The following is a 72,089-nucleotide window of genomic DNA, read 5'->3' as shown; positions in this document are numbered from 1 at the left end:
AGCCTGCTGTCGAAGTTTCTCGTACCTCTTCTAGATAGCTGGATTGTATTCCCCCGTAACAAGTTATAGTCATCAAAGAACATCCCATTGTCATAAAAGCCAAAATGAGACACTTAGCCAGAAGCTGATTTGCATTATACATCTATTTTGTGATGCACCTTGGTGCATCTAACTGGTAAAACGAAAGTAAATATCCTGGGAACCAGTAGCTTTTGCTTGCACCTCCAGGGCTTTGTAGTCTTCCTTGGTTCTGCCCAGATTACAGCTTGTGGTGTCATTCACGCCTACATGAAAGAACAGCAATGAATAGTAGTCTGTACTCTTCACAAGTTGTGGCACCTTCTCAGCAACGTCTCAGACCTTAGCTCCCAGAAGGCAGCGTACTTCTTGTGACTCCCTATCAGGCTGGCAGTTAGGTGCCTCAGTGCCCCTTAGCAGAGAGTTACCTACTACAAGCACTTGCTGTTTGTTCGTGCAGTATCCACTATGCTATGCTGGTACAGTTTCTCCTTGCTGATCTTGCTTGTGGGTTAGAGCTTCATACCTCATATCATATTGGTTGTAATGCTGGAGGGTGGGGACTGAAGTAGTCCTGCTTTTGTGGGTCACCAGTGTCCAAGGTGCCTCATTCTCCGTGGTGTCAGCCACAGGAGTATGGTTCTGAAACCACTTATCTATTTCTATCTCAGCCTCTCTACTACTGTGCCGTCTTTTAACTGTTTCCTGCAACTTGGCCACCCAAAACACCAGATCATCCACTTGTGCACACCTTTGGCAGGTCCACACCCTTTTTCCAGGAGAAGGGTCTGGGCACTCGTTGCAGCTCGCTGTCTACACTGGTCTCCTTCCTTAGCAGTTCCTCCTGGGTGGAAGCATCAGATACCACAGGAGCTTTCTCTGTAGAAACACGGGTTTTAACTCTGAAGCAAGCCCACCATTATGGTAAAGACCACAAAGCACTTCCCTGGGCTGTGGGCCTACAAGCAAGGTGCGTGGCCCTTCTCACACACCCTTCTGAGAAAACAGCTGCACAAACTGCTGCTGTTTCAGCTTTTGTTGAACTTGTTGATCTTTAATGAAAAACAAAATACGAATTTTAGTGGAATGATTCTCACTGCATCGTCTTCCATCATCATATTATAGGTTAGGATTGCCACATTCTTCTCCTGCTACCGTCAAACATGATGCTTAGGAACAAGAAGAGCTGATTACTCCATTAGTTCTTGATATTATTCAGCACTAAGGTCAACAGTCATTTCTTCTGCACTTTGTTTGCACTCCCTAATCACTTGAAATACCTTGGAAAATCTTATAACTTTTTGACGACTCAAGCAGAGAATAAGCCCTATTTTGCTCCCATACCTAGAAGTGCAGTCTTATTCTTTAAGCATTTATATTGAGCATTAATTATGATGGCTTTTAGGATGAGATGTGGTAATTATGGTAAATATACTTTAAACCTCTTGCTTTAGCTTTTCACAAGGACTATTGGTAAATGAAACAAATAATGCAGAAGACAGCAAGTTTAGTGGATTTCAGTTGGAAGTAATTCTGAATGTATACCAAGACTGTGAAGTCCAGCAACATATAAAATCAAATTACTAGTGTCCATTTTTGACTCATCACCCGATTCTGTTTACACAGAAATTTTATGTCCTGATGGGAAAAAGGCTGTAAACCGAAGCTTGCTTGACTTTATTTGCCACCAACTGGATGTGCTAAAACAGACTCAGCTTGAGTAAATGATCTTGGCAAAACAGGAAGTATCACTAAGGCGGCAACACTGAGGGACTAAGCAATTCATATCAGTTTGTTAAAAGCAGAGGTGCATATTCAGCCATTACTCTGTTGCTTTTTGTAAAGGGCTGTGATTACTCAGCATTTTCATATTAAAAAACACATGAATGTAGATAATTCTGTATTTTACTAGTGTTGAATGCTACTGAGTTTATGTCCATAAAGGAATTATTCTAGAAAAAAAAAAAACATATAAATTTAAAGAACTATAGCTGTCATCAAATAGCTTTCTTAGAGAAATACTGTTTTACATCAAGAATACCTACATTATAAGCTTTCTGCAGATATTCTAAAAGATGCACTTTGGTGAACACTTCCATGTATAAACCCTTATTTTTCAGAAGTAGCTGCTGTTTTTATTTTCTTATTGCTCTTATGCTATATTCTACAGACATTAAGAAGGATGCTGAATTGGTGCTTGAAATAAAGATTACTTTAACAAAATGCCATTAAAAATGGTGAGGGTGACAGGGAACAAAGTACTTAACAGATATGACAGTGAAATAATAAAGCATTTAAAAATTAGTATCTATAACTTCTTGGAGTACCTAAGTGGTTTTCATATGAATACAAAATTACTTATATGACTGAAGTATTTATAATACAGACATGTTATTGTAGAGAAATCTGGGAAAAAAATACATCCTTTTTCCCTTTTTCCTGCTAGAATACTTAAAGCCTCAGTGTTTTCACCAGCTCAAAAATTTATTTTATGATGAAGATTCACAGTAAAGCTGAAAATGAAATGAAAGAATTCCTAATTTGGTAGCCCTACTTGCACAAATAAAAACCCCCTCACTTGATAACATACGTGACCTCGAGTGGCAGTTTCTTTTCAGAAGATGTAGTTTAATCTTTGAGCAGCAGGTGCAAAAGTTATCTCGAGGCAGACACTACAAACAGCAATTTTACAGGAGACGTTTTACTTGGTGAGAAATGTAGGAATAATTGTGGCATGTACTTCTTTTTCTTACTGTCTTCCAAGAACGGATCATACATGACCCAATGTTTTATCTTGAAATAAATATATATATATATTTCTATCCCTCAGATTAGCATGGGTTCAGCATAATATTTGCTCCTTTGGTCAGTGTTTAGCAATTGATGTGGAACTGGATTTCCATTCCGTTAACTTCCTAATCACTCAAAGGAACACATTTATTACAAATTACCTATCTGGACATCCAGGTGGTTGCTAATAAAAGAGAATCAAATGGATTTAATGCTGTATTCGATCAGTTCCCATGGTTCTGGAAACGTGTTTACATCCCAGTCTCCGTGTGGTTTTGCAAATGTGTCAGTTAAGAGTTTTATCCTGCTGGATGCTAAAAATGGCATTTAAGTTATACAGCACCAACTTGAACTAAGCACTCTGACAAATGGGGCCCTCATTAAGGAAACTGAAAAAATTATTTTTTTCCCCCTGAACTCTGAGACATGTAAAAGAAATACACTAATTAAAGAGAGATCTGAGCCTCAGACCCTGTATAGTGAAGAGTGATATATATATTCTTCCTGCTTGATACACCTGCAATGCACAATAACATCTTTCTCCAGCAAATTACATAAGTATATGCTTAACGTGAAGACATAAGGATACTCTGATTGGTTTAAAAGTAAGGAATGTGCTTAAGTGTTTTATTTTATTTAAGCCAGACTTGAAACAAGCAAGATAGCTCACACTATCCATCCTTGTTCCACAATTGTCCCAGAAGACTGAAATACCATGGACCACTGCCAATCTCCTTTGTCTGCCCTGCAGGTACTGCACCACTGCACTACTAGATGAGTCACGTCAAGGAAATGTAATTTTGGAGTTGGCTTCTTGAAATAAAAACTCTCACACAGTTTGTGGATAAATAGTTCTGAACAGGAAAAAAAATGACTCCTCACTGGTATTCTTGCCCTTCTAGTAATGTCCTGGTCCTGAGCATTGACTAAAATGGGATATTTCCCTTGCAATAAAATAGCTACATTTACAAGCTGACCTTGAAGCATGTAGAAACTATTCCTCCAAGATGGTATCACAGATTCTCAGCTAGATGCTTGAGACCATACACTGCTAGGGGGATAATGAAAATTCTTTTTCAGCCTCAGCCGCCGATGCTGTGTAAATTTAACTTAATACAAATCCCACACTGTTCTTGGCCTTTGCTGGGTTCCCAGAATGACCCTGCTAACACCACAGAGAAAAGCAGGGTTGTCAAGACAGCAATGAATGGAAGCAAAACAAGAAAAGGACCCAAGAACAATGAGTCTCAGTGGTTTATCCATAACAGTAAAAACGGAAGAGAAAACACACTGTAACTCCAAAGCCCAACAAACTCGGAGATGCACAAAGCTGGTAGATTATAGCAGGTGCTTCTCCATCTGTGCTTCTGCCCCTTGGCAGCACAGGTTTCAAGGTGGAGTGGAAGGACCCTAGTTCCTGCTCTCACAGTTGTCCTATCTGGGCAGCACACTTTGGTGACCTCCAAAAGGAGGATGAGGCTGCAGAACTTCATCTTCCTTCTGTACATGTCCACCACAGCTGCAGATAGTGGCATTATTTACAGCAGGAAGGAGTGACTGCAAAATGCCACCAGATCAGCTTTTTCACACTGAATATGCACTGGCATAAATGACAATGTCCGGTACAAGAAAACAAAGAAACAAGCTTCTTGCTTTCTACTGCTAGAGAAAGCACTGCCTCCAGAAATACTGTAAGAACTGACTTTGAGGATATTCTTATAAATCACTGAAAGACAAAATCATCTTTATCTTGTGATATGTGAGCAGACAATTGTCTCTCTGTATCTCATCCTTCCAAATGACATTGCTTCTACAATATATTTGTTCCAGACTCTCTAAAGCACTGGCTAGTAACACAAAAATCTTACAAAAATGACTGTAAAAGATGATAACAGAACAAAGCCCTGATCCAGTATCATTATAGCTGAATACAGAGATAAAATTACATCTCTAAACTGGCAGTACCACAAAAGTGGTAAATTAAAAATCATAAAGGTCACCTTGACTGTGACAGACAGGAGATGTTTCTAGTGTAAGTAATGCACCCACCATTTCAATGCATGGAAAGTCTAAGAAGTTTTGGAGAACTATTTTTGTTTTGGAAATGACATTCCTCTGCAAAGTGGGTTGATTTTTGTGATACGAGGTATTAAAGAGTGCCAGTTGTCTCAGTGAGAGCTACTGGCATCATTAACCCTTCAAGAGATAATGAACCAACAGGAGGCATTTCTTAAGATTCGTTTGAAATTTAAACATACTCTTTTTGATATACGTTTTTCTTACTGGTATGTAGTGATTTCAAAAGTGTTGTATCTAATTCCAGATTTTTCTTTTAAGAGCCTCTTCATGATTGAATAATGCACATGAGATATATGATATTCTTATTTCTTTGTTTTGTATTTGCCATTGATATGTAGAAATTCATAAATGAGCCATCAATACTTGTCAGTCCTACTCAATTTTATACATAAAGAAGAGCAGGAAAATTGTACATAACCAGAGGGTTTAAAAATTCTAATGGTGGCTCTAAAAAGTACAAATACACACTGTCTAGTATATCTCCTAAACTTAAACTATATCGTGCTATTTTAAAACATGGCTACTAATCCTAGAATGATATGAATAGCCTAGTAATACGTATTTTAACAACTTTCACACCTGTGAATGTGGTAACTGATATTTGCATGCAATCATGTAGTTAATTAGTCATATCAAAGAGCAAAATCACGTTGAAAGACACTGGGCCCCAAGGTTCAATAGGTTATGGTCAGAATATTCGCAGTTCAAATTAATTCTTGTTTCTGTTCAAGTGGTTGTTGACACCCACAAAGTCCTTCAGCTCAGAGCTGAAGAAACTGGTCAGTCCTTGTCTCTTCTTTGATACCATCACCTGTGTGCAGGAAAGCCAGGAAACAGAAAGACCTGCAGACTTCAGCCCCTTCAGCAGCCCAGCCTCTAGGGCAATGTGGAAATGGTCCCAGTGCAAATGAGCTAGGCTGAGCTAAGTTTGGATAAAACTCTAATGAGGACAAGAAGGTAAGTAGCCTTCTTACAGGTTAGTAGATTCATATGTTATAGGGGTTGGATCTTGACTTTGGTCCTACTAAAAGTTTCACTTCAAAGCACTAAAAGATTCTGAAGGAAGAAGTGGCAGTTCTTTTGGTGCAGAGAGCAAAAACAATCTTACTCTGTTCCCATGCTGTGTCCTTGTTCTCTTTGCAGAAACAAATAACCAAAAGAAACTACACAGACAGATTCTAATCAGTATTTTAACTTCCTACTTCTCTGACAAGATTTTGTGGATAATAACCACTTAGTAAGTGTTAAATATACTTCAGTTCACTAAAAAAAAATCAAAGAACTTTTGAGTTGATTAAACAGGGTGTTTCTCAGTCTCAGAAGAGATTCTAATAAGGACCAGCAAGTGTGTGTTCTTGTTCAGGAGGACCTGAATGGTAGAGATATCACGTCTAAGAACTGATGTCAACTACATAAGGATGCCTGGAGAAGTTTCTCCTGCAGAGTGCATGAAAGTCAGGGGATGTTTTTACGACTCTTCTGCGGCGAGAATGTGGATGACAGTGTGTATTGAGTCATTACTATCAATTTATTTCTCAAACAGCAAATTCAAAAGAATAGAATACAGTATATATTAAGAGCTGTTCAGCTCCAGCATGCGAGCTAAAGACTAATACAGCCCTTCGGTAAAATGTCCAGAGTATGAAAAAGATCGAAACATGAATCAGTTTGCGGCAGCCAGCAGAGACACATCTTGACAAGCAGTGGACTGTGTTCGTTGTTCAAGTAATGTAGGCTGGCAATGCGCATCATCGGTTCCAAGAGGAGAGTCACTGAGTCACTTTACCCTGGGCGATCCCATGGATGAGTCAATTTTGCTGCAAGAAAAAAGATCCTGCGAAGTTACACTCTACTTCATAGGTTCATTCATTCTGATTTAGTTTTAGCCCTCTCTGTTCACCTTGATTTATGGAAGAATAATTATATTTGCATTACTTCATCTTTGCTGTTACTTATAGTCTCGTAAGTGCAGGAGGCAGACAGAATATTCTATTGGGCTTAAATGAAGCACTCTTAAGCAAGAATCAACAAAACAGCGGCAGTGCTTTAAAATATTATGAAGTGTGATCCTATGAGCCTATGAAATAGATTAGCTCTTATGTCTGCTTTGACAGTGACTCATATTGTAATTAGCCAATGTACTAACATGGAAAGTTCAGAATTATCAAAATGGTTAAGGCTTTCCTGAAGTGTGGGATCCAGAATAACCAAAAATCCATAGCACAGCTACCTAATAAGCTTAAATAGTCCAAACACTTCAAATAATTTGTATTTTTATGACTTCTGAAACACAAACAGTGGTGTTCAGTGTAAGAAATTCCAATTAAACAAGTGCCTGTACATTTGCTGGAGACAAGCATCTCCAGTACAAGCATTGTGGAGATCATTATACGGAGAAAGCTGGGTGTGCTGACATAAAGGGAAACATAATTGGCTCTGAAGGAATTACATATGTAGAGTTGTGATAAGGAATGAAAATGCAAATGGTCAAGCAAAAAGAAAAACAACCTGGATTGATTTTCAGAAGAGGTAGGAAAGAAGAAAATATCTTTTGTCCCATACACTGAGTTAACTTGGCATGAAAATAATACAATGATAAAAATATTTTAATCTAAATTTCTGGCTCATATTTCAAATCAGACTTTACTTGAAAGATACATTTTATTTTTTTATTTTAGGGTTGTTGGGGCATGCATTTGAAAAGTTTTGACTGCATACACTGCAAAAAGCTGCACAGTGCTTACCAGCCAGAAGGGAGATTCCTTTTAGCATTTTTGCATTTGGGGTTTTCGTTTTGGCTTTTAATTAAGAGACTTCTATTTTTTTCTTCAAGATAATAATATTATGTTTCCTGAAAATCTTATGATGAGGGTGCTGTTGGAGCTCTGTTCTTTTAGAAAGGTAATTTCAACCCATTTGGCAGTTGCTTCAGTCTATTACTTAACCAGATGCATATATTATTTTCAGCACTGTTTTCCTGATCTTTCTCTTTTTAAAGCGGATGGAATTGGACGCACAAACACTTCACTTTGCTTTACCTTGCTTTAAAGAAGTGAATTATCTGGGTTAGGAAGGAAAGGCCAGGCAGTTCACAACTGTAAATATTATTTATTCTTATTGGTAAGTGTGCAATCTCTCCTAAAGGAGACCAACAGCATCTTCTGTTGTCCAGAAATGAAACAGTCTTAAGTGAGAATCAACGCAGTAGCAACAACTGCTTTTAGAAAATATTCTTTGGGATTCTTACTTAACTTGCACATGAACAGTTTTTCAGCCGTAGGAAGAAAGAAAAGCTTCAGAAAACTTCGGCTTATGAGGTGAAAGGCAACAGATGATTTTAGTTCCAAATGTGCCCTACTTTGGAAACTGCTATCACTTGCTATGAAACATCATCTAACTTGAAAAATAAGGAAAACAGAAAATAAGGGGGAGGAACTCCACCCTTAAGAAAGCATCATTATGATTAAGATTCAAAAGCCAAGTTTTCGATTCTACAGTTAACTCACCTTCATCTCTTGGAACATAACATTTTATACAATGCAATACATTGATAAACTTAATGCCTTGGAACACATATTTACTCATGTGACTGTTCTTTTCAATTTGTTTCTTTAAGTCAAATATAGCCATATCATCCCTTTTTGTTTCTTTAATATTAAAATCTAGATCACTTCTTTGACACCATCTATGGTTTGTTAATATAATTAGCCAATAAACTTGTAAAGAGTTCTTTTCCAGGCATCTTTTTAAAAATTCAAAGTTCAGGTGACAAAGTCGGTCACCTACCTAAGTGATAAATGATGACTGTAATGTTCTCTGGCTCAAATATCTGCTTGCAGTGGTGAGAACCTTTTGACTTAGAACAGCAATTTTCCTTTTATTTCCCCAAAACCAGCTGTAAAAAATGATAACCAGCTTTAAACTTGTCATCATAAAGGATTCCCTTTAAGATGAGTATAGCTGAGTAGTATAGCTCATTCCACACTGATAGATGAAGATGCAGCACATTCCTGATGTCCTCTGCCGATCAGTGGGCTCAAAACTCCCATGTGAAATGAAAGGGCAAGTTGGTGAGGGTTCAAATTCTAGTGCTGTGAATGCATCTCTAAACTAACTCTGTTCTTCTCTCATGTTCAGCATTTGGGGAATATTTTTGCAAGTGTAAAGTAAGATAAATCCTTTCAGGTTCCAGCATTTAATTAAGCTTTCAGCTATCTTTGTGAATGAACCAAGAGCATCTAATACGTGTGTCTACAGGGAACAGATCAGAAGTACCACTCCATCTGTGAAGTTGTTTGCTATCAGCTGGAAAAAATCTCTTCTCAATTAGCCTCTCTCTGTGTCTAACTTCCTCTGGAACATTGCAACTACTGCAGCTGAATCCCAATTGTAATAAATGTACTTGAACAAAAAAAAAAATACTTTGACTTCCTCCATGATGGTCTGTGTTTCTGACAGTAATGAGAAAACAGGTTTAAGCAGTGGCAGGCTAAGCTGGCTAAAGTACAGAAACCAGCATGAGAAGGATGATGCTAAATGATTTTAAAATCATTTAAAGTGTTGAAGGTTGTATAGCAGACCAGAGAAGAACTGTTCTGTAATTGTTCTGATTTATTTTTTTATCTCATACACTCTCTTATTATAAGTAAATATATGGAGGATTCCCAAAGTGGGAAATACAGCTTGGTTCAATGCCTAATTGGACATGGTAAGGATTTTAAAAGTCAAATCCCAGCTTGAGTGGATATGCTTACAGAGACCACTGGCAGTAGTGTGCTCCACAACAGCAATCAAGAGAGAATTTTCTACTGTCTCGTTGGTCTAACATGGTTATCCAATAAAATGCATCACAGCGAACATGTGGACAGAACATTTTTGGAACAGAGGATCTTTCATCACCCCTCAACCACCCACATCCCATTAAATAACAAAACCATGAATGCAAATAAAGACCAGGTTAGGACGGTCTTTTCCCACAGTATGTGAGAACTGATAATGTGTCACTGACATCTCAGAAAGAAATTGTCCTGGGAACTGTAAGATGCTCAAAAGTCACAGTCACCAAAATGATTTAGAATAGTGCTAATGTTTACACGGGAAAATATGAATTGATGTGCCACATGTACTTTGATGTTTTATGTCTCAATGCTTCAAAGAGGAGCTACATTTTTTTTTGTGTGTGGTATAATAGCATCACAATTCAGACGTCATAAACGATTTTCAGCAGTCACAACCAAGTCAAAACTGAGTCTATCTTCATCTGTATTATTCCCAACAGAAGTGTTCAAGGAAAATGAGTAATTTCCCTCTCTCAAGGTAACCTCTAAATTAAGTGTTCCCACATCAAATAGTGAATGATGTATTTGAAAATCTGTCAGCGCTGTGCCAGCTCTCCTCTGAGTGCTTCCCCTCACTGTAGTTCCTCTACCCATACCCGAGGTTCCCCCATTTCTCCATGCGACACCCTCCCTGCCTCCTGACTAGTCCCATCTTTCTTACTCCATCCCTGTAGCACATCCCACCACAATGCCACTAGTTCAGCACCATGCTGCCCACATCCTTCTTACCAGTCCAGCGTTTTGCTGCATGGTGCTTAAGTACCACCAAGCTGCTCTGGGGAACGAGACCAGGACATATCAAGTTCTCTTGCCAACACTGCACTCAGACAATTAGAGTATGGATATCTTCCACAATAGTTGCTTGTATACCGTGGCTGGGTGACAGCCCGTGGTGGTAACACACATGATTTCTCTCCACCGACTGAGTAAAGAGCACACGCTTTCAATCAGATGCTGTGCAAGGCTGCCTGCAAGCTGCATCTAGTAAATTCCTATTTTAAAGACATTTACTTTTAGTGTAAGCCTTTTTTTAAAATATACATACAAGGATCGAAACACATTTCTTCACAAGTTTTGCTGTACACACATGTAACTGAGAAGGATTATGGCTATTTAACATTCTTGTATTTTAATACGAACCTTAAGGAAGATGTAATGTGGAAATATTACCTCAGCTCTCCTACTGCTCTGCATCACCTACCAATGCATTGAGAGATCATGGGTTAAGCCCAGAAAAGTAATGAGATTGACATGAGGTACATGAAAAAATACCTCTAAAAGGTGCCCTTTGGCTTCCCAAACCTCTGAAAGCACATTACATTTTCAAGCTGCTTTCTGCAAACCACGACCAATGGAAGCATGCCATTATTTACCAAGAAGATTAATTTTCACATCACTATTTTTGGCTTCCATCAGACATTTTCAGAGCACGCTCAGCTATGATGGTATATTGGGTTTGTGTGGCGTGGCTTTGGTAGCGGGGAGGACTACAAATGTGGCTTCTGTGAGAAGCTGCTAGAACCTTCCCGAATGTCCAATAGAGCCAATGCCAGACATCTCCAAGATGGACATGGTGCTGGCAAACGCCGAGCCCATCAGCGACAGTGGCAGCACCTCTGTGATGACATTTAAGAAGGGGAAAAAACCACTGTGCAATCGTAACTGCAGCCAGAGAGGGGAGTGAGAACATGTGAGAGAAACAACACTGCAGTCAGCAAAGTGAGTGAAGAAAGAGGGGGAGGAGGAGCTCCAGGAACCAGAGCAGAGATTCCCCTGCAGCCTGTGGTGAAGGTCATGGTGAGGCAGCTGTCCCCGCCAGCATCCCATGGATGTTAACAGAGGAGCAGGTATCCATCTGCAGCCCATGGAGCACCCCATACTAGAACAGGTGGATTCTTGAAAAAGGCTGCAACCCCATGGAAGCCTGCACTGGAGCAGGATCCTGGTAGGACCCATGGAGACAGGACTCCACACTGAAACAGGTTTGCTGGCAGGACCTGTGGGAGAAGTGGGAAGGACCCACACTGGAGAAGTTCACGGAGGACTGTCTCCCAAAGGAGGAACCCCACACTTTAGCAGGGGAAGAGTGAGAAAAATACCTCGAATCCTGTGTTCAGTTCTGGGCCCCTCACCACAAGAAGGATGTTGAGGCTCTGGAGCGAGTCCAGAGAAGAGCAACAAAGCTGGTGAGGGGGCTGGAGAACAGGCCTTATGAGGAATGGCTGAGAGAGCTGGGGTTGTTTAGCCTGGAGAAGAGGAGGCTGAGGGGAGACATCATTGCTCTCTACAACTACCTGAAAGGAGGTTGTAGAGAGGAGGGAGCTGGCCTCTTCTCCCAAGTGACGGGGGACAGGACAAGAGGGAATGGCCTCAAGCTCCACCAGGGGAGGTTTAGACTGGACATTAGGAAAAAATTCTTCACAGAAAGGGTCATTAGGCAATGGAATGGTCTGCCCAGGGAGGTGGTTGATTCACCTTCCCTGGAGGTGTTTAAGGTGCGGGTAGATGAGGTACTGAGGGGCATGGTTTAGAGATTGGTGGGAATGGTTGGACTTGATGATCCGGTGGGTCTCTTCCAACCTGGTGATTCTATGATTCTATGAAATCCAGCCCCTGAGGAGGAAGCAGTGGCAGACACAATCTGTGATGAACTGACCGCAACCCCCACTACCTGCCCCTGTGCACTTTTGTGGGGAGAAGAGGTAATCAGGAATGAACCTGAGACTGGGAAGGAAGCAGAGGTGGGGGGGGAAGTGTTTTAAGATTTGGTTTAGTTTCTTATTATCCTATTCCAATTTGATTGGCAAAAAAAAATTAAACTAATTACTCTGAGTCAAGTCTGGTTTTCCTGTGATGGTAATTGCTGAGTGATTTCCCTGTTCTTCTTTCAAACCATGTGCCCTTTATCATATTTTTCTCTTCCACTATTCAGGAGGCAGTGATAGAGTAGCTTTGGTTGGTACCTGGCATCCAGCCAAGGTCAATCCACCACACATGGGAGTCATTGCACACATATGAGAGGGCCTGGAACAAAAGCTGTAGACTCTGCAACACCAGGATACAGAATCATTTAGGTTGGAAAGACCCTTAAGATCATCAAGTCCACCACTAAATCATGTCCCTAAGCACCACATTTACACATCTTTTAAACGCCTCCAGGGATAGCGACTCCACAGCTTACTTTCCTAGGCAGTCTGCTCCAATGCAATGGGTATAAACTGGAGAGGGGCAGATTTGGAATAGACATAAGAAAGAATTTCTTCACCATGAGGGTGGTGAGGTGCTGGCATAGGTTGCCCAGGGAAGCTGTGGCTGCCCCATCCCTGGAGGTGTTCAAGGCCAGGTTGGATGGGGCCTTGGGCAGCCTGGTCTGGTGGGAGGTGACCCTGCCTGCGGCAGAGGGGTTGAAACTGGATTATAGAATCATAGAATCACTAGGTTGGAAGAGACCCACCGGATCATCAAGTCCAACCATTCCTATCAAACACTAAACCATGCCCCTAAGCACCTCGTCCACCCATGCCTTAAACACCTCCAGGGAAGGTGAAACAACCACCTCCCTGGGCAGCCTGTTCCAGTGCCCAATGACCCTTTCTGTGAAAATTTTTTTCCTAATGCTCCTGGCGGAGCTTGAGGCCATTCCCTCTTGTCCTGTCCCCGGTCACTTGGGAGAAGAGGCCAGCACCCTCCTCTCTACAACCTCCTTTCAGGTAGTTGTAGAGAGCAATGAGGTCTCCCCTCAGCCTCCTCTTCTCCAGGCTAAACAACCCCAGCTCCCTCAGACATTCCTCATAAGGCCTGTTCTCCAGCCCCCTCACCAGCTTTGTTGCTCTTCTCTGGACTCGCTCCAGAGCCTCAACATCCTTCTTGTGGTGAGGGGCCCAGAACTGAACACAGGATTCGAGGAGCGGTCTCACCAGTGCCGAGTACAGAAGGAGAAGAACCTCCCTGGCCCTGCTGGTCACGCCGTTTCTGATCCAAGCCAAGATGCCATTGGCCTTCTTGGCCACCTGGGCACACTGCTGGCTCATGTTCAGTCGCTGTCAACCAACACCCCCAGGTCCCGCTCCTCCAGGCAGCTTTCTAGCCAGACTTCTCCTAGTCTGTAGCACTGCACAGGGTTGTTGTGCCCCAAGTGCAGGACCCGGCATTTGGCCTTGCTAAACCTCATCCCTTTGGACTCAGCCCAGCGGTTCCCCGCAACCCAAAGTATTCTACGACTCTGTGATTCTACTGCATTCCAGCCGGCTCTCCCTCAAGGTGAGCAGATCGCACAGAGCCACCCCCGCCTCCTCCGCCCCTGCCCAGCAGCCCGGCCAGCCGACAAAACAGGGCTCCGCATCCCAGCGGGCAGCGCGCCGCGGAGGCCACACCGCCGCCTCCGTCCCCTTAAACTACAAATCCCGACGTACACCGCTAATAGAGACGGGCGCGTCTCTGGCGCGATGCACGCTGGGAAACGTAGTCCCGATCATCCTTCCCGCCTCCCGGCTCTCCCCGAAGGCGGCGCGAACTTCCCGCGCGCACGCTCTGCGCCACGTACGCTCTGACGTCACGCGGGCGCGGGCGGCTGGCAGAGCCAATCGGGGGCGTCGGCAGCTCGGGGTGGGAGGGGGAGGGAGGAGCCCGCGCGACCTCTGACCCCGGCGCCGAGCGCGCGCGGCCGCCCGCCTCCCGGCCCCCCCCCCACCCCGCCTCGCGCCACCCGCAGCCGCAGGAGGCGGCGGAGTCGCTCCCGCTGTCGCCGGCCCCGCCGAACGCCCAGCCCCGCAGCGGGCGAAGTGGAGCCGGTGAGGCCGGGAAGACGCCGCCTCCCTCTCCTCTCCTCCTTCTTCTCCTCCTTCCTTCCTCCCCCCGGCCCGGCCGGGTCCACCAACATGGCGAGCGCTTCGTACCACATCTCCAACCTGCTGGAGAAAATGACATCCAGCGACAAGGACTTCAGGTAGGAGACGGTGTCCTCCCTTCCCCCCGCCCTGTGCCTCCTTTTGCTCCCTCCCCGCCGCCTCCGCGCCGGCCCCGGGCCTGTCAGGGCGGCGGGGAGGCCCGCGGGGCCCGGGCTGTGCCGGCCTCGGCGCCTCTCGGCTGGGGGCAAGGGGCGCGTCCCCCCCTCCCCTTCTCTCCAGCCGGGCCCGGCGCGGGGAGCCGCCCAGATACCCGCGGGGGAAGCGCCTCTCGGCGCTGCCCGGGAAAGGCAGCCCAGGAGGCCAACCGTGAGGCTGCATCAAAAGGAGCGTGGCCAGCAGGGCGAGGGAGGGGATTCTGCCCCTCTGTTCCTTTCTTGAGAGACCTCGTCTGGAGTATTGTGTCCAGTATTGGAATCCCCAACATAAGAAGGATATGGAGCTGTTGGAACGGGTCCAGAAGAGGCAACGAGGACGATCGGAGGGCTGGAGCACCTCCCATATGAAAGGACAGGCTGAGAGAGTTGGGGTTGTTCAGCCTGGAGAAGGGATGGCTCCGAGAAAACCTTATAACGCCCGTCCAATACCTGAAGGTGCTCCAGGAAAGCTGAGGAGGGACTGTTTACAAAGGCATGTAGTGATAGGACTGGGAGCAATGGATATAAACTAGAGAGGGGCAGATTTAGACTGAACATAAGGAGTAACATCTTCACCGTGAGGGTGGTGAGGCACAGGCCCAGGTTGCCCAGGGAAGCTGTGGCTGCCCCATCCCTGGAGGTGTTCAAGGCTAGTTTGGATGGGGCCTTGGGCAGCCTGATCTAGTGGGAGGTGTCCCTGCCTATGGCAGGGGGGTTGGAACTAGATCATCTTTAAGGTCCTTTCCAACCCAAACTGTGCTATGTTGGGGCATGGTAGTGCCTGAAAAGCCAAGGCCTCCCCTGGGAGAGATCCCGGGTGACTAAGAGGAGCTGTTTTTGAGAGGTGAGGGAGGAGGTCAGGAGTTGAATTCCTGCCCTTGCAGGTGCTTCAGAGCTGAATGGGTGAAGCACTGAGCAACCTGCTATCTCCGCCCCCTGCTTTTAGCAGGGGGTAGTGGGTGAGGTGACCCTCCCGGCTCGCTTCCCAGCCTCAAAAAAATACCGATCCTGTGATTTTGTGAATGGGTGCAGGGAGAGCCACCCTTGAAGTCCTAAGCTCACATGTTTCCTGGATGCTGTATCTTGTAGACAGAAGGTTTTTGTGCTCCCCACATAAGTTGGTAGTGCCTCTAAAAGTCTGTGCATCCCAAGAGAGAAGTCCAGTTAGGTCTTATGGGGGCAGGACTGGTACAGGTAGTTTTGAGCTTATGGTCTGTCACAAGGTCACTACTTTGTATTGGATCCTGTGCTTGCTCTGCAATAAATTAATAGCAGATAACATGCAAAATATCTGAGTATCAGAAAATAAAATGGTATAAGCAAGCTATTAAAAACCAGCACAGATTATACATTTACACAGCAGCTCTAGCAAAGCAATAGGTTAAAAATACTTAATTTTCTTTGTATTGTATACAACCAGAAATTCACGTTTGAAACCTTTATTTATTAGAGTGTGTACATGAATACAGACAGGGAAAAGGCATAAAATACACTTGGGCTGTCTTGCTTTGCTGCAGCATTACAATGTTTAGTCTATAGTTAAAGAACACATTGATATCCAAACCAGTCTCTTGTTAATACAATAGAATCCAAAGGAAAACAGAGGTGATGATTGAATAACCATACAGTTGGATTTTTGCTTATGAGAAACTGTTGTAGCATGGAGATGTAGTCTTTTTATGGGATTTTTTTCCAAATCCGTTTCTTTCAGACTTCAGTAGCATGATATTACTTAAAGAATTTTGGCCAGAAATTTTGGAAGTAGGAAAAAATATTCAGTCATCTAAAAATTAGACAGTCCAGGATTGCCTGGCTTATTTAAATTGTACTAAGAATAGACGCAAACATCTTTTCCTCTAAACTTTACTGGAGGATTTGTTTGTTTGTTTGTTTTTTACTTTTATCGTGCTAATTGGTTCTGTGATTAAGTGAACTTTACTTTTTGTACATATGGAGACGATGTCCTACAGAAATGTTTAATGGATTTGTGACTAAATACTGATTTCTCAAGCGTTCGAAACTTTCTGCATAAAAGGGGTAGGTCACACCTTTCAAGTGCAGTTGTAGCAAGCACTTTTTTCCCCAGCTACGCATAGTTAAAACTTGTTTCGTAGCTATTTTAGGAGAGGACACTTTAGAATTACCTGTTCTGGGAACTTTGAACAACTTTGGAATTCTCAAATATTTTAAATTTTTTCTTAGCATAGATTAAAATCTGACTTTACAAACTGTAAAAATGAGTGCTGAATAGACCTTTACAAACTGGCTGTTATGCAGTAACACACTTCATGAAATTTTATGTATATTGTGTATTTGCGTAAGAGATAAAGTAGTATTTAGCGCTACTGTGAGTGCATTTATTCTCAGATCATGTGTATTTCAAGAGGTACAGTGTAGTTAATTTGTTTATATTGGGGATGCGAGTATAAACCACAGTTGAAGACTTTACTCTAAAATTTAATCCTCCTGTTTTCTGGATAAACTGACTTGTCCAATGCAAATGTTTGTGGGCAGTTATTGTCCAGAAACTCTGACTTAAATTCTCAAATAGGCAGTATAGTAAGGTGACAGTTTACTGTCTGGCTGCAGAAGAAGCAGTGTCCCTACTGGAGGAGGAGAATGACTAATCTGAGTACAAGGTATGCAGAGGTGCAGATGTGCTGCTGCTTTGCACCAGGTAAAGCTTGATGTGACTGAGGAGGAAGCAGTTGTGAGTAAAGGCCACACAAACTACACAAATCCATGTTGTTAAATGCCAGCTACTTTAAAGTTGCTGGGCCTCCTCCCCAATCCATTTGAGGATTCCTCTGCTGTAGGTGAGCACAGAAGCTGCTGATGCACTGAGGATGTGCAAGCTCTGCTTAGTTTAAGAACTTCTCACAAGTGAGTGATGAGTGTGTGAACTTCTAAGGCTAGGAAATGGGAGCTATTGACCAAGGAAGTGAGGGGAGGCTGTTAAGGTTTAAGAAAAGGAGATAAATATAGCAGTAATATGCTATATTTTTACATGATCTAGTACTGCGTGACATAATGTATGTCCTTATTCCTGTCCTATATGTCTGTTACCTTTAGTTACCAAGTCAGTTTTTTCCTTGCTGTGCTTAAAAGCTGATGCTATTTGCATTCATCATCTGTTTATGTGCACATCTGGTTCCTGTCAAGTTACAGATGTGCTTTGGTGGGACTGTTGGAGAGAATAAAAAATGAGTGAGGTCTTATCTTAGAAACACCTTGAGCCTACTAGACTGAATTACTGTACTGAAAGACAGGACAAGTTCGGGTCCATTTTATGAGGGCAGGCATTGGCATTTGTGATGCATATTAAGATGATGCAGAGTCTTATTTGCAATAAAAAACTATCTAGTATGTCAAGCTGTAGAGATAACCGTCCAAGGGTGACCTGAGCTGAAGTGATGTCTGCTTGAGGCTGGTGAGCCTCAAGTCCAAATGTCAATCTTAACTGTTTGATTACAGACTGTTTTTGTCTGGGGCTTTGAATGGGGTTTGGGATTGGAACCAATGCCCATGGGTTTTGTAATTGAGTAACACATCTGTGTTACTTCTTCTGAGAAGAAAAGATGCTTACAAAAGGAGGACAGATTGGAAAACAGACTTCAGAAGAAAAAGGAACGAAATGCATAAAAGCAATATTTTTGAAAAGTTATTTCCCAGTATGTGTTTGTATTGGTGGATATGACAATGTTATTGAACAGTAATTAGCTGGTATGAAAGATGATTTTGTTTGCTTGATTTCTCAAGAATTGACCTTGTCTTTAATGGGGCACCTCAGATAAATTTGTGGATAAATTTGTGGGCCGTTGTCTGGACTACAATAGTCTGTACAGGGTAAGTAAGTGAAAGATGCACAAAATGTAGCTTCACTTTTATTTCTCCTGTCATTAATGGTTGGCTTCTTGAGTTTTGTGAGAGAATGTTTGAAAAACTCTCTATTATTCTTGTCTAAAAGTTGTTCTAAAATTAACTCGAAGCAGAGGTAACCTTTTTTTTAACAAACCTTTGAAAAAAAAAAGCGCATTTTTTACAGCATTGACATAGGTAGTGAAAGGACTTCATATCCATCAAAGTGTGAGTTTTACTTTTTGGAAATCATTGGAATATAATGTAAATACTGGAAGTGTAATATGTAGCGATCCTTCTCATGAGGGAAGGATGATGACCTAACTCGAAGTTATTGTAATTTTTAATACATATTTTCTCGTTTATATTCTACAATGCTACTTGTATCACCAAACAGGTAACACTAATCCAACATTAAATGTGATTTGATAACAAATGGTGGCAACTGCGAATCTTGAGCACTGTGAACATCCTGTATCCTTTTAGAAATAATTATGTGACTATCTTTTTGTCAGGTTTATGGCTACTAATGACTTGATGACAGAACTGCAGAAAGATTCTATCAAGCTGGATGATGACAGCGAAAGAAAGGTGGTGAAGATGATATTGAAATTACTGGAAGATAAAAATGGTGAGGTGCAAAACTTAGCTGTCAAATGGTAGGTATTCTTTTTCTGTGGTGTAAAAAATGACTGAACAACATAAAGCACTTTTGAAAAACTTAGAAACCACTGCTATGCAAAATAATTGTGAAATTGACGTCCACAAAGTAACCTTTGTACTTGTAGGCTACCTGCCTTAATTGTAGTTTCTCACAGAACTATTTTTTGTTGACATTGTGGATTAACAGTTGGGATTTCACATGACAAATGGTGTATGCAATCCTTGCTGAAAGTGTTTGAATTATATGCTTGTTCTTTGGTGATAATTCTTACATGCCAAATAGATTTAGAAAGATTACAATTCATCCGTAGTTACCACATTGCTATTTGACTGTGAGAAGGTAGATTATGTGTAGGGGAAGTAGTATTGGAGTAGTTTTCAAGCGGAAATAAAAACATAAAAAGATAAATATGTGGTCTTGGTTATCAAAGGTGAATTTCCTTATTCACTTACGCTCAGAATAGTGTGCTGTTGGTTTTCATGTGCTTACAGAAACTCTAAATGTTTTATGGGGTCAGGGTGCAATAACTTTCATTTTAGAGCTGCTGTTTCAGTACCCTCTCTTCTTCTATTTAACTTTACCTGTGGTGTTGCTTTTTCAGAGCAGTCTTTTTTTTGTTCTTGGCCCATCTGACTCTGCACTTTAAGGAGGGCCTCTCTGTTAAGCTTCTAGTATTCTTGAGAATGTTTCCTGTTCATCAGCTCAGCCCTTTTTTTCAGTATACTGTATGTGCTACTTATATTCCATGAGACCTGAAGTAAACTTGCTACAGAAGAGCTTTAGACAGCTTTGAAGAGGAGTTCCACCTTGCAACTACCTGAGTTAGTTTGTTTCAGACTAGCAAAGCAGAAAATTAAAGCCTATACGTGTATCTGTTTCTGTACTTAAAAGTAGTACTTCATGGTAACTACCTTGCAAAATGATTCTACTTTTAATTTCTGAATAAAAATGAAAATTAATGGACTGCTTTAGTAGTCCTGAAGTAAAAGTCAACCTGGTCTAAGCTTTGACCCTACAGAAGGGAAAAGGAGTGCCAGTCTTCTATTATTGCTGGCAGTAGGTGCAAAGTAGGTCAGGAACTCCAGGTTGTTCACTTTGTTTTCCTTAAAAGCATATAACATTTTAAGTGTATTCTTGTGGTCTGCATTTTTTTCTGGAGGAGTTGCTTTTTGCTTTACCTGATAGTTATAGGTTGTTTACAGTCAACCAACGTAGAAAATGCCAGTGGACATTCTTACAGCATATTCATAGTTTAAGGCTGCTCTTGTAGTCCAGCCTGGCATCCTGTGCACCTTAAGCAGTAGTAGTTACAGTGCTTGTACCTCTATCCAAGACTATGTGTGTCTGGAGTAGACAAGCACTATGATTTGTATAAGAATAGGTATTGTGTTGGATGGACTGCTTGTTCATCAGTGCTGATGATGTTGGTAGTGTTCTGCTGGCCCAAATTGCACGTTAGTCATTAGAGCAAAGAATGTTCAATTAGATCCGTCTCAGTTAAGTATAAGGAACACTTTTTGATTTCATGTTCAGTGTTTCAGTTTAAGGATGAACTGCTGCTTGTTTTGAGCAGTTTTCTGTGGTATCTGATGTTCTGCCATTTAAACCTATATCTACAAATTTTTATTATATCACACTGTGAAATGTTTCCTGAAACCTGTAAAAACCCAAACAAACATATGCATACACATGCATACTTGTGTATATATTTATGTGTGTGTATTTATATATATACACACATATATATAAAAAAGTGGAATTTAAGCAAATACTTTCAGCAGTTCCTCCCCTGTGATCCCGTAGTTTGTCTACATTTATCACTGTGACTTCTCTGGGCAGTAGTTCAGAATAAGGAACCCTGCTTGATGCTGTGAGTGTGAGTCATTAGCGTGAACAGGATGATGCACATATTGGTTGCTGTGTGGCTGATCCGGTTCAGCAACTTTAAAGTGTTTTGGGTGCTGTGGTAATACACGGTTGCACATCGTGCTATACTGGTCATTTTCATAAGTTTTTTTGTTACCGTTTCTGAATTTTAACTCTTCTTTGTAAGTAAATGCGCTTGTTTGATAGCTGTTAAAATATTTAATTAATTATGAGTTGGTGTCCCCCTTCCTAATAAGGAGCTAGACTATGGACACCTTTTTTTTCAAATGTATGTAACTTAAAGGAGACAGTGTGTTACAGTCACTGTTTCTTCCCATTGGCAACTGAATGGACTTTTGATTTTAAGAGAAACTGAACACAAATTATTGGCTAGTGAAAGGAAAATATTGAAGAGCACTTAAAACAATATCTGAAACTGATGCGTGAAATACGTGTTTAAGTGCAAAAGCTTTGTATTCGCAACTGGTTTTATGACAGAGTTGATAGTTGATTTTCTTCTTCTCATAAGCTTAGTTTGTAGTCTAGGACTAATAATGAGGTCTGTATGTGGTATCTACTGATTTTTAAAGGCCAGAAAAGCTTGAGGCAGTCTCTTCTAAAACTTAGTTAATAATTAGTATGTCAGCTTGATCGAACAAATAGGTTGAATAAATAGGACTGAAGATGCTAACTCAGTTAAAATCTAACTCAGTTAAAATCTAACTGCTAACTCAGTTAAAACTTTCTAGAAACTGTAATTTCATGTGTTTGTGTGAATGTTATTTCAGTGGTCTGGTTATGTTTAAAACATCAGCAAAAACTCCTGTACGGAGTTGAGATGGACCTAATTGAGCAGCCTTGCTGTGATTATTTTTGTAACTCATATATTACAGTTGAAAAATAGAACATATTTAAATAAGAAGAGTAGCTATTTTTTTTTTTTTAAATAAGCCCTTACCATCGTTGCAGATGTTTTCACTTATGGAACAATAGTGGTTTTGGTGGAGATTTGTTTCTAGTTTGTCAAAGTTGATGTGCATAAGGATGGTCTCTAGGATGTGGAAGATGTATTTTTATAGAGCTGCACAAGTCATTGCAAATTGGAAAAGCAGAAGATATGATCTTCCTAGCAGTGAAAGGAGAGATGACATTGCCACATGGAATCTCACCAACCAGATAGCAATTTGTTTGCTATTGATCAAAAGCAAGCTTTCAGAATTACTGCTTTGAAGGCTTGCCATGTTTTTGAAAGGATACTGTTATTCAGTTTTATAAAAATACACTTCTGTAATTTTACAGGTGCTTGTTTCTGCTTCTCAGTGGTTCTGTTTACAGTATTTCTGTTGGAGCATGCAGCATTATAGATGTGAACTGGTTTCTACAGATGCTGTTGTTACACCTTTGTATATTGTAGTCTGTTGGCTGAAATGCAGAGGGAATTTATCTCGACTGCTGTGGGCAGGCATCATGCCTCGGAATTGTGATTGTTTCTCTTCCAGGTGTTTTGTGCTTGTGTGCTTGCAAAACCATTTACCATGCATTAGGGTAGAAGACTGCAACAATACTGTGAGTAGCTGCTGAATGAAGGTGCTGTGCATTTGATGAGAAACTAGCGATGTGTCAGTGATACACTGTGAAGGGAAAACTTGGCTGAAGAGTGAAATCAAGTTATGGAGAAGTCTGTGTGCTTTTTGAGCAGTTGGGAAGAATGTTTTAGCTTTTAGGGGTGCAGTCAGGGATGGCTTGATGTGTTTGAGTGTGGGAAATAATTCTTGGTAATAATTTGTGTGTTGGTAAATGCTTGGGAAATTAGGAATTTGTGGGAGAAAAAGGGTCTTTACTGCTGTCTGTGTCAAAAAATATTTTAATAAGATTGCAGTAGTAATTTAATATGGTTGAAGCAGTAACAGGGCCAGATTAGATGGTGGATATGGTCCTCTAAACCCCTACTGTCAGGAATGTAGTAGCTGTGGAGGTGGTTTGATGGAATCTAAAGATTTCAGTACAGTGCCGTTTTTCTAAATTAAAGGACAGTGCCAGGTTAGGGCCTGAGGTTTGGCTGCTTTTAACAAAGGGTGCTCTATCAAAGCTGTTCATTTCTGCAGGAGTAGGTGTACCTGCTGAAGCAAGTGAGAAACCATTCCATTACGTCTTTGTTTCTGTGCACTTAAAGGGCTTCTTTTTATGCCTTTCATCCGATACCAGTCAGTACCTCAATTAACAATTCTCTTGAGATTATCTGCATGCTTCATCTTCTAGAAATGTTGTACCAAAGTTGTTTTTGTGTATTTATTTTTAAGATATCTGTGTATCTCCGTAAAACAGTCTGCAAAGTGAGTAAATTGCAATCTTCCTGAATTTGTGGCATTGGAGTGATCATGCATTGTTTTCAGATGTCTATGGCGTAATTTGACTAATGTCGAATGAGTTCCAAATTTGTGTATTAACCAAACTGAGTGAGTTGTATGTGGTGTATGCAGTATTTCAGTGCATGAATATGGTAAATGTTTTGCCTGTGCTGCCTTTGTGGGTTTTTGGTTTTTTTTTTAGTTTTTTTTGGGGTTTTTTTGTGAATTGCATATTCTTGGGTGTTAATAAAAGTGCTGTGCCTCAAGTGCAGATACTGTTTGGAGGTTGTGAGTGTAAGGCGTTGTAAGCATGGCCATTGAAAGAAGTTCTTAAGTTTGCCTGACATGATGACAGATCACTAATGCCAGAAATTTGAACCTTACTCTGGTTACTATCATATTGTAAGTCACACTTCGGGATTGAATACAAGGGCTTACTTTATGTAATAGATAAATCTTCTTCGTCCATTTCCTTCTTCTGTCTGCACTTCTTGCAGTCTGCCTTTTGCTTCTGTTGAGCATTTTTTTGTGATAATTATCTCTTGCTGCTGTGAATTTTTGAATTTGGGAAAGAGGGATAGCAGCAGTGGAGTACATAGAACAGATTTTGGGATGGAAAATGTATTTTGGTTTTGTCTACTGTATAGAGCCATCTCTACTACCTGTCTAAGAGAGGAGGCCATATATCTCAGCCTTTTGAGTCCGTCTGGAATTAAGTGGCTTGCAGTCTTAAGAATCTGAGCCTAGTTCTCCAGCCTGGCTCCCTCCAACAGCTATCTGTAATGATTTAGTTTGAGCTGTTGGAACATGTTTTTTTTTTTTTTTTTTCAGGAGTGGAGGAAATAGATGACCAGATTGGGTGATTTTTGAGAGTCTGCAGTTGTTCTGTGGTCTGAGCTACATAGTGGAGAGGGATGGCTTTGGAATTATTAAGACAACTTCTAAGACAGGAAGCGTAGGAAGGTCTGGGCAACCCTGAGTGTGTTTGGGAGCTTTTAGGGCAGGAGGACTGGAAACCTTGATGCTCTGACACAGGAGAGAAGACTGAGTTTCAGAGGAACTTGGAACATGTGAGTTTGGATTTACCCTTTAGATGCTTCTAGACTGTGTTTGACCAGATTGTTTCTCCTCTTTTCCCCATGCACACTTGATAGGACAATGACTCTGTCCAGAAGTGGGGATTGATAAAGTGACTTGTTCAAAATGAACAAATTCATTGTCAAGTTTGACTATACATTCAGAAGTTAATTCAGTATGATCCAAGGTGCCAAGTCACATTAAAAATGGTGAGTCTTTCCACGCCTCAAAATCTTAACCAGAGAGTTTTGACGCAAAGCATATAGAGATCAACAAGTAAAATTTTTGAAAAACAATGTTTCTGTGTTAACAGCGCTTTGGAATTAAGCTACACATCCTCAGATCTTCACTGCTAAAGCAGTGTGGAAATTTCTCTTTTTTTTTTTTTTCTCCCCCAGCAGTACCAGAAATGTAGTAAATGTGGGGGTGTCTTGCCCATCCTTCTTGACAAACACAGCACTGAGCTCCTAAACTGCTGAATGCCATAGCCTCAAGCTTTTCCTTCTGAATAGTGATCTGTGACCTGTGTGTTCCCTCACAGTTGCCTGGCTGACAGTTTTATTAGGTAGTAGTGAACCCAGGATCCAGCTGTGTTCTTGGAGAGCTAAACTCCAGAGAGACATTTCCTGTAAAACAAGAAAAACTGTTTTGCTTGTTGTCTTGTAAATTGTGGGCTTGTTTCTCAATACATATATTGTGAAAGGAACTCTCCTTTAGACTGCAAAGACTCAAGAGTGATTTTTCTGTCTTAAACCAGTTGTGGATTTCTGTAATACTATAATGTGAGAATTAGATGATTTAAGTACTAAGCATGAAGTAAGTTTTTTGCCTGAGTGGCATATTTCAATTTGGATTTTGGGCTATCTACATTTAGAATCATAGTCTTCATTGAGAGCTTAGTATCTTGCATGCTTTGACAGAATTTCTGCTTGCCTATAGAGGATTCCCCCCAAGGACCCCTCTAATTTTTTGCAGTTCACTTAATGCCTGCGCTTTTATTTCAAAGTGAAACTTGCTCTTAATTCAGAATAATTTTTAAAAACTTATGCAATAAAACACAAACGTTTGTTTTCTCCAGTCTAATCACTAAATTTAAAAGGAAATACTTTGCATTCAGATAGTTTCTTTCTAGTAATCTGATACAAATAGAATATAATGTATTGAATTTATTAACTTTACTGGAACTGCATGCTGTTATTTGTTCATCAGGGTTTAGCTCCGCACTGTAATGCGGCAGCTCTGTTATTGCATTGGATAATCAAATCTATGAAGTTGGAAGTTCCCTTTCCACCTTTTTCCTAGTGTCGTAACGTTTTGGTTTTGTAAAGTGCTTTGAAAGAGTAGGTTTGGGGAGGAGGGGAAATATTTACCTTTGTCTGTCAAACTAACTTGTGGCTGAACTGTTTTAACAGTTTGCTGTTTGTTTCAAATCTATGAAAATTTAAGTGCAAAGTAATATCTTAAAACTTTCCAAATATTATTTTTTCCTAAGTATTTGAGAACAGTCCACCTTTGGACAACATACTCCCTTTGCACTTTACAAGGAGTTAAACTAGACAAAACCTTCCAGTTGAAACTTGTTTTCTTGTTTATTTTGCTAAACCTATTTTGCAAATAATGCCATCATTTACTTGTCAAACTTGTGCATACTTCTGATGTTTCAATAAGGTCTTAAATCCTTGCAGTTTCAGAAGTCTGACATACTCTTAGTGAATAGTGGCATATTTTTGAAAATATAAACTTTCTTTCTTGATTTTAGTCTTGTTTTGATAACAAGTTAGTTAATTCATTTTTCCTCTAGGGTTTCGGTTTGACTTCAGCTCTCCGTAATTAGCATTTGCTAAACCTGTGGAGATCATTTTAGTCTCGGTCAGCTTTGCTAGACTCAACTTTCGTGAAGATCATATGTATACAGTATTAAAGTTCAGTATGGAAGGAAGTAAAGTTTATATGGAGGCATTACATTCTAATGTAGTCCTAATATAATCAGTTTGTGTTTGGCTTTAAGATGTTCCTTGTTCTGCATTTGTTCGTACATTGATTTCTACCTAATTCTGGTTTGTAATTCTAATTTGTAGAGAAGTTGTCTGTGTCCATTGCATACAATGTTGAAGGGTAGATAGAAAATTTGGAGCCTCCCCTGTAAGTCACAGAAATACCAGTGATTTCTGATCTGTAATGATTGGCTCTGTCACCATTTGTTAGCCCAGCACTTGAAGCCACTTGAATGCTCTCTGTCCTCTCAGCACAAATCCGATGGAACCAATTCATGGGCTTGCTTTGACTTCTGTACTGCAGGTTGGGACCTGACTTACACAAAAACAACAAAGCTTGAGCTTTTGAAAAGTGTTTCCTAAAAAATAAAAGCCCTGTGCGCCCCTCAAAATCTTAACCAGAGAGCTTTGAGGCAAAGGGCTTATTTAATGATGTCCTCACACTTTACTGCTCATGAAGGCTCACACTGAGAACATGGATATATACAGTCTCTTCAAAAACTTCTGTGCTTTCTTACTGTGGCCAAAGTTGAATTCCATGGTGAAGTGTATAACTTGAAGTGTGTGTCACAGAAGGAAAAGCTGTTGAGAATCAGGCTGTAGGATTTCCTTGTAGGACATCCGAAGCATCTGTGAAACATAACTAGGGGAAGGTCTGTATACAATGCCAAGTCAGAATGATCTCCATTATACCTTTCATTCAGAAGGAAGAGAATATCTGTAGTAGTTCTCTGGAGATATATCTGCATGCCTATTAATTCTCCTGTTGGCTACACTTCTATTTCATGATTCCCATGCTTTCTTTAGATGGTCCTTGCTACTGCTGTTGCCGTTCTTGCCTCAAGCCATTGCTTTTTCTTCTATGTGACTGCTATACACAGCTCCTTGTCCTCTGCCCTCACTTCTGTCAGGGTTGGTGTAGAACCTAACCTTGGAAGAACTTCAGCTTCACGTCACATCTCTCCTCTAGTGTTGATGTCTCATTACTTTTTTGATTGCATAGTAATACTATGCATCTCACCATTAGGGAGAATTAGAGAGAGTAGCTGGTAAGCTCAATATACAGAGAGCAGAAGCTTACAAAACAAGGGAGCTGTGTCTTTCAGAACAGTTAGTGTGTGCATAGGCTAATTGTACTTTTCTTTGACGGAACATGGTAGGAATGCCTATAACAGCTTACAAGCTTTTTCAGGGTTTGATGTGTTTGTTTTGAATGTAGCTTTAAGGGAGTTGAATTAGATTGAAAGATTTGGTAATTTGAAGTTTTTCAAAATTAATTTCCCATTTCTGAGATGATTGTCTGAAGGCAGGTGTTTTAAACATAAGGAGAAATCAGATAAGCAAATCTGGAGTGGGAGGGGTAAAAGGAGAGAGGATAATTCTTATTGAGGTTTTTCACAGGTGAATAGAAGGAAATGGAGACAATAGAAGAGTGTATAACGTACCTTTTGGAACAGAATATTAACAACATAGGCTGAAATTTGGCAATAGGGCTAGGAAGACAGTGAAAGATGTTATATTTCTTAGTGATAAACTACACTTTACTGGGACAACTGTGGTTTTAGTATTTTGAACAAAAGGCAGCATTTGATAAATAAGTACAGGATTGTTATGATACTCAAAACAGTTGGAATGACAACAAAGCAATTCAGAGCAAAGAGAGGGATTGTTATGAGGTGCTGCATGTATAGTGGTGCTTGGAGTCTGTGTGAAGGAGGGCATGCCATGTAATTGTTTTTTGTTTGACCATTTGCATTCTGTTACAGAAGGCACACTAAGGTATAGAGTGAGTCTGAGTGTATGTTAGATTGAACTCAAGCATCATGTAGAGTAAAGATCCAGTAATTAAGAAGGTTGCTTACTTGTCTACGCACTAAGCAGACAATGATGGTCTAGTGTATAAACTGATAACTCTGACTAGGTAACTTTTGTTTTAAATCCTGATGTTAAGTGAGAAGTAAGAGGGATTCGGGTTTTAAGACTGAAGCAGAATAGTAATGCAAAAAAGGTTTCTACCAGCAGATAAAAAACATGTACTAGGCCAGTATTTTGTTAATAGGTTCATGGAGATGGGTTATCAAACGAATCAGTTGAAGTTTTTTCAGATTTTACCATTATGCTTTATAATGCTACCAAAACCAACCTCTGGTTTGTGACTTGAATGCAAAATACTGAAGTAAAATGAGGAGTTTTATTTAAGGTTGTGGATTTAATACTTTTCTCCTGTTTATACAGCCTTGGCCCTTTGGTGAGTAAAGTGAAGGAGTATCAAGTGGAGACCATTGTAGATACCCTCTGTACGAACATGCTTTCAGATAAAGAACAGTTACGTGACATTTCAAGCATTGGCCTTAAAACTGTGATTGGAGAACTCCCCCCAGCTTCCAGTGGTAAGGCGTTTTGTACTCAAGACTACCTAGTTTTATGGTTTCACTACTAATTAAAAAATTAAAAAGTTGGGCCTGTGAAGAGGATTCGGTTCATTTAACATTGGACTAATTTCTGTCACAGGAAAAGTTTATGGCACACATCCTTTTAGTTCCTTCTTCTCTGACTCTATTTCCAGATTTCACTAGTTTCAAATTATTTTTTATTGCAGAATTGCGTTAGTGTGAAAAACAAACTTAGAGTATATAAACTTTGGTATAACAAATTAAGTGTAAAGCTCCAATTTTAATTCTGTAGTGGAACTTTTCTCAGCTGTAGTAACAGCTAAATCTCATCTTAATTTTTGATTGATAATATATTTTTAAATTGATTATAACTTGGGTATTTTTAATGATCTGATTTCTTGTCTCAGTTTCTGGTAAGCATTTTGGAAAGTAGCTTGTGTTTGTAGTGATTGCTGGCAGTTTTAAATGAAAGCAGTCTTTCCTTCAAAAGAGGTCATTATGATGAACAGCTCATCAGCTAATGGTGTTACTTTTTTATTCAAATGCTTTTCGGGTATTGTAGTGTAGGATATGAATGAGAATAGAAAACTGATTAAAAAGTCTTTGTAAGTGCAGTCCTTAAAGACTGAAGTTTCTTAATTTAAAAAAAAAAATCTGATTTTAACATCCTTTATTGAAAGTCCACATGTAAGTCTTGCTCTTATCAAGCAGTAGCGAGATGTGTAAACTTTAAATAAATAACTAGTTTTAAGTAAATCAATTTAAACTTTTATTCTTCTGTTTGTCTACACAAAAGAAAACAAGATTTTGGGGTGGAAATAAAGTTCAAACAAATATAGCAAAATCTTTCAATATAACTAGTATTCTTAATACAAAAGGAACCTAGATGTTATTTCTTGCTCTCAACTCAAACACAGGTTGTCTTTTTTCTTAGCCTCTGTGGTAACCCATTTGACTGTCCAATTGTTATGCTTAGCTTTAGTCATAGAGTTAAGAATAAGCCACAAATATATATAAACTATTTTTTATATAGGTTGGAATAATATTTATTTCATGTCTAAATTCCCAGAATGTGGTTAAAAAAATTTTATGCAAATGAAGATGAGTGGTAGCCGTTGGGTAGCTGTTACTGTGACATGAGTTTCTTTTCTCACAAATACCCCAAACAACATCAGACTGTTGAGGGAAGGGGGAAGTATGAAGCTGTGGTAAAGATGTTTTTTACTTGAATTTTTAAAATACTTTGGGTATACATTTTTCCTCTTAAATGTTTCAGCATTTCAGATACTTACTGTCCAAGTAGCTTCTTGAGCAAAAGAATTCATTTTACTATTTTGTTATACAGCTGTTACTTAGAGCGGGCTCTTATCATCTGTGCTTCCCATTACCTTTTTTATTATTCCTTTATTTTTACATATATACCTTGCATTTATTTCTCTAGGCTTGTTTTGGCCTTCACTTTCCATTGCTTGCCCTGTCAAAAGCAGTGTCCTTTCTGTTGTATCTGCCTTATGGGACAATTAAGAAGCCCTCCTTCTGAGTGTGCTTCTAGATAGTCTTTCAGCTGTAGTGCAGAGCATATATTAACTTCACAAATGAACTAGCTGTTCTAGCTTGTTTTGTTGGGTGGGAAAAGCTTCTTTATGTTGAGATCAGGCTGCTTTCCATAGTCACAAACATGATCTCTGGTGTTAAAAGCTGTATTCTTTTTAAGTATGAAAATGTTCTACTTTCAGGTTCTGCTTTAGCAGCTAATGTTTGCAAAAAGATCACAGGGCGTCTCACTAGTGCTATAGCCAAGCAGGAGGATGTGTCTGTTCAACTAGAGGCATTGGATATCATGGCTGATATGCTGAGCAGGTAAACATCCCTCTTCCAAAACACTGGTGAATGCTCATAAATACTCCTTAAAGCTTGAACTTTAACTTTCCGCATGTTAAATTTAAATTACTTCAAGTTATGTGAAATAATATGTTATTTGGTACAAGTGAGAGTTCATTTAGGAAAAAAAAAAAAGAATTAATGTATTGAAGATAAGTTGATTGATAGATCAATTCATGATTTAATCTTTGTGAACTGGAATTTTAAGCTTATTTTAATGTTTATAGCTTTGGTATATTTTAAACTCATTTATTGTTTTTAAAAATTTAAAAACCTAATATTTAAAGACTTAACTGGAATATTTGTGATGTTTTGGGAATATTTAAGGGAATTATTGTACAGTATGTGCACAAAGATATCTAGGTTCAATTGGTTTGAGTTTGTGTTTTGTCTGTTTTAAGGCAAGGAGGACTGCTTGTTAACTTCCATCCTTCAATTCTGACCTGTCTGCTCCCCCAGCTGACTAGCCCCAGACTTGCTGTGAGGAAAAGAACCATCATTGCTCTTGGTCACCTGGTTATGAGTTGTGGCAATATGGTTTTTGTTGACCTCATTGAACATCTGTTGACAGAGCTGTCTAAAAATGATTCCATGTCAACAACTAGGACCTATATACAGTGTATTGCTGCTATCAGTAGGCAAGCAGGTCATAGAATAGGTAAGAAAATCATATAAATTACTGCAATTTAAAAAGTTTTTAGATGAGAGTAATTACTTTGCTAATTTTTTTTCCTCTTACCAGGTGAATATCTTGAGAAAATAATTCCTTTGGTTGTAAAGTTTTGTAATGTAGATGATGATGAACTAAGAGAGTATTGCATTCAAGCCTTTGAATCATTTGTTAGGAGGTAAGTTATTCCTGGATACCTATTTCAGGCTTTCTTCAGATCTAACAGCATGGCATTTGGTTGTTAGCTGTCAAGAGACAGTCCCCTTGATAGAAAGTATTTTTGCAAGGTTTGAGTTGGAAATGTTCCTATAGCTCTGTCTTGCACCTTACTCTTAACCGGTTTGTTATATCTGTGTTTTAGGAACTGTGCCATTGGTACTTATGTAGACGGCAGTGGTGGGGAGGGAGTAGTCTAATAATATTTATTGTCCAGTAGTGATGACAACAAAAATTGATATCCAAAGGCATATCTTGGTCCTCTTCAACCTCCCGATCTAGCAGATCTGGTTACATTGCCCTTTCTGAATTTCTTTTCTGATTTTCTGTAATGGAGATGTCTGCATTGATGGTACTTGGTTTGGGTAATGTCTCCAAAGTACAGTATGTGGCATGAAGTCTTTTAGAAATATTTTAATTCTTCAAAGTCATTTGACGTTAATTGTATTTTTGTGTTATACAGATGTCCTAAAGAAGTTTATCCTCACGTTTCTACTATTATAAACATTTGTCTTAAGTATCTTACCTATGATCCTAATTACAATTATGATGATGAAGATGAAGATGAAAATGCAATGGATGCTGATGGTGGTGATGATGATGATCAAGGTATATTCTCTTTTTGATTTGGAGGAGGAGAAGAGCTTGTGAACTCACACTCATGTGAAAAAATTCATATGGGTGGTATTGCTAAGTACAAGCATTTAAATGACCTTCTGTTTTTAAACACACCTTATGAATTCACCTCTTGGAATAAAAGTATAGGGTGTTGTTGCTGAAGATGAATAATTCCAAGGATGAACATAAAGTACAAGGCAAATATTTTAAAATACTTGAAAGAAAAGGGCAGAAGCATGTAGGATGATCTAACTAAAGTGAGAAGAGCATCAATTAATGAATTGAAAATACATAGTCAGCATGGTAAAGGCTTCTCACTACTTTCCACTGTAATGTATTGTTACCTAATGCATAAAATCAGAATAGATCGAAAATGGCAAAATAATCTATATTTTCATGTAGGATAAAAATCTTTTAGACTGAAAGGCATAAGGTAATTATTGTTAATATGGTGGCAATACCTGGCCATACGTAAGCTTTATGAGAACTTGGACAGTAAGTTATCGGAACCCAGGGCATAGCATTTGCTTTTCTTTAAGAATGAAGGAGCTGCATAGTTGTTGCTTTGGTACTTAAAAAGTCAGTTTGTATTACTTATTGTATGGTTTATTTAGTTGTCATTTTTGGAGGCAGAGTATGGTTTGATTTACTCCTAGAAAGAAACAAACAGAATAATTTGAGGCTTAATCAGCTAGTAATTGGTGTTGCAATATCACTTATGTCACGAATAAAGAGAAATATGCTTTAAATCAGTAGTTGGGCTGTAAGTGATGAGAACCACCTTGTCCTGTTTGCAGTTTAAATTAATACATGTGAAAGACTATAATGAAAAAAATTGGCAGAGAGAATAATTAGCCTTATGGTTTAGACAGTTTAGAAGGCTTTTTATGTATGATTTTTAACATACTTCTGAACCTATTTCTTTGGTGTGCCTTACACAAAGAATCCAAGTGTGTCTGTATTAATTGTTTAAAATAAAACTTGATGCTTTGATTGTCTAGATTTGAACATATGCATAATTTATTTTTTCAAGGGAGTGATGATGAATATAGTGATGATGATGACATGAGCTGGAAAGTGAGGCGTGCAGCTGCTAAATGTCTGGATGCTGTGGTTAGCACAAGACACGAAATGCTTCCAGAATTCTACAAAACTGTATCTCCTGCGTTAATAGCGAGATTCAAAGAACGTGAAGAGAATGTTAAAGCAGATGTTTTTCATGCATATCTTTCTCTTTTAAAACAAACTCGACCTGTGCAAAGTTGGCTTTGTGATCCTGATGCAATGGAACAAGGAGAGACACCTTTGACAATGCTTCAGAGTCAGGTTATTTGTCAAGATTTTTGTTACCTCTGAGTAGACACACTGAAGTTGTGCCGTGTTCCCAAGGGTAGTCCTTGACATATGCCGTATCATAGAATCGTGGAATGGTTTGGGTTGGAAGGGACCTTGAAGATCATCTAGTTCCAGCCCTCCTGCCATGAGCAGGAACACCTTCCTCTTCATACACAGTTTACAGTTTATTACTGTAGTGTTATCATAGAGAGCAAACCAGGTAAACTAGCCTGGAAAACTACAGCAGTCTTAGAAACTGAAATTACCAACTCATGCAAATGTGCTTATCTGACTTCACTTGTTTACCATAACTTGTATATTTGTGTGTCCTGTGTAGTTCAGCCAAATTACCAAAGCGAAGTTGTTGTTTTGTGCATTCTGTAATGCAGACATAAGCTCTAATGATCATGATAAAACTTAATTTGCTACAAGTATTTTATTTGCAGAATAGAAAGGACAGTGTTGAAAATCTTTTTCTAAGTAAATTATTTGTGTGGGGGTTTCAATTGTTGCTCTCTACAGTTTTATTAATGCAAATCTAGTTTTGCTTTTAAATTAACTTTTTTTTGGATAGCTGTTCTCTCAAATCTTCAGTTCCCAGTGGTTATGACTTTTCTGGTTCTGTAGAGAAGCTGGAAATAGAGGAGTAGGGAATACATCTTTTTTTACATCCCCCAGTGATCAATGTCATCTTGTCAGATATTGTCAGAAATGTCTGATATTGAATCAATTGACAGATATATGATGATTACAGGTCCCAAACATAGTCAAAGCCTTGCACAAACAGATGAAGGAGAAAAGTGTGAAGACTCGTCAGTGTTGCTTCAACATGTTGACTGAGCTAGTAAATGTACTACCTGGAGCGCTAACGCAACATGTTCCTGTACTTGTACCAGGTACGAGAAAAAATGTATTGTTAACTTAAAAATTTATTAGTAAATTGGATGTGAAGTTTCAAACTCTTTAAATCCTGACTGTGCTTTTTGCAAAAGCTTTGAAGCATTGCTTCTTTTTAAAGAAATTGGCAAAATCCGATGCTGTGTGGATCTGTATAAATATTTTAGTGACATATTTCCATTAATCTTGAGAACAAAGGCTGATTCTGATATTGAGATATTTTTTTCTTTATTTCTAAAATAAAAGTTAATTTGGTTGTTAATTGCAAGATCAAACTACTTTCTTTTTCATCGCAACAGAGTGAAATAATGTCCTTATTTTAGCTTTTGGGTGTTTTGAAGTAACAAGGAAAAGTAAGTTTGGAAAAGCTACAGGTTCAGAATCGCATTATAATGAAGAAAATACTTCACAAACCTTCAAAATGCTGATGTGCTTTGTGTAGAGGAAGCTTAAAAACTCACTGAATAAAATGGTGAAAGGCTTGTAAGCATTCAAGAAATGCTAGGAGCAGGAAAACATAAATTGAGTATATCTGCCTGCCTTCAGAAATTTTGAAGTGTTCTAGCAGAATGTAAATACCTAACCTAAAAATGCGTTTTTCTTTTTTTTTCCTTTCAGGCATTATTTTTTCACTGAATGACAAATCAAGTTCTTCTAACCTGAAGATAGATGCTTTGTCCTGTTTGTATGTGATCCTCTGCAATCATTCTCCGCAAGTCTTTCATCCTCATGTTCAAGCACTGGTACCTCCAGTTGTAGCTTGCGTTGGAGACCCATTTTACAAGATAACATCAGAGGCGCTCTTGGTTACTCAACAACTTGTGAAAGTCATTCGTCCTTTAGACCAGCCTTCTTCCTTTGATGCTGCTCCTTACATCAAAGATTTGTTTACTTGTACAATCAAGAGATTAAAGGCTGCTGACATTGATCAGGAGGTGAAAGAAAGGGCAATATCTTGCATGGGTCAAATAATTTGTAGCCTTGGTGACAGCCTAGGCACAGACCTGCCTAGTACACTTCAGATATTCCTAGAGAGACTGAAGAATGAGATCACTCGGTTAACTACAGTGAAGGCCATGACATTGATTGCTGGTTCTCCTTTGAAGATAGATTTGAGACCAATCCTTGGGGAAGGAGTTCCTATTCTTGCTTCTTTTTTGAGAAAGAACCAGCGAGCTTTGAAACTGGGCACTCTTTCTGCTCTAGATATTTTAATTAAGAATTACAGTGATAGCTTGACAGCTGCCATGATTGATGCTGTTCTGGATGAGCTTCCACCTCTGATTAGTGAAAGTGATATGCATGTATCACAGATGGCCATAAGTTTTCTGACAACACTGGCTAAAGTATATCCTTCCTCCCTGTCAAAGATTAGTGGGTCCATTCTCAATGAACTTATTGGGCTGGTGAGATCACCTCTACTTCAGGGTGGAGCACTTAGTGCCATGCTAGAATTTTTCCAGGCTTTGGTTGTGACTGGTACAAATAATTTAGGCTATATGGATTTACTGCGCATGTTGACGGGTCCAGTATACTCTCAGAGCACAGCACTTACTCACAAGCAGTCTTACTATTCCATTGCCAAATGTGTTGCTGCCCTTACTCGAGCCTGCCCTAAGGAAGGACCAGCTGTTGTAGGTCAGTTCATTCAAGATGTCAAGAACTCAAGGTCTACAGATTCCATTCGGCTTTTGGCTTTGCTCTCTCTTGGGGAAGTTGGGCATCACATTGATTTAAGTGGACAAATTGAGCTGAAGTCTGTAATACTAGAAGCATTCTCTTCTCCTAGTGAAGAAGTCAAATCAGCGGCATCTTATGCATTAGGCAGTATTAGTGTTGGCAATCTTCCTGAGTATCTTCCATTTGTCTTACAAGAAATAACCAGTCAACCTAAGAGGCAATACCTTCTTCTTCATTCCTTGAAAGAAATAATTAGCTCCGCATCAGTCCTTGGTCTCAAACCATATGTTGAGAACATCTGGGCCTTACTCCTGAAACACTGTGAATGTGCAGAAGAGGGTACGAGGAATGTTGTTGCTGAATGCTTGGGCAAACTTACATTAATAGACCCCGAGACTCTGCTTCCACGACTCAAAGGGTACTTGGCATCAGGTTAGTAGCAGTAACTCATGTACGTATTGTAGCAAATGGCCTTATGCTATCTAACAATAAATTGATCTAGTTTTGCAAATAATTTGCTGAAGTTTTGTGTGACTATTCAAGTTTTGCTTTCTTTTTGCTCCCAACAACGTAAGGCTTAGATGGTTCCATTTTTACTAGAAGTTAGTTATAGATTACTTGAATGAGTTTTATGTCCTGTTTTCAGACTGCAGGATTTCAATTAATGATGTATTTAACTAAGAGTTATAAAGTTAAAGGGGAAGGGGCATGGGTGAGGAAGGGACAGCACTAATTGATAAACCAGTTGCAGTGTGTTGATGTTTTGGTGTAAATGACAGTATTCCTATTTTTCAGAAAACAATTCTGAAATTAAGCTTTAGGAAGGATCATAATTCATTAATCAATCTCATGAAGAATGTTGGCATGTCTTCTTTCTTAAAGAGGGCCAATGTGGTGAATTAAAAAGATCTTCCCTAATAGGCTCATTACTTGAATTTTATGTAGTCGATAATGTTATATTTTTATTACGAAAGTTATGGTCTCTCTTTCCCCTTTTTAAAACGAGACACTAATACATTTATGGAGAAACATATTGCATTGCTGGTAGTTCATTGCTAGTAATAAGTAACCTTTTGTTTTTAGTGTTCTAAAGAGTATTAGAAGCTTAAAAAGAATGGAATCGAACATTAAATTCTGTAGTCGCACGGCTTTAATGTTACATATTTACACTTCTGTTTCATCTTAGGGTCTTCGTATGCTCGAAGTTCGGTGGTTACTGCTGTCAAGTTCACTATTTCTGATCATCCACAACCCATAGACCCACTTTTGAAAAACTGCATAGGTAAATTCTCTCTTTAGTGTCAGATTCTACATTTTTAAGCAATAGAATTGCACTGAAAAATGGTTGTTGTGTTTTCAGAAAATAAGATTTTACAGGTACTGGAATTAGCTACTAATGGTAACTGTTGGAACAGTTATAAGGTGTTCCCATATGAGCCAGCTATTTCTGTTAATTCTGGCTTGTTTGATTTCTGAGTAATAAATGTTGTTATAAAAATAGGATGTATTGAAGCTGTGATGGGTTAAGTATGCAAGGAGTTAGGGCTTTTAGGAAGATGGTACCCAAAAGCTGGTTTTCTTTCCCCGTGCTTTTGCTGTATTTTATCAGTTTGATGAGGTAAGTTACTGTCTACCTGGAAGGGTGGTCTTGGAAACATTTAACATTCAGTCATTTAAAATATGTATGGACACATGAATTTTGAGTATTACCAGGTGGCAAATTGTAAATTTAGGTCCTTAGGATTCCATAGTGCTTTGTGATCTGAAATTGTGTGTATTTTTACAGGAATAAGGTAATTAGAGTTTTGAGTACAACATCAGAATGATGAAGAGTTTTGCAATGCTGTGGTTTTTCGAATTTTTTAATGACAAAGTGTTGTAGATTTGTTTAATGTGCTATGGTCAATGTTTTGTAGTGGCTTGATTACAGGTTTAAAGATTGTAAAAATTGTGAATACTGCTAGAACTAATATGGGGAAAAGGTTAATCTTTGAAAACATACAGTTTTGTAGAGAGCAGTGTTTTTATTTATGGGGAGGTGGTGTCAATTCCTATGTGTTATTTTCGTTACTGAGCTTCAAATTTTCTAGTAATACATTAAAGAATTGACTAGGTTTATGAGTTTTCTCACCCTGCTGTCCCACCAACGCAAGCAGCCTTGCCTCTTTGGTTTCTGCAAATACTGATTATCCAGCCCCAAAAAACTATTGGCATTTTGTACTTAAATCTCAGTTTTTGTTACCCAGTTGTTTTTTACCCTGTGTAGAAATCACTTTGTTTACACCACTTTGTCTTCCTGCTATTAAAAATTTCACTCTTCTTGGAAGGTGCTAGGAGAACTGCTCAATCATTGGGGAAAACATCTATTCCTGCAGGCATTGTGCTATAGAATGATAGACGTTCAAAAGTGAAACTGCATTGAGAGTGTGGTAGAGTGGGGTGGGATGAGAGGGGTGTCGCTACATTAATGTATACTGGATGGGCTTATCTTCTGCTAATTGAGGAATTCTCAGTATATACCAATTTAGAGGTTAAAAATCACTATATTGATATTTTCTTTAAGAGATGTTCTCCAGTTGTTGAACTGCAGAATTTAAATTGGTTTTTCTAATGCATGCTCTGAGACCTTAATGGAGAAAAGGAAAAATTGCATTAAATATAGTTTTCATTAATTTACATGCTATGCCTTTTAAAAAAAGTTGGAATATCATTAAAAGATAGCCATTTATTTTGGTGGTGTTTTTCCTCCTTCTGTTTCAATATCTGAATTACATAATTTCAATTATATAATACTTTTGATATGGTTATAATTGAATTATTTGTGTAATCAAGCTAAAGTAATAGCTATTGTTCTGTGTTACATCAAAATAAGTCCTGCACTAAATATGTGCTTTTGAAAGGTTAAAACTGATCAAAGGTATCTTTAAAGCATCAAATGAAAAAGATTCTCAGAAGTTGATGTATTTCTGTACGTGATTGCAGGTGATTTTCTGAAAACACTGGAGGACCCAGATCTCAATGTCAGGAGAGTAGCCCTAGTGACATTTAACTCGGCTGCACACAATAAACCGTCATTAATAAGAGACCTCTTAGATACTGTGCTTCCTCATCTTTACAATGAAACAAAAGTCAGAAAGGAATTAATCAGAGAGGTATGTTAATTAAGAAAAACTGTGCTGGAAATACATAAGTAGATTCTGTATTTTTCTAAATGTATTGCTTCATGACTTTGTTTTCTCTTTGCTGACAGGTGGAAATGGGACCATTTAAGCACACAGTTGACGATGGGTTGGACATAAGAAAAGCAGCTTTTGAGTGCATGTATACTCTTTTGGATAGCTGTTTGGATAGACTAGATATATTTGAATTCTTAAACCATGTTGAAGATGGCCTAAAGGATCACTATGATATCAAGGTCAGCAGTCATTTTTCTCTGTGTAAGCAGTGACGATAAGTCAAAATATTTTAAATGCTGCATAGACTGGTATGGTAGAAATATTACTTCGTATCCTTGAGTACTTTGCTGTATTTGCCATTTCCATTGAAATGTTGCTGTTGAAAAGGTTACACAGCATTGTAGGAAATAAATCTGCATATATGTGATGAGCATAACTGATTGTTGAATTGGTTTTCTCTCAACCCAGATGCTGACCTTTTTAATGTTGGTGAGATTGTCTACCCTTTGTCCAAGTGCAGTGCTGCAGAGGTTGGATAGGCTTGTTGAACCTTTGCGTGCTACATGTACAACTAAGGTATTATTTTAAATGTAAAAAATTTTTAGTTGTTTTTTTTATGTTGTCTTATAGAGGTATAAATGAACTCACTTATGAAAAATATTTCTGAGAACCTAGGTGCTGCAGCATTTCCTGAGTGGTGGTTCATAGGCTGTAACAGCATAATTAAAAAATGTTGGCCCTTACATATATATTAAATGTCTTTAAATTACAGATAGAAGAGTAGACTTGTTAGCTTCTTTTAAAAAATATTGTGTTTCTATGATGCCCCCCTTTTTTTTTTTTTATTCCTTAAAAAGCTAGCTGCCACTTGGGCAGCTTGTCTCATTTCATTACAAATAGTGAAACTGGAATAGTGAGAGTTTTTCTGACTTCTAATGGTTACATTGTTGCATTTATGTAACTAAGGATGGAGGCAGCTTAAAGCAGTTGTATTCCGATTGCTTTGGATTTTTCCTTATTTACTTATATTACAAGATTCTTGTGTCTTGGCACAGTTAGTCACCTTCCATTCCTGCTCTTGTCTTGATCCGCCTGAATACAGTAACAGTCATTTAATGCCTGATTTACCTTACTTTTTCATTACTGTAACTTGTTATGTTTCACATCATGAAATTTGACTGCTTTTAATGATAATTTATGTTTGTATCACTGAAACATATTTAAGAATTATAACAGAGGTTAAACAGTTACTCTAATGAAGGTCAACTTTTAAAATATATCTCTTCTCTGGAAGCTGAAAGTATTGTGATAATATCTTTTTAATATTGTTTACTGACCTTACTAGCCAGAAATTGGCTGCTATAATTGTTTTGATTTAGTAACTGACTTAGTAGCTTACAACCTTTTTCTGCTTACCATGCAGTGTCTGAGTTTCAGTCTTAGTTGTAAACTGCTGGTAAAAGGCCTGTTAAAAAGTATGTGTTTGGAGGGCATTTTTTGCCCCCCCTTTTTTTTTTTCCTTTTTAAGAGCTTATGCCATTTTGAAAGCTGTGCAAGGTGGTATTATTGTAGGAAATAGGTCTTCGTAAGATATATTAAGATACATTTCTTAAGATGAGTGTACAGGAGAGGGTTAAACAAAACTTTCAGACATATTTTTTTTCCCCCCAGGTAAAAGCAAATTCAGTGAAACAGGAGTTTGAAAAGCAAGATGAACTGAAACGGTCTGCTATGAGGGCAGTAGCAGCGCTTCTAACCATTCCAGAAGCAGAGAAGAGTCCATTAATGAGTGAATTCCAGTCACAGATAAGCTCTAACCCTGAGCTGGCAGCCATCTTTGAAAGTATCCAAAAAGATTCATCATCCACTAACTTGGAGTCAATGGACACTAGTTAGATGTTTGTCCAAATTGGGGACCATTATGTTGAACCATATGATGCACTGAAATGACAGGTTATGAGTAAGAAACAGAAAAAGTATCTAATCTACACATTGTTCCACTTTATTTACATTTATGGAGACAGTTGGCTTTTCCCATTGTTGCTTTTCTAGCATTTATTCCAGAAATGTATTTCCATAATCCAGAGTTTGTTAAACACTCTTATTTTAGTGGATTTGACCACAGTTGGGAATTAAAAAGTTGACGCATGGTGTATGGAAATAGGTTCCAACATCCATTTGCCCTGTAATGTTTAGGATTAAAATGTCAAAATTTTGTGACCACGATTTTTTTTTCTTTTATTCACTCTTTCTACTTGTAAGCAAAAAAAAAAAATCAGGGGGGAGAGGTGGGAATCAAGTGTCCAGGTTCCAGGTGCACCATGCTTTTGTATAATTTTTTATTCTTTGTTGTTTCAGCTTCATAAATTGGTTTGGCTGGCAGATAAATTCTGTGCAAGAATTATTAAATTAAAGAGAGGGTTTGAGCACAGTTCAAAAAAGCAGACATAAATGTCATTTTTAAAGGTGTGGGGATTAGAAAACAAATATCCCAGTTGTGCACACTAATTTTGCATGAGCAAGTTTACAAATATATATTGTCTGTAAAACAGCATGTGCAGTTTATTCATAATGCAACTTAAAATAAGTTCTACTGTATCAGTGCAGTTTTTGAGTATTTTGACAATACAGAACATTCGTACAGGAAGAGATGGGAGAGAAGGTTGGTTGTCTTAACTCGGCTTTTTCAGATGCCAGTAGTATGACCCTGCAGATATTCTTACAGTAAATATGAAAACTCCTGCAGTTTTCATGTTTTTTTCATACTCAAAGGCTGGACAAATCAGAAGACTGGAGTAAAGTAGGATGAGGTGGAGGTAAAATAAGCAGAGAATAATAGTTGCTCAGTGGCTGCTGAACTTTGGATTCAGCTTTGCTTTTGTTATAAAAGTATGAAATGAGCTTTCTTCAGTGGCTTCTACCTCCTGTTCTTCATCCAACAGCTTTTGTTAAGGCACTAATATACTGTGTTACCTAGACAGTTTTTGCCAGACCATCATTTTGTGCCTGTCACAATGTTTCTTGGCACATAGAACCACCAGTAGTTTGCAGTGGTGCAAGTGTCATATAGTGTTCTGGTGATTAAGGAAACAGGGAATGGTCTTAAAACTGAAGATAGCTAGAAAATAAACAGATACAAAAGAAAAAATTGCCATTATTATGCTGAGGTAATCTAGAAGTGAATGAGATGGCTATATCTGGCAGTCCCACAATGAACTGGATTTGGGAATGTAATGGCAGAAGATGGGGAACCACTGCCTCAAATTGAGTCTTGTCATTACTGGGTTAATGCAATTGCTTAGATGTCTTTTTTTTTTTTTCTTAGATCTGGATCTGATTTTTCTCTAGCTAACTGGTATTTTTTAGCTAGTTTGATATTTTGGAAACCTATTACATGGATATGTGGCATGAGCTGCTACATGACTAAACAAGTATAGATTTTTATGACCTCAGAGACAGTTTCCTTTGAGCACTGGGGTTTAGGGGCAAATTCTTCACCTTATGCGCTTGCAGCTTGGAAAAAACAGGGGAGATACTGGTGCATTTTACTTTAATAAAAGGGCCTGAACGAAGAGATCTATGAACTCATTCAGGAGTAACAATTTTAATGCTGTAGAATTTTTTGAAATTGTAGCTGTCTTTGTCTCCAAAGTCTTCATACTAATGTAACAATTGTCTTCTAGAAGTAGAAATAAATTGAGATTAAATGTACCACCATATCTAAATGTCATGAAAAAGAATGGGACGACTCTAGAGAGAAACCATATGGTAGAAAAAGCACTGTGAATTAGGTGCATTTTATCTTGCTGTATAACTCATCTACTTCAATTACAACGATATACAGGCCTTCTAATTAAGAATCTGTTGTGCTAATTAGTTTTCAAGCTGATCTTAGAACTTTTGTGTTAAGTTTTCAGAGTGCGTTGAAGTGGTTTATAGACATAAAGCTAGTTGTGAGAACGGTATGATAAACATGAGAGGTAAGGCTAAAATATGTAAATGGAGAAGGTGACAAAGGTAAGTAAACAGAACACTTGTATTTGTAGTTTTTATTCATAGAGATTTCTGTGTCTTTATGTACTGCCATAATGCTTAATGTGGTGGATGCAGATGTTCCTTGCTTTGTTTTACAGTACATTATAGTGGAGCAAGCTTAAGGACAGAAGAGAAGGTTGAGCTGTATTACGTAGTTGATGGTTTCTTGTAAGAGTCGTTTTTACTTTGACCACTGATGAAGCGGGTGGGAACAGAAGCATTAAATCTTCCCTGTAAATTACAGAATTTCTAAGAGTGCGGTTCTTTCTAAGTAGCATTTGGTTGTTTTGGCAGTGCAGGACCCTAAGTACTGAAATTATTTATTAGTTTTACGAAAGCTGACCTGGTTAGGTGTTCATATTCCACTGACTTTGACTGGATTGCTTGATTGAAAGGTGTTTTTGTTTTATTCTCGCTGCATATTTGGGTCAATCTGGTGTACTTATGCTTTAAGTGCTGTTTGGTTCAGGTAATTCAGTTACAGATTACGCAGGAATACCTGTAGCTGTTGTTTAAATGCTAAAGCCTGTCAGTCTGACCTCAGTGCCAGGGAAAGTCATGGAACAGGTGATCTTGAGTGCTGTCATGAAGCATATGCAAGAGATCCGGGTGATCAGGCCCAGTCAACACAGGTTCACAAAAGGCAGGTACTGCCAAACTAATCTGGTCGCCTTCTATGGTGAAGTGACTCGGCTACTGGACGAGGGAAAGGCTGTGGGTGTGGTCTTCCTGGACTTCAGTAAAGCCTTTGACACAGTTTCTCACAGCATTCTGCTTGAGAAACTGTCAGCCTCTGGCCTGGACAGGCGCACACTCTCCTGGGTGGAAAACTGGTTGGATGGCCGGGCCCAGAGAGTGGTGGGAAATGGTGTGAAATCCAGCTGGAGGCCAGTGACAAGTGGGGTTCCCCAGGGCTCAGTGCTGGGTCCAGCCCTGTTCAATGTCTTTATCAATGACCTGGATGAAGGCATTGAGTGCACCCTTAGCAAGTTTGTGGATGACACTAAGCTGGGTGGAAGTGTCGATCTGCTGGAGGGTAGAGAAGCTCTGCAAAGGGATCTGGACATGCTGGACCGCTGGGCTGAGACCAATGGCACGAGGTTTAACAAGGCCAAATGGTGGGTCCTGCACTTGGGGCACAACAACCCTGTGCAGTGCTACAGAGTAGGAGAAGTCTGTCTAGAAAGCTGCCTGGAGGAGAGGGACCTGGGGGTGTTGGTTGACAGCGACTGAACATGAGCCAGCAGTGTGCCCAGGTGGCCAAGAAGGCCAATGGCATCTTGGCTTGGATCAGAAACGGCGTGACCAGCAGGTCCAGGGAGGTTATCCTCCCTCTGTACTCGGCAGTGGTGAGACTGCTCCTTGAATACTGTGTTCAGGATGTTGAGGCTCTGTAGCAAGTCCAGAGAAGAGCAACAAAGCTGGTTAAGGGGCTGGAGAACAGGCCTTATGAGGAGCGGCTGAGAGAGTTGGGCTTGTTTAGCCTGGAGAAGAGGAGGCTGAGGGGAGACCTCATTGCTCTCTATAACTACCTGAAGGGAGGTTGTAGAGAGGAGGGTGCTCGCCTCTTCTCCCAAGTGACAGGGGACAGGACAAGAGGGAATGCCCTCAAGCTCCGCCAGGGGAGATTTAGGCTGGACATTAGGAAAATATTCTTCACAGAAAGGGTCATTGGGCACTGGCAGAGGCTGCCCAGGGAGGCAGGGTGGACGAGGTGCTAAGGGGCATGGTTTAGTGTTTGATAGGAATGGTTGGACTCGATGATCTGGTGGGTCTCTTCCAACCTGGTTATTTTATGATTCTATGGATATCTGAAACTAAAATATGAAGTTACTCTCACTAAAACAAAACCAGAGTTTTGAAAGGCTGCTCTTAAACATTTTTGGTATGATTAGAACTGTCTCTAGAGTTTTTCATCATTTTGCACACAGGCAATTGAAACCAATTAGTAGGCTTGCACATAACACAGAAATGGTTGCCTGGTCCTCACATTGTAAATTCTTGCCTATAAATATGTTTGTGTCTCAAAAGTACTTAATGCTCTGGTTTTCCATAAAAAATCTTGCCATCCTTGCCGAGGAGGTCTTTTCTAAAATTATAAATCCAAAACTACAAGTACCTTAAGAATGCTGCATTTAAATAATGTAAATTGATTTTTAAAAATTATAATTTCCTTTAAAAAAGTAACATCTAAAATACCAGTTGACAAAGCAAAAACAGCTGAACTACTTCCAGATCATATATTTATGAGGTGAACAAAGCAGTACATGTTCATGAAAGCAGCATTGCTTCTCTTAGATGAAGGGTTATTGTACCATTTCATAATCTCAAATTAAAAGCTCATATCTGCTACTATTGTCTTTGGCTTGATATAATCAATAATGATTCTAGGGACAGGTTCACCCTGCTCTGGTGGACTGATCAGTAGTAGTGATATAGCAACTGTTCTCATACTTACAGCTCTTACACTAAAACTGACCTTTTTCATAAGGATCCCTTTATGATTTTTCATTGTGTCTGAGTTTGGAGGAGGAGAAGTAAATTGGAGTTCTTGAGAATAATGAAGTGAATTAATCTTCCATGACCAGTGTTGGTGAAGCAAAGTTTTCTGCAAGAGGTGCTTTTGTGAAGATCAGGCAATTTTATCTTGGTAGGGAGTTAGACTTCTTTAGATTTGTTACCACCTCATGAGGCTTTAATGTTTCCACATAATCTTCAATAAGGACAAAACTGCCTTTGGAAAGGTCATCCATCCTGTAGAACAAATAAAAGGGCTTCTGTTGATTTTAGTCTCTAGAACGTAACCCTGAACCAGAGAAGAAATAAGTGTGTTTGAGAACCACACAGACACTGGCTGCAAGACAGATGTTAACTGAAATGTAGCACTGAGAAAGAGAAAATGAAATCTTAGAGTGAGAATGTTTTCATTTGAAATAATTCTTCTTTCTTTTGTGTTCTGCCTTTGATCATGTTTTTGAAGAACAGGAAATACAGAAGGGAAAAATGTAATTAGCAAGCTGTGAACTTCTGTGATCCCAGAACTTGAGTGTTTCATTTCTATTTCCTGCTGCTTCCTTTGGAAAAAAAAAAAAAGAAGTTCAACCAGAGGTATTTTGATAAATGTATGTAATAATTCTGAAAAGACTTCTTCTGAAGGAGTTAAATATATTTTCTTTATTTCTTCTTTTACTCTGAAGGAGTTCTTTTCCTTCATATGTGGATTTCTCCCTCACAGTGTGGGTGCAGTTTCAATACAGCTGCTGCAGACGTCAGGAAATAAGCTGTGTCACTTGGTTCAGTGCAATAAAGATGTTTCTTGAGCAGAAAATTTTTACAATTGACACCTTCCCAATGTTCTTTTATGAATAGATTTAAAAACAACCCCAAAACATTCATATGTGTCTGGGGGCTGGAGCACCTCTCATATGAGGACAGGTTGAGAGAATTTGGCTTGTTTAACCTAGAGAAGGCTCTGGGGAAATGTTATAGCAGCCTACCAGTACTTAAAAGGGGCCTACAAGAAAGATGAGAAGGGACTGCTTATCAGGGAGTGCAGGGATAGTGCAAGGAGTAACGATTTAAAGCTGAAAAAGGAGAGATTTAGGTTAGATATTAGGAAGAAATTTTTATTGTGAGGTTACTGAGGCACTGGAACAGGTTGTTCAGAGAAGTCATGGATGCCCCATCATTGGAGGTGTTCAAGGCCTGGTTGAATGAGGTTTTGAGCAACCAGGTCTAGTGGAAGGTGTCCCTGCCTGTGGCAGGGGAATTGGAACTGGTTGATCTTTAAGATCCACTCCAATCCAAACCATTCTGTTATTCTCTGATGACTGTAGTTAACATTCAATCTCCAGACTTCCTTCTCTTCAACTGAACAACTATTGGACTCCTGATCATTGGATTACTGTTACTTTGGTTGCTACCCTTATTGGGGATTCTTGACGTAATCTCAACTCCTCTAGAAGACTTTTTTTTTTCCCCTCAGTCCTTACTAAAGTTATTTACTAAAAGGCTTAGGTTTATCTCCCATATCTCCGTTTCCATTGTGCACAGACAGTTCTTTCGTGTATTGCATATATCCATTTTACAGAGGGATTTCTCAGAGAGGTGCTGTGCTTAAATGCAACTGAATGCTATTTTTGAGGGAGTTCATAGTTCAGCAACTCCCTTCTGCAGTGAAAATCCAGTATGCTTAAAATTCACCGGAATCCAGAGTATTTAAAAGGAATAACTACACATCTCTTCATTTAAATAAAACAAGTTATTCCATATGCAGCACAACTAATGGAACGTGGCTTCATGTAAATTTTTCTCTTGTCCATTATTTTCTTAATGCTTGTACTGTAGCAAATGAACTGCAGCTCTAGATCAGCTTTCCAGTAAGAAGGTGATTTGTATTGTACCAGCCAGGTTTGCATACTGATGGCACATATGGGGGGAGCTGCTTCCATTGTTTTCCCTCCACAGCTACTGATCTTCAGACAGATAAACTCTGAAATGTCAACCGTGTTCAACAGAAGAGTAAAAATTGACCAGCATTAAAAAAAAACCCCAAAAAATGGTTTTCCCATAATCCTGATTTCTTTTCAAGGTCAAACAACTTTACCATAATTTTTTCTGAGTGCAAAGATGATAAAATGAGTCGTTATTAGAAGATGTTAAACTGAAGTGACTGAGTTGCACTGAATTCTTGTATATCATAACACTGGAGGTTGAAAACCCATATCTCTGGTTTGAATTGTGATTTGTTTGTGAAAAATCATCTCATCACCAAAATCAGAAGTACAGAGATGAAGCTGCAGATGGACAAGATGGTTGATTTTAGTACCTTGGCAAGGGGCAAGTCAAGTTAAACACTAAATTCTGTGCTGCTTTCTCACATGGTACCAACTTTGGCATACTAAGTGGATTGAATTCAGCTGTAATAAAAAGGTAGACTATTTGTAACTCCAAATAGCTAACAGGAAAGATTAAAAAGTTTTTTGAGAGGGAAGATTATACACTGTTCTGTTTTGATTTTTGGAGTGCATCTGCAGATAGACTGATGGCAGTTGCAGGTCTCTTTAAAACAATTTGACAATTTTTTTTTTCAGTTCTTCTGCTGTTCTTCACTCCCAGCTTTTCAAGACAAGCCAAAAAGCACAATTTTGTAATTGTGTTGATATTTGATTCCTGCTGGATCATTTTCCTCTTTCCACTCCCCCTTAAAATCTTTCCAGGAAGAAAAGAATTTCTGAAGTGGATATTTGGTTGTGGCTTTCAGCTTTACGCATTCATTTGTTCTGCGTAGAATTTTAGAATAAAAATGGAGAGGTTGCTTATCCATGGAGAAGGTAATGGTTTCTCAATAGTTTGAATAGATTCAGGTTGAAACACTTGGATATCATCAAGGGGTAGGTAAGGAGTGCAAATTTTCTGAAATTGTAGAAATCTCTGGTTGTCCATGAATGATTTATTTCAGGTCTGTTTGGTGGTTGAACATGGCTGATTCCAGAAACTAACAAGGAGGGCAAGGGCAGGCTGGCACATAGAAATGTAGAAATGTGAATTGACATTATCTTGCTGTTGGTTTTTTTTTTTTTTGATTATTATTACTGGTGTCATTAGGTATTTATTGCTCCAAGACTTTGCATAGCTTAGCTGTCAACAAAATATTCTGCACGTTATCGAAGTTCCCTTTCATTAAAAGAGGATGAATTTGAAGGATGGTTTGGGAAGAGTGCAGAAACAATTGGGCAACTGACTAGTTTTATTTTTTTCCCTGTGTATCTTTTAACATATGGAAGGGTGGGAAAGAAAAGGTTCCATTGGCAGGTTTAAGCAGTTCTGTAAAAGGAGGTCAAGAACAACATTGCAGGACATAATGAATTTTCTTCCGTAGAAGTATGATTTACTGTCCTGGGGTGCCCACCAGGGACCAAAAAAGTCTAGCATGGCTAACCAAACAGACCTGGTAAAATCCTACGTATCTGTGTGGGATCAGGCCTCCCAGTTGAGAGAACGAGTGTCTTCTTGAAACCTACAGGAATTAGGGAAGAGAATCAGACCTGTTTAAGAACAACCCAAAGGCTGGCATCACAATACAGGTGTGATTGTATATGCTTTGCAACATATAAGCAAGGCATGTTCTGTACTACAGGTATAAGAGAACTGAGGAGCTGTTTCATGATGTGCTTATTAACCCATGCGCAGTGAGGGGCCCATAGCTGTGTGTAGTATGGTTGCTGAGCAAAATGTGCTGTTGTAAGATGGGGACGATTGTGGAGCAGAATAAAGTCTGGTCAGGCTTACTCCATCATTCAATTCGCATTGGAACAGGTAAGTAAGTAGATGTAAGAGAGCTTTGTTTTACTTGGTATAGTTGAGTTTTGCTCATTTGCAGGTCTATCCAGTTTGCTGTTAGGATGCAATATTCTGCTTTTGACATAGATTTTTAATTGTAGTTTTAGTATGTGCACAATTACATTTTCAAGGGAAGGTTCATTCTAAAAATTGTCTTGCTTCACTGATTTTTTTGTGAACTCACCTAAAACTATTAAATAATTCCTGTGACAACATTTAATAGCTGAAACTAGTAGTTAAAAATAGAAATCATTCTGGTAAATGAAATTTATTTCCAACAAAGGGAGCTTCAAAATGCTGCTGTGTCAACTAATAAAGCAAAGCAAGAAACCACGATGCACATTTCTCAGGATCAGCTAAAACATTCTGCAGGAATAGAGTCAGATGTTTCTCCTACCTTTTGCCTTCAGAAGTGTAAATGAACAAGTGGGAGAACATCCAGTCTATGTTCATCTCTATTTATTTGAGGTTATACATGGCCTATTTGATGAAAGTGATTTAAAATCAAGTATACTTACGCTTTACAAAAAAAAAAAAATATTTGCAGACTTACTTAGCGACCTCTTTAAATCTGCTTTGAAGGAGACCACTTCTCTCTTCTCAGAAAGTGACCTGCTACTGTTGTAGAACACAGCTAATGCTTGAACACATCAAGGACTAATCCCTCTGGATAGTGCTTCGAAAAAGCAAAGAATATAATACAAGTTAGCCTTAAATGTCACCATGTTATTTCTGTGCTGCTTTACTGTTTGCTTACAAATGTTCCAACACATGCACTTTAAGATTATAAACAGATGACATCTCTTATTGTGAATGTTTGTTTGCTTTATGTCACTACAAAACCCAGTCTTGCTTGCCTTGATTAAATCTTATATTTTTCTATAGTTTTATCCAGAGTTCAGCCTATAGCAATAAAACTAGAATTCGTTTCTGACAAAGCTAATGTTACACAAACAGAGAAGCCCTAGGAAATATCTGAGGACTGCATACAGAATAGTATGTTTGACCACAAAGATGTCATAGTTAATGTACTCCATTTCGCAGACCAGATATTTCTTTGACAAAGTAGTGGAAATAGGTTTGTTAGAAGTACAGCATCTGAGAACAGCATCAGGAGCATCTTTGATAAATCTGTTCTTACAGCTGGTTGGTCGTGTGGCTGAAGAAGGGTCAATTCACAGTGAAATCTGTCTTCATTGCTCATCAATGGCCTTTGCTGAAATAAAATCCAATGTTTCTGCCTGGCTGTGTCAGTAAATACACGATCATATGTTGGGAAATACAGCACAGTGCTGAAGGTTATTTTTGTGCTCAAAAGCAAGTTGCTGCATTGTGTACAAGGTATTCCTGTAGCCTTAACTTACCCATTTGGCAGGGGTTTATGAATAAAATCTTAGTCACTGCAGATACTTTGATTTTTCCAGCGGGAGTCACGATGCCCCAAGACTATTATATAGCATTGATTAGATCATAAAAAATAACTATAATTTTGCCTGGGTTTGTGTTTTCCAGAAAGATCCTTAAACATTAAGCCCTGAAACCTTTTAATGAAAGAAAAATTGTTTTACATAACAAGTATTTTAATCCTATTACTTTATTTTTAATTTTCCTCTGACAGCTGTTGTGGTAACAAGCATACTGGGTATCCTACTCAATGGTATAATGCACAAAAGATGTTAATTCTCTTGGAACAACTATTGTTTCTTCATGATAACTTCAGTAGTGACTGCAGATAATAGTGTAATAATGTAATGAAGTTTGCAGAATGTACCATGAATATAACAAAGTACCTAAGAGTATTAATGTTATACGTAGATGCAGGATTAAGAATATTAACATTATATTGTAGCCGCAGCAATGTTTTCTGTTCTTTCAAGTGGCATATCTAATTTAACACACTGAAATCTCCACTAGGTACCTGTGTGTACATATGCACATGTATCTAAGGAGGGGTGAGCTTTCCTGTTTTTTCAATCTTTCAATATTTTAATTTTTTGAAGATACAGTTCTTCTTAGATGCAAATAATCAGTGTTGTGTTTGTGGGAATTGTTTCAGTTATCTGAAAAAAATGACATTTTTTTGATATTTTTCCAGTGCTAAATGTTAAATAAAACCACATAGTAATGTTTTATTTAAAAAAGCTAATTCCAGTTGGCGTTTTTATGTGCCAGTTGTTTTGCTACTATGAATGTCAGTCTTTTTGTGAGGGAATCAAACTTAAATATGAAGTATAATTTATTGATGGTATTTTAATTTCATCATAGTGTAAGCCTTTTGGACCCTCTTGTTTTATGCCCTTGAACCAGAAACCCTTTAAATTCTCTTTGGATCAGTGAATGGAATCTGAGCATGTTTGTGCTCTCCCAGTGCTGGTTCTATGCTTGTCAATCTGCTGCTACCTCTTAAAAATGGAACGTAAATGATTTCTCTCAAGCGGTTAGGTTAAAGCTTGAATCAATATCTCCTTTCTTTTCCTATGCTCATTTTAGTGGTTTATAGTATGTCTACTGAGGAGCAAAAAAAAGGTTAATGTAGTCTTTTGCCTTTCTGGTTCCTTCACCTTGTTGCACTGTCATGGAAGAATCTAATGTATTAGGTGGCTGTATGAACACAGTTAAATGAAAATTGATTTCAGGAGCAATTCCAGCAACTTATTGTCTTCCAGGAGATGGCACTGTAACCTCAGTAACAAACACCAACCAAAGGGGAGAAAAAACCAATTTTTTTTGCAGATGATAAATTACAGGTATTTGAAGAATGGATTTGAAAGCGATGTTGTAATTTTATTTTTCTTGACAAGATACTGAAGCTTTCTATTATGGCTGTCTTGCTTCCAGAGTTCCTTTTCAATTATTTATGAGTTGTTTCTAAACCTTTTTGTATTATAAAGTTTGGCAAAGTTTATGCAGGTAGGTGGTCACCCTAGTAATCTCCTCTGGCAGCTGGGTGTTTGGTGGTGGTGTGGTCTGGATGGTCAGCAGTGCTGCAACGACTGAAACTAAACCACTGGGTCCCAGTATCTGAGTTACATGGATAAAAAAAGCATATTTAATAGCATAATTCCATAATTTCTTTTGACCTTGCTGATGATTCCCCTTCTCCCAGGCTTTCAGCATGGGAATGGCATTGAGATGCCTAACAAAACTAGATGTCAGGTTCTGGTGAGCAGACTGAAGTGTCAACAGTGTTTAACGTCTTCTGAGTGAGTGAGGATGTTGTTTCTTACCTGAAAAGAATTTCTTACCTGAAAGTGCTAAAACTGAGCTGCTTGGGTAACAATACACTAGTTTGCTCTTCAGATCTGGGGTTTAAAAAAAGCTAAGTGGGGTACCTTTTAAATTTGTTTCTATTCTAAGTTACCGTGGTTAGTGAGAGCTTTATTTAATAGACTATCCAACAAAATCTCATCAAGTTTTGTTTCAGAATTTGACTGTAAAACAACCCAAAAAAACCCAGCAAGCCCCCAACTCCACCCATAATATTCTGTTATGCTGAGGGAACTGGGATTTCCATGCTGGGAAGTCATTGACCAAAAGGAGAAAAACTATAGGAATAGTAACAACCTGTATGCAATTCAAACCTGCAATGTAAATATAAGACTGTTTTGTGGAATCAAACTCTATAACTCCATTAAGGGCTATAAAGTAGGTATGTGTTTATTCGCAGGTGGGTGCGAGGGGGTCATCCTCCTAACTTGCACACCGAACGGTGTCAGAAAAAGCTTTTGAAGATGATGTGGCTTAAGAATGATTTTAATTGCATGGTTATGGAAATTGGCCCCTGTGTGCTTGCTGGGTGTCCAAGTGTATTAAAACACGGTGCTCCTCTGCCTCAACATAGGTGAAGAATGCTGAAGGAAACTGGTTTCAGCCATGATTTTTAGAGCTTGATATGTAACTAAGAAAAAAGAAAAAGAATGGAAAATATAGCCCTTAGATACATTAAACCTACACATGCACTCTTATGGTGTGTTACTACGTGGACATGCTAATGCTCAGTTTGCTGAAGATATTATTGGAACTTGCTATTTTTGCCAGAATCTGGTTTCCACTACAGGTTTTTGTCTTGCAGAAACAGGCTGGATTTAAGGCATCAAAATTGCAATTAATTTACTAAAATGGTGATGGTGCAGAGTAAAATATCAACTGAAATTTTGTTGAAATCATACCAGTTAAGCAAAACTTATTTTTCTCGTTCATATAGGGATGCTCTAAGTACCATCCTTTTGTCAGAAGATGACTAAGGCAGGGGGGTGCCCCTGCTGCGCCCCTGGTTCACCTAAACTGGAAAGGGCTTGAGGAATTCGCAGCAGAAAATGGTGGTTTGTTTTACATATGCACCAGTTAACAACGCATTCATACTTATTCTGGACCAAGTCTATAATTATTACCAAATGTGTGATGTCTCTAGAAGAACCAAAGCATATAAAGCACCAGGGAATGTCATAAACATGTCATGCTTCTCAGCCATTGAGAATGGAATGGGCAATTTTAGGTGTACAAGCAGGTAATGAGGAGCTTTTTTTCAGGATTCAAATGTATCTTCTTATTGTAGAGGTCCAACATGATATAACAGATACTGGAATATGCATAAATTGTTAATTTTAAAAAAAGTGGCAATTTTAAAAGAAGTGGCATTTGCTGGCAGTGCAAAAAAGCCCTCACTTCATTCACATGATGTTAAAAGTCAATGGGAAGAAAATCTATTTGAAGTTTAGATTCTTTTCAAATAACTGAAATTAATTTTCAAACTGTTTGTATTGGTGTAACCAGTGGCAGCAATTGAATGCATTTCAGCTATGAATGGAATGGGACAAACATAAAAGCTGTTTATATTACATATTTATAGGGTTTCTGCTCCTTTCACTCAGGAACTGCTCTAACGGATGGGAAAAGCGGGTTGCTTGGTGGTTACCCTCGCTGTCAGAGCCCACATTGCAAGCTTCAAAAAGAAGTTTGCTTCTCTAGTGCAAAGAGGTTATGTTGCATCATTGTGGCTAAAATGGACCTTTATTTGAAATTTTTATAGCTCTGTTCACTGTGTTGTGATTTCCTAGATGTGAACTTGCCGCATCCAGTTCCTTGCTGATATTTATTCTAGTGAACAACTGGGGGCATAAGTCTGCTCGGATCTTCTGTGGCCACAGAAGCCATTGATGCACAAGATGTGTATTAACAGGTAACAAAAGGACCAAGGATCCTCTGTGACTTTGTCATGTCTGTTACTTCTGAAAATCATATTTTCACATTGTGTCAGTTACTTTATGAATCATTTGCTTTAGCCTCAGAATAGTTACAGGAACTGCAGAAGCTAGAGACAAAACTATTGTTCCCCTTTCCATCCCTGCAGAGGTTATCTGGCTCAGCTCTTACCATCTGGGCTGCTTTATCAACTGTGCAGCGCTGACTTGACAATAAAGATTATCTTCTAAGAAGGAGCAAGCATCCTGAATCTGGGAGTGAGTTACTGTCAGAAGAGAGGCAGCTGGAGGAGAAACAGTGAGATTGTGTGAGGCTGCTAAGGAGCCACAGATAACTGCTTTCAGGGCTTTAATAAATACAGGTATGTGGCTGTGTTTAATAAGTGAGTGTATATGACTGGAGGGAGCTGTGAGGTAGGATGTTCTGTGATCCATCCAGATTACAAGCTAGCAATGAATTGCCAGCAAAGGAGCTACCCCATACCAGTGATAAAAAATCCTTTGGGACTGAGTTGTCAAGTATAAATCTCTGGAGCCTCCCAGAAGGGCTACAGAAGCTGAGTGTGAGCTCAGTGGAGTATGAAGTCTTTTAGAGCATCGCCCTGAGCATCACTGAGAAGAGCCTGGTCCTGCTGCCTTTATCCACCCTCCATTAGGTACTTATACACATGGGTGAGATTCCCCGTTCCAGAGCCTTCTCTTCTTCAGGCTGAACATCGCCAGCTTTCTCTTCCTCCCTCACAGCTCAGGTACTCCAAACAGCTAGTGCATAGGCTAATGTGACTACTCCATGAATACTACAGTAGTCACCAGCTCTTTGAAGGAACAAACTTGCATCTTTTTCAACACTGTCATTTGTGTCTGTTTGGCCAAAAGGATGTTCCTCCCACACTGGGTTAGCTTCAGGAACTCCATCACATTTGATAAGAAATAATACCCATCATTTTTCCCTTAACATCCAGGCACGGAGGCCACATGGACATTGCACCGTGTTGTTTGCACGTGGGGCTGACAATAGTCATTTAAAGAAAAGTGTAGGCTGGTCCAAATCCATATTTCTTTCCACCATAGAATAGGAAAAGTTCTTACAACAGTCACTCTTCTAAACATCTTACCTCAGAATTCTCAGTTACAAAGAAGACAGGTGTATTCCTCGAGCTCAGTTGAAGCCTCTAAAGATTACATCTATGCTTCGGATGGGATAAGTGATTTATTACTGTGCATTACTTCTCCAATCCTTCATAATGGAGCAATCAATTTTTAGATGTGCATTTTGCAGAAAGAATGAAGCACCGGTGCTATGGAAAATATCACCAGAGAATACAGCTTTTGTCTTTACTGGAGAATGGTGACAAAAATACTTTCAGTGGGACCTAGACTAAACTGCTGTATCTGAACAGGGGCTGACCGTGGCCTACATTTAGCAGCTTCTTGAGCTTTTACATCAAGTCAATGTCTATTAGTAATGTTTATTCAAGTATAGACAAAGCCAGAGGGATTCTGCACTGCAGCAGATATAATGACATGGCTAAATATAATCGAAGTTTTCTACTGTGGTATAAATAATGCTACTACTGTACAAGCAATAGTTCAGGTCGGAATCCAGACCTTCAGAGCTGCTGAGTCGAAATTTTTCCTGGCTGTTTTATTTTGAGATTTCGATCGATAGCTTTGATGTATTAGAAAAAAGGAGAGAATAGCTCTGATTCTACCATGGATGACGGAAAAAGAAAACTCACGCAGGTATATTACTGTATTTATAGACAGTTGCAGTGTGCTTTATATGAAAATGTTTTTTTCAAAAATGCATGTTTCAGTCATGAATTTAGGATACAGGCTAGTGTTACGTGCTTCTTGCATCCAGAAAGAAGAGCAGGACTGAGGCTGTGGCTAATAAGGGGACTAGAAGCCACCAGTGGACGCTTTCGCTCTAACCATCTGTCCCCATGGGTGTTTTGGTGCAAGGTAGTATGTGAATTTCTCTGATATTGCTTCTTTAAAGTAAACAGTTTTAAGCCAGTTCTTTGACTTGGAGCTTTACAGAAAGTGCAACAAAAATATCTTGTAATTACTCTATCTTATGATAATTTTGAAGGAGTGTGAAGAGATTTTGTGTGCCTAAACCAGCAGGTGTCCTCCAGCTGCTCTGGAGAACATCAAACTTGTCACTTGGACCTGTGAAAGCTTCTGTGCATTCGTTTTGAGCTCTCTTAAAGGACATAATGGATAGTCATCACCCCCTTCTGGCTTTTTAAAAGAAAAAGCTGGTCAAGACAATCTCATAGAATTGACTTAAAATTTAGGATTTGAGTGTCTGTTCTTCCACCTGCCCTGTGCGCCTGGGAATGAGTCCGACACATTATATGCTGCCTTCTAAACTGTTGTTATTCTAGTGCATTCTCATTTTAGGGGCATTTCCAAACAGTTCACTGGTTCATTAGGCATATTAATTAGAGAGAGCAAGCAAATAATGCAGTCCATGCACTTTCAAATCCTCAGGTGTTGAGCATAGTCCAAAATGTGCCCTGAACGGTTGGCACCTGCTTGTAACACAGTAATTGGCAGAGAGCAGCCGTAATGCCATCACCAAATTTTCTTGGTCTGGGAGCAGTGATAGAAAGTAATACATTGCAGGCACCTTGGACCCTACTGTCCCATTGACCTCTACTTAATTTCCCATATTCAAGCTGGAGAACTTATTTATTTCTTATGACTGGACATCACTGCGATGCTCTTAACATATAGCAGACTAATGGAAGGGATATTTTTAAAAGCATCTGTAACACAGTGTTGTTACAGCTCAGATACAGAGATCAGAAACCCATCGTTTCAGTGTCTTGAGAATAATCAAACGGCCAGAATACTGCTTGCCCATGGCTGCTTGTGTTTGAATCCATCCCTAGCATTAAAAAGTCAAACCTCTTTTCCATTTTCCCTAAAGAAGGGAGCACACTTTCCATTTTGACACAAGCATTTTTCTTGAATGACTATCCAAAATGCTTCTTTCTAAACAATATTTAGTCATTAGTAGTTCATATTTTAAAATGCTATTTATTATGAGTGGAAATACGCAAAATTTCCTTAAAAGCTGACTTGCAAATGTTAATATAGGGATAAATGAACAGTTGATGAATAAATCCTTTAGAAACAAGCTGCTTTAGAAACACTCTATAAATTTTCCCCATTACCACATTTAAAAAACATTTAAAATAATTGTTGGAAGTCACTGAGTGCTGATAACTCTGCTTTATGAATGTGGACTAATGGAGTAAAGTGATAATTAGCTGCTGTTGCGTTTTAGTTCAATCACGCCAGGGCTGTACAGTGCAGCCTTTGCCTTTTTATTTTCTGTAGGAAAATAAAATCTGCTTGGTGGTCTCAAGTAACAGCTCTTGCAGTACCTCACTGGGTCAGGGGAAGGAAGGCAGAGACAACACTGAGGAGTGTAGATGCTTCTGCAATATGGAAACATCCCTGCAGGATGATTTTTCTTCAGCAGAGTCTGATTTTCAGGTCCTGTTGCAGTCAAAAGGGATCAGAGCGTCACTGTCACCAGAGCCACCAAGGGCCACCACATTGTTTCTCAGGCCTCCTGCTGACACCGTGGCACTTTTGCCAGGCCAGTGGTGCTAGCTGGGAAACTTCTGGGCACCCTCGGCACCTCTTTCCTGGTCATAGGCAACTGCTTTCAGCCATTGACTTCAAATCTGGGGCTGTAGTTGCTTCCACCTCTACAGCCTTCACCAATTAACTTTCCGTTGAGGTGGTTACATCCTAGTGAGGACAATTTTAATGAATTTAAATTTGCTTTTGTACTATTTTTTTCTTTGAAATAGTCAAGCTAGCATGAGGTAGCAGCATATCCCTCTTAGAAGATGAGTAAAAGTGATTGTGCCTGTCTCAGAGGGTGGAAGTAAGATTGGCGCAGCCAAGCCTGTCCTCCCAAACCTACCTTCTGCAAAACATCTCTCTAGTGACTGGTAACAAGGACCCAAATAAATAAAAAAAGACCAACCACACATGAAGAAATGAAATGTACTGGTTGGCTGCAGCCGTGTTAAACTAGACATTTTAATTCACCAGTAAAGGGACAACTCTTGTCTTTGGGTTATTTATTATATATTGAACCTAAGAGTGGCTCTTTGGCATATTCTTGGTTGCTTGTTGAAGTGCTGTGGTGCCTCCAAGTAGTGTCACTCTGACATGTCACCAGCCTCCCAGGACAAGCAGAAATCCCCATGGCAATTCTAGTACCGGGGTGCCCAGGGGTGTGCTAACATCTAGCCTCATAACCACTCAAGTAATTTTCTCACTTCCATTAGCTGGACTCAGACCTGGACCAGATGCAGAATCAACTGAGACTGCATGAGTTATACCACACAGAGTATTGTAAGGAGATGCTTGTGTGCTCTGTCTGCATTGTCTTTGACTATCAAAGAATGCTTAACTGTTTAAAATGCTGAAATGATTCTATTAATCCATATGAGCTCTGGAGTGATAATGAGAAGTATTAAAATGTCATTAAAAAGCCAAAATCACGGAAGTCAAATGCAGTTTTCTCTGAAAGGAGACTCGTAGCCTTTATCCTATGTAGCAACATCAAATTAAAAGTAACTGAAGAGTCATTCAGAGCTCCCCAAAACCTGAAGAAAGAAAGATACAACGTAAAACACAGCAGCTTGTAAACTATGTTCAGTTGAGTCAAGGCCATTGTCATCTAATGACTAGATACACTTCATAAAAGTCATTCTGTTAGATCGGTCACCACATTTAGAAGAACGGTTGTAAAGACCATTATATTTCAATGAAATCACCACAGTGCTTGGCTAGTACTAAATAACAGTGTTTAAGAACTGTCGTAGAAATGTAAAGCAATATTTTCAGCATTTCCACTTGAAGAGTTTTACATATTTTGAGCCACATACTGCCATGATCTCTGCTCTACCCCGTGGTTTTGTTGGCAGCTGCTATAGCAAATTGAGTCTGAAAATGAGATCTTTGAAAGGCTGTAAATATTTTTATTTCTTGCTTCTCTTTGTACCTGCAGTTCAGAAAGATATTTTAGGTTTTCATTAAAGGTTTTATAGCGAGCTAAGTGTATTGGAAAACCCGTGTCCTCCAGTGGTAAACTGGGTAGCTAACTATGCATTTGGCTGTGGCAGCTGCAAGCCTCAATAACTAATTCCTTCAGAAACGCTGATGCATCACGAACACATGCATTCTGAGAGCTGAGATCTGCTGCCTCATCTCGTCAGTGGAAAAGGCTTTATGGTTCAATATTACTCTGAATTTTAAGAGCTCTTTAGCACAGCAGCAAGGTTTTCACTGCTGTACAAAAAAAAAATTACTGATTTCTACAAGCATAATGCTACTTTTTTGTCATTCAGTGAAAAAATTTAAGGGAGGAAAGGAGAATTTTGCAAAGGGAGGTTGACAATGTTTGAAAAGGAAGGTCGTTGAGAAATGAGAGTTCAGGAAAAACATGACACCTAACAAGGAATGCAGGTGGTCATTCTCCAGTAATGTTTTGTTGCTGTGTATGAACATGTTGAAGTATCTTGGCAAAGGTTTCTCCACATCAGCCTGAGGACCATGTCAAGCTACTCCTGATAATTTTGTAGAGGTTTTACTCATGCGGTGGCTCAACCTCATCAATGCTGTGTGCTAGATACCTGCTGAGAAGCACCTCCTTAGGCCGTGTACAAAAAGCACAATCTGCCATTGGCATTTCAAAGAGTCCCATGGGACCATCCTTACCCCTTCACGTGTATGTGTAGCCTGCTTGTGTGGCCCAAGCACTTGAAAAGTTCCACAAGCACTAATTGCTGGGGCTCCTTGCCTGCAGCTCTTTCATGAGCTTACACGTGGTTGCTCTGCTGCCAGTTGGACCACTCTGAGCTATTTTCCACCTGCCGCCAGCCCCAACTGGCAGAGTATTGGTCTCAGAGTGTCCCTGGACTCAATCACCCTTGAATTGAAGTAATGATGCTTTTTACCATTGACTTCAGCCAGCTGTGAGTGAAGCCCTGTGCTGATTTGCATTTAATCAAGGGTATTTTTCTCCTTTCCTTTTTCAGCCTTGCTTTGCAGTTTGTTTGTCTTTTTTTTTTTTTTGAGAGGTATTAAAAATATGCAATGAAAAAGGTCTGTTAGTGCTTAACACTCTAAAAATCAGGGGGTTGTTGTTCCCTGGAAGCAATTTCTGAACTTTTTCTGCCTGACAGTGCCAGTAGATTTTCCAGAGACAATAATCACAAAATGTCAATGTTGCTAAATGGGGACAATAAATTTTCGAAAGTTCCATAACATGATTTTACCAGACATTAAAAAGGTCAGGCATGAACTGCAAATACATTCCTGTCTCACAACTATATGCCTCTTCAGTTATAGAGTAAATGATCATTGAGATAAGCAGTCAAGCAGTTATTCTCCTGTTTCGTAATGGCCCTATAATTTGCTAGTTAGGTGGGTTGGCTCTCCTGAAAAGATAAGGAGAACTTGTTACAGTATGAAAATTCCTCTGCTGTAGAAAGGAGCATGAAGAAAACAAAATTTAGAAAGAATCTTGGATCAAATGTAGGTTATGTAGTAAGGCATCCACTTTCTGTGACTTTCTGGAGCTCTCTGGGACCATGAGAAGAGACATTAAAAGACAGGCGTGAGCTAAGGCGTGGAGATGAAACCCTCCCTCCCCTTACTTATTGGTGCCATGCTAAACATGCACTCTGGTTTCTTTTCTGGGAGCCTTCTGAATTGTGCCTGTGACCCTGCTGGGAGAGGAAGAACAGTGCTGGTGCTGGAAGTGGAGGGAACACACATCATCTCCGTTTCCCATTGAGTAAGAGGCATGTCAGGGGAATCCCCACATCCCACCTCCTCACTGAGACCAAAGGGTCTCATCATGCCTACAAGGCAATTCAAGTGCAGAATCTGCTTATAAGTACATTACATACATTATCTGCTTTAAGGTGAACCCTACGTGTCATCTCAGCATTTGCAGAAACAGAGATGTCCAAACCACCACATATTCAACAGCTGTTTTGGAAACTGGACAGATTTTTTCCATCATAGGAGTGGTTTAACCAGCTCTGAGTTTTGCCCTCTCAGAGTCGGGGTGGTGAGAGCATGCTCTGAATGTGGCTCAGATTGCTGGGGCTGGAAGGAAAGCTGGGCATCTTCCCTGCTTTCCCCCCTTCCTTTTGCTAAGGACTCAAGTTCCAGGGTGGCTGCTGGTCAGGTTTGCTCAGTCAGAAACTGGCTGCAGTTCTTGTTCCTGCACACTGAGAGAATTCAACTGGTGACTCTCCTTGGTCTCCACGGCTATGTGAGCCTCAACTTATATTTCAACAGCAAGTGAAAATACCAACTGAACCGATGATTTACCATTTTTATTCTGATCAGAGTCTGATCCCTTCTGTTAAAAAACAATGGGTTGCCAGCTGTATGTATTTCATTTCTGCTTTTGAATATCAACTGAAGACTTGACATAGAGATAGCAGAAGGAGGAGAAGTGAATTAACTGCAGTGCCCACCACCAGAGTGAGCTCCATGCATGGTAAACTCATATAGAGATCTGAACATCATGCCAAGGAGGGGAGGGACCTCAAGTAGTTAGACACATCTGTGTGGGAGAGATCTGATCTTATGTTCATGGCAAACCTCTTCAGAGTCCGTGTACTAATTTGAGTAACACTTCTTACTAATAACTGTATTCAAGTGCTGCATAGCATTGGAGCTGTAGGAGTGTAATTTTGTGTAGCCCAGAAAAGTTAGAGGTCTTGCTGTGCTTTAGCAAAACCCCTACTAAGCTGAAGCCTTTGTTTAAGTTAACATACAGGGAAAAGGGATACTGCCATGTTTGACTCATAACCTCAATAATCATTATTTCCTGTAGGATTTTAATGACCTTTATGGGGAAGAAGGATTAGTAGAAGAGAGGTCTTGGAGGAACAAGATGGTCCTGCTACTACCAGCTCCTCTTTTGGATCAGTAGTGCATGGTGGGGAGTGATTTTTAGGACAATAAAGGAAGAAGTGGACAGAATGAAAGTTTGGGTGGGGAAAGAAATGAAGAATAGAGCCATAGAAAGACTTGGGAAACCAAGGAAAAGAGAGAGACAGGAAGAAAGGAAAAGAATGGCTGATTTGAAAATGGAAAGAAAGGACAGAGCAACTGTAAAGAAAGAAATCCCTCCCAGAGCAGCAGGGCCTGTGCACACCAGCTAGCTCTGCCTTTGTAGATGGCAGTGGAGCATCCCAAAAGGTTCTCATCAGGAACCTTTGGCACCCGGAGTGGCTCTGTTGGGAAAACAGGGATTAGCGGCACATGTGGAAAGACAGTTTGTCATTGCAAACACTTAGCTGTGAATTGTTCATCCTATCAAGGTGACCTGTTATCAGGGTCTTGTAGAGCAGCAAGCAAAAGATGAAAAAAGGCAATTAGTTTTCATGTATTACTGAGTTTCTTTATGCCCCATGGGCACTCCTGCTGAGGCCACCTGAAGATTTACACTGCAGTTGTAACAAACTAGATTTTTCTGCATTCTTCCATATGCAGTAAAAAATATATATATATATCTTTTGTATAATATCCTGGCAGATAAAGCAGAAACCTTTTGTGAATGTGGTGCAAGTGTCCATTAAAACATACAATGTTGATCTGTTGCCCCAGTTTGCTTTATGCATAGCATTCCATCACCTTGTAGCTTGAAGAATGCTCCAAGCCTGACTTTTCCGAAGGAAAAATTCTTTTGAGATTCAAATAAAAATGAGATGAAGGCTGAAAACTTAAGAGGCAGCTTGTCTTTGATGTAAATATATTTGCTTTGGTAGAGTAGAAAGCTGACATACACGAATGCAAGTTTTCCCAAACATTCATATGGGGCACATGTTTGAAACAAGATAGGAAAACTGGCAAAGCAGGAATTTTCTCAGAACCAATGGCCTAATAGGAGGAAGAAAAAGTAGTTTTCAACACTTTCATTGGCCAAAATATCTTGTTACTTGATTGATTGATTAATCACTATGTTCGCATGAGGTGAAAAAGCCCATGCTGGCATAGGATAAGGGGTTGATGCTTTGATGCTGCTGGTTTTGCCCAGAAGCTCTGGGTGATGTTCACATACGAGATGTCCCTATGGACCAGCTGGTGGTCTCAGCACAACACCGAGGGCCTGGCTGCCCTCATGCAAAGGGTGCATTGCCATTGCTATTTTCTTTGACGTGGACTTTGCACCAAGCTATCTCTGCCCCAGAGGCAGAATTGTTCATCTCCCAGGGTGTCTGGTTCAGCCACACAAGCTCCTGCTTGGCCGGTGGCTACCAAGTCTGGGGAACCGACCAGCAAACCAAGCCACCTGCAAGCCCTGCTGAGCCAGGAGCTGCAGCAGCCATTGCGAAGCCTGTCGAAGGTGGTTTTCAAACTGTTGGTTTGGAAACTAGCTGTAATTTTAATAACTGATTTCTCTAAGCCGGGCCAAACTGCCTCTGAAACGTCCCAGAAACCTGTCTTAAAATTACACAGTATCCCATCAGCTCAGACCTTCCTTCAGGTGTGTTTGTACATGAACACCAGCCCTGCTGTTTTGTGGGGATGAGAGAGCTTGGCTCACGTCCTACTAAAGTGCTGTAGCTGGCAAATCACCGCACATAAATAGTTTTTCCAAAGACAACTACCTCCCTTACTGGGCAAGATTTATTTCTGGAAAATGTTTCAAAGTGTGATTATATAGCATCTGACATAAATTGCCCACACAGAGTAACCAGACAGCTGGGTGATTGTTTAATGCTGGCTGCTTTCCATCCTATTGTTTCAGAGGTATCAGGTAATAGATGGTTCATATGCTCTGTGCATTATATAAATAATTTAGCTTACGTCTAGGAAAATACGTCTTGTCCATGAAGCAGAGAATTACTAGCTGTGCAGCTCAGAGATGGCTCTAAACCCTTCAGTCAAGCGTAATAAATTAGGATACAGTGAAAGAGTTATTTTCTTCACCATTGCCATTATTTGATGGGGCTACCACAAAGCTCTATGTGAAATCCTATTGCCTGTATGAATGTTGCAACTTAAAGTTTAGAGTAAGATGCAAAGAAACTGTGTTAGATCAGAATCAATAGAGGTACTGTGGTAGGAAAGCTTTACGAGGCATTTGCTTACGTCATTTCAAAGAAACAGAAGCTTCATACTACTTGTGCTTAGATAACCAAAATCCTATATTTTTAACCTATGATGTCGACCAAATGCTCTAAAGAGGGACTTTTACCTACGAGAGAGGACTGGAAACACCAGCCAAAGCCTGAATATATTTGAAGTCAATGTTGAAATTCTGCTGAGTTGCAGAACATCGTGATTTTCCCCCAGATGTTTCTGTTCTATACAGAAGCATACGTCTACATTTCTGAAAGCAGATGAATTACTGTTGCCTGAGAAGTTGCCGCCCATTGGGATGCTTAGTTTGCCTTAACTGTGATTTTTTTATGTATTTGATTATATGACTGTAACAGGAGAGTCTTTAGATTAACAGCTTGTCAAGAGAAGATGACTTCTCTTAGATATTTCTGCCATTCACTTTTCCTTTGATTAAGAACATTTTCTATATGGGGGCAGCAATTAAGAAACTTTTCTTTTCAATGAATGGATCAAATTATCCATGTTTCAGTCCCCATCTTCTTTGTTAAAGTGCATAACCTTTATTTTTACAAGCAGCACATCAACAAGTAATAGCCATTTCATATCCTAAAACACACACAGCTACACAATTTCATCCCCCTGTGTACCTACAGCATATAGTAAAGGGGGCTGTTATACCCATAAATGAATTGCTTTATCCATGGGGGATGTTAAAAAGGTGATGAAAAGTTAATGTTGTATTTGTTTCTGGTTTTATATACTCATTAAAATGATTTATAAGCATGATGTTTATCTAAAACCACAATTAGAATATTAGATTAAGTGTTTACTTTTGATGTGGTACATGCAATTTTGTAGGAAGCCAGAATACAATTTCATCCTGGTGCAGAGGGAATTGAGAGAACAACTCAAGTTGTTTCTCAGTTAATTACTGTTCTCATTTGCTTCACCTCCTCTCTGAATAAAGTCCCTTAATTAGAAGGGGTAAGTAAGGTATTGTACTGGCATGTACTGTCTTACAAAGCTGAATCGGTGTTGTTTCTATAGGAAATCAGGTGAAGAGATGACAAATCTATGCTCTTGGGGGGCTGTTTGTGCTTGGTGTGAAATGAGCTGATGCGCATCGCTCAGGCTCTCAGCAGGGAGGTGTCTGTCCTACAGATGGCAAGTTAATATGGGCTGAGAACCTACTTACATTCCACAGACCTCCCGGGTCACAGGACAGCTGGTCCTATGGGCAACACTGAGTGAGAGCATTTTCAGTGGTAAAAAATCACTGACTTTTCAAGTCTAACACCTTCTCTCCAATATTGAGACCCCATCCACACTCCTGGTTCAGCAAGTTGGTGAATTGCAGTTGGGACTGGGCAGCAATGTCTGAGATGTTGGATAGTGGATCTAAGGGAGCAGTGTGGTACTGACCTATAGACGTGTAAGACAGTTCATGCTACAAGCGGGTGTGGGGTGAGAAAGGAGCTTTGTGCATGAGACTTGATGGGTCTGAAGGGCAGCAAAAAGGAGGAAAGACAAGGTCATGGCAGCAGCCCTGGGACCAGGGCAATGTGAAGACCCCTCTTTTCTTCCATGTCATCCTTTAGGCTGGGCACAGGCTGGAAGCTATGGGCTCACCCAGGCCTGGAGGGAACCAACAGCATAGGCAGATCCTAGTTTTGAGACCTAACCCCAGGCTGCCTCCTCAGCTTTGCAGCAGAGCATGGAGTGGGTGAAGGATCAACTTTTCTGCAGGTTGTGTGGCCCTGGGAGTGGTACAAGGTGAAACTGTGTCCTGGCTAGGGTGAGGGGAACTAGCCAGGATCCTTCTTGATGTGGGAGATGAAATTACCACCTCAGATGTCCCATAGGGTGCTCCTAGTTTTCTTTGTGGTTAGTTTGTCCACGGCCAAAGTGCATGACAGGATGAGAAGCAGCCACCTGCATCTCACTGAGGGTCTGGGGGCCAGCAAATGGCACACACCACGGGCTGGACCACACAACTGTGCGGCTGAATCCCCTCATGGGAAATGACACTGCAGCACACCATGGGGGTCCATGGTCCCCTGCAGATTTTGTTACAACCATTTGCACTGGAGCCGCCATAAAGCTGGGAGCACCTCTGTGCAGCCCTGCGGTGCCAGAGGCATGGAGCGACCTCACCCCACCGACAGCCCGGCAGTCATCAAAGCCCCTGGGCCACGCCACCAGCCTCTGCTGGGCTGGATTACCCCTTGTGCTCACTGAGATGTGGCCAACAGTGCTGGAGGAGTACTGGAATGGGGCCAATAGGGTTTGAGGGACTGGTGGGAGAGAAAGAAGCTAAACCAGCATAAAGAGCAGGAGACTTAATTCCAATAGTCCTTGGGAAGCAAGCTTTCATCTGTTCTCCACACACCTCTTGCTCTTCAAATCCTGGGGTGACCCCTGGAGCCCGGGGTAGGGGACATTCTTCTCCCCTGTGAGATCCTTTCCACCTCGCTGCTCTCTCTGTGCCCGCAGACCCCTGCTGTCACAGCAGGGTCCTTGCCCTGTACCATCCCCTGGCTTGGGTTCACACCCCTCTGGCACGGAGCACCCAAACTCCCTCCATGGGATGTTTTTGGGAAGTCTGGAGATGAATTTTGGAAGAGGGAAGCTTGCTCCAGTGGGCTAACCAAGGGTGCATTTCATGTTGTTGTAGACTGAGAGGTGCGGAGCGCATAGGAGGTGCTGAGGCAGCAGCACACAGACAGCGAGGTGTCGCTCCATCCTCCCTGCCAGCCCAGCTCCTTGGCAGAGGACAAGCCAGTGTTGCTCTTTGCAGCTGCTTTCACATAGTATTGCACAGCGTTTTATACAAATCTTGGATAATTCAGTGTTACCTGCTCCTTGAAGTGGGGGGGGGGTGCGAGAAAGTGCCACACAGTTCCTTAGGAAACCAAAAGCTGAATTCACAGAGGAAAAAGCGAATAGTAGACTAATACATGAGGGTCATAAGGATTTCTGTGGCCAGCCTGATCTGCCTTCAGCTGCTCCTGAAAGGGGAGTCTTGGCCTGTGCTCCAGTTGGGCAGGATCTTCCACCCAGCCCTTGCAGCAGCTGCCCCCAGGGCTGCTCTCATCAACCTCAGCCAGCAAAGCCCATAAACCCCAGCTCCCTCCTCTGCTCCCCTAGCTCCCTCCTCTGCTCCCCTAGCTCCCACCTCTGCTCCCCTAGCTCCCACTCAGCCCTTGGTGGGTGATGGTGCACGGGACCAAAGCATAAAATCCCTATAGACAGAAGTGTAAATAGCACTGAACCAGGCAGCAGCTGCACCCAGTTTCTGTGTGGTTTTGAAGCCTTTCATTGAATTGTGCTGCCCTCTCTGCATGTGTACAGAAATGACCGAAATCTGTGGGGAAAAAAATAAAATCAGGCGCAAAAAAAAGTGTGTAATTTCTAGCACATCTTCCACCCACACAGCCCAGGAATCGGTGACAGCCTTTGGTCGGTGTAGGAAGCTGAGTAACAAACTGAATCTTTGATGGGTGGGCTGGAATTCCTACAACTGCAAGAAAAAAATAGTAAAAATAGCTGACTGTCCTGAATGATGTTTCCAAAGCCGCTAATCCGGCGCTGGTACTAGTAATAAGCCTACTTTGTATAGGACAATAGGAGCAGCTGGGCACACACCCCACTGTAGAAGCAGCAGACTGTTGCTGTCCTGTAGCCCTTGGAATAACAAGCCTCGCACAGGGGTGGGGAGATGCAGCCCAGCGAGGTGGATCACAGCACAGTGGCAAAGGCTGTGTTATTTCCTTGGCTTTTTCTGGGGAGGTGGAGGTAGGTGGAGAGATGTGCAATATGGAAAGAAAACTGAGGAAGACAAAGAGAGGCAAATTGGAGGGCCTGGAGCAAAGCAGATCTGAGATGAAGAGGTGCTGAGGGAAGGAGGTAGCAAATAGCGAGCTAATATAGCACATCCTAAATCCAGTGAGGACTGAAGCAAATCCTCTGCGTGCACCCTCCTTGGCTATTTCTTCCTCCAGCAGCCCTCCTCTATGTCATGTTGAGGCAGAGGTGGGTAGAAGTTTATTTTTCCTGTACCAAACATGGTGTTAGTTGGATGTGCTGGCACAGGGAAGGACACGAAGCAGCCCAGTGCCAAACTGAATAGAATCATAGAATCATAGAATCATAGAATCATAGAATCATAGAATCATAGAATCACCAGGTTGGAAGAGACAGCAGCTGCATCTATATCTGACTGAGGAATATTTATTGCCTTTGAAACTTAAGTGTTGTAATGCTGGTGCCTACCCTACTGCAGCAGGCAGGTAGGGAAAATCAGGGCACGTCCCAGGAGCACTCCAGGGCTGGTGCTGGGAAGCACGTCCTGATGATTGCATTTTAGCTCAGTGGTGATAGAGGGCAGAGTGAATTCATCAGCAGATAGGAGGATGCTAGCGGACTTTCACCTGCTGGTTTCTAAATGGTTGAGGACTGTGAGCGGCACCAGTGGTGTTTGGAAATGCAACAAAGGCACAAAGCCACCTCTGACTTCACGTTGGGAGTTTTGCCTTGGCAGCAATGAAGTGTAATCAAGCCTCCATGCTCACAAGCTTTTAGCTACCTGCTTCAATTGAGCTTCTAACTTAGGATGGACTAAGATCAAACACATTGTCAGCAGCCTTTCCAAAGCTGAGAGCAGCACAAAGATAGCACTGATGTGCCTCACATGTAGCCATAAGCAGTGTTGCCTTCATCAGGGTGGGTTCGATTGCAGTAATACATCATGAGTGTCTCTTGTGTTATAGGGATACCCAGCAGCACTGCCAACATTGTGTCAGTGTTTTCCTTATAAACTCCTTATTTTTATCACTTGACTGACAAAGTGCCAAATGCCTGTGCTGTCACCTCTAAGATGAACTGAAAGATGTGAGGAACAGTGTTTTTCTGTTCCTATTAACTGAAGAGAAATGTTGGGTTTGTTTCATATAAGTAGGTCAGATGCTGAAGTTCGTGTCATTTGAGGTGTTTTGGAGTGTCTGACCCTTGAGTGAATTTCTTTTTCCATGGTGGAAAGCCCAGGTTTGAAAGCTTGGAGGTGACCAGACTCAGTGGCATGAACTGGGCCACATTGAAAACACAGGCCAGACATCAGGGCTCATTATAGACATGCTATTTCCAAGGATGTGATGCTTTTGTGTCTGGGGACCAATTCTTCATTGCACTAATGTAATTTCATGCTGCTTTACTTGCGTGAAGATGCGCTCGCATACGCAGAACCTACTTCTCTTCCTTGTGCTCTTCTCTAATGTCCTTCTTCCAAATATCCCAGGCACACAGTAGCCTGAAATAAGGACACCTCCCCTGGTTCCCAGCTCCCAGCAAGATGGACCAGAGCTCAGATGGGTTGAAGGGCACTCGCTACACTTACGTTTACCTCACTTCCATCAGCTGAGTGGAGCTGACTGGACCAGGGTGCAGCCTTGTGATGTCTTTGCACTAGGAACCAAAAATTTTTGCAATTCTGAGGACAGCGAGTTCCCACTCAATCCCATTCTCTGACTGAGTGTCAGGGTGCTGGGTTTTGTCTCCACTTTGCACCTGCCCCTTTCCTGTGTCTCCCTCAGCAGGATAAATGCCGCAGGGTCAGCTGTGTGTCCTTCTTCAAGGACTTCATTGAGCTTTTGGAGCCACTATCAAATCTTCATTCCCCATCTCATATGACCAAAAGTGTTTTTTGTTTTTGCTGAATATTGTTACTATGCGACCTAACAGTGAGCAGCTGGGTGTGATGTTGGATGGAAAGGGGTTGGTTGCAATAGCTTTAACTGTGATAAAAAACATGTGCTTAATGTTATTTTTAGACTAGTGTATGTTAAGAGGTCGTAAAATTTTAATCTAAATACAGCTTTGTATAAACACACAGTTCTCAGGCACCTTAAAATTGAGATCACTATGTCTCCCCAGGTTCAAGCTTGCTTACACAATGGAAAAGTCAGAGTTAAATGCAGAAATGAAGAAGTCATTTCAGTTTCCCCTGCTGATTTTGCTTTTCTTCACATAACATCATTTTGGAAAGAAAATCATTGCGGTAACTGATGGGTCTCACGGGCCAGGCAGCTGGACTGCTGGGAAGCTGCAGTTCAGGTTGAGGCTCGCAGCTGGTCTCATCCGTCCAGGGACCACTCTGTACTGGAGCTCATATTCCACTTCTCAGAAACCCTCTTTAATTTTATCTCTTTGCCTTGTCTCTTGCACTGAAAATGATGAATATCTCATTTTCCTGCCCCAAGTCTTTGCCTCTATCCTACCCTTCCCTGTGTGTGTGTGTTTGTGTGCACACACACATTTGTTAGCCCATTCACACTTGAGTTTACGTTTGGCAGGTGCCCTCCTCCGAGTCAAGCAGTGCTCTCTTATTTTTCTAGCAGCCAGCAATCTGATTGACCTTTCTTGAAACTTTAGTCTGAAGCTCAGATTTCATTAGACCTAGTGAGCCTTATGACCAAGAAATCACAGTTGGGGTTCAAAGATCCTGTGCTGGCAGGTGGGTAAGAATATGGAGACAGCTTAGATGGCGCCTGAAGGTTTGGCTTGAGAGGTGGCTCACAGCAATCTCCTATTTCCTCTGCCCTTTCACAGAGATAAAACCTCAAAGAATGACCTTGGAGGAATGTAATATCATCTTGTTTTCAAAAAAACTATTGATTTTTTTTTTTTCAACAGGGCTGTTATTATTCATAAACCTTTAAACAGTGGTTTGCTTAATAATTAAACAACCACGGAGAGAGATTCTTCTTAATCTGGAGATGTGCTAATTTCTAGATGACTTATTTTGAATTCTCTGCAAATCTGTTTTTCGGGACTGTTCTGCCCTCCTCTGTGAGTATCAAAGGCAGCTGCCTTGATTATTGCGAGTCTTTCGTCACCGATGAATGAAAATTTCCCAATAATCCTGTTGGAGGCAGCAAACAACAAAG

General features: G+C 40.1%; 1 protein-coding gene across 1 annotated transcript; it reads left to right on the top strand.

Annotated features, from left to right (window-relative positions):
- The first annotated feature begins 14,406 nt into the window (after positions 1-14,406).
- On the top strand, positions 14,407-43,749 carry CAND1 (cullin associated and neddylation dissociated 1). Its single transcript, XM_069852558.1, has 15 exons — positions 14,407-14,670; positions 19,140-19,283; positions 28,809-28,963; positions 30,703-30,826; positions 31,249-31,505; positions 31,590-31,695; positions 32,197-32,342; positions 33,385-33,677; positions 34,441-34,582; positions 35,202-36,695; positions 37,450-37,545; positions 39,246-39,415; positions 39,514-39,678; positions 39,908-40,015; positions 41,111-43,749. The coding sequence occupies exons 1-15, from the start codon at positions 14,603-14,605 to the stop codon at positions 41,333-41,335; spliced, it is 3,693 nt and encodes a 1,230-aa protein (XP_069708659.1). The 5' UTR covers positions 14,407-14,602; the 3' UTR covers positions 41,336-43,749.
- Positions 43,750-72,089: the final 28,340 nt, after the last annotated feature.

The sequence above is a fragment of the Phaenicophaeus curvirostris genome, chromosome 1 (assembly GCF_032191515.1).
Source record: "Phaenicophaeus curvirostris isolate KB17595 chromosome 1, BPBGC_Pcur_1.0, whole genome shotgun sequence".
In the NCBI taxonomy this organism is placed as follows: Eukaryota; Metazoa; Chordata; class Aves; order Cuculiformes; family Cuculidae; genus Phaenicophaeus; species Phaenicophaeus curvirostris.
Note: the sequence above shows the minus strand (reverse complement) of the source record. Positions and strands in the feature narration are given on the sequence as shown.

Bases quoted from the DNA above. Each gene is read 5' to 3' on its own strand.
- CAND1 (XM_069852558.1), top strand. From the start codon at position 14,603: ATGGCGAGCGCTTCGTACCACATCTCCAACCTGCTGGAGAAAATGACA. The intron at 31,506-31,589 runs GTAAGAAAATCA...TCCTCTTACCAG, and splicing joins GCAAGCAGGTCATAGAATAG to GTGAATATCTTGAGAAAATA. The intron at 39,416-39,513 runs GTATGTTAATTA...CTTTGCTGACAG, and splicing joins GAAAGGAATTAATCAGAGAG to GTGGAAATGGGACCATTTAA.